At 37.0% G+C, this 72089-nt stretch overlaps 1 protein-coding gene across 1 annotated transcript; it reads left to right on the forward strand.

Annotated features, from left to right (window-relative positions):
• The first annotated feature begins 2757 nt into the window (after positions 1 to 2757).
• STMND1 (stathmin domain containing 1) lies at positions 2758 to 41188 on the forward strand. The gene is made up of 5 exons (XM_007487907.3): positions 2758 to 2997; positions 16422 to 16602; positions 21944 to 22095; positions 30886 to 31017; positions 34849 to 41188. The coding sequence occupies exons 1-5, from the start codon at positions 2917 to 2919 to the stop codon at positions 35137 to 35139; spliced, it is 837 nt and encodes a 278-aa protein (XP_007487969.1). The 5' UTR covers positions 2758 to 2916; the 3' UTR covers positions 35140 to 41188.
• The last annotated feature ends 30901 nt before the right edge of the window (positions 41189 to 72089 follow it).

Consider the following 72089-nt stretch of genomic DNA (forward strand, 5'->3'; position numbering starts at 1 on the left):
AACGTCCATATCCATTTTTCCTGGATCCATTAAAGTGATTAAATCTATTGCCTCAGTTTCCCCTGAAGCTTTGTCCAAAGAATTGTCCCCTAAATCTGCACTCTCTCATGAGATGACCAGGTCTATTACACAGAAAACATCTTGGGGTTTGTCTGTATTGTCTGGAGTTGTAATTATTTCTGGGTTGTCTATAAGTTCTTAGTGCAGCTACTGTTTTTTACTATAATTCATTGATTGCAGTTTTTGTTTAAGTTCTCTTATTTCTTTGGTTAAGTTATCAATTATATTGTGTTTCTTTCTTCTGATTGCCTATCTTTCTCATCTTGGAAAACATGGATATCAATTTTCTGAAGATGTTACAATTGAATGACTCTGGAGAGAACAAAAGAGAGGGAAGGATGACTCAAAGATTACAAATCCAGGCAATTGGGAAGGTGGTATTACTCTCTAATAGAAAAAGAAATTGAGAGGAAAAGTAATTTGGGAAGCAGACAATGAGCAATGATTTAGGCATGTTGAATTTGGGATACTGATAGAAACTTCAATTGGAAACAACCATCAGGGAGTTGTCCCTGTCCTCTTCATTCCAGGAATGTTGAGATGCCAGACCCCAGTGCCAGGATGGACTAAAGCTCAACAGAGATACTTAGTCCAGATATATAGAATTATAAGTCATTTCATGAAATTTAAATTTAAATAAAACTTAAATTTGGACTCTAATTATAAGGTAGAAATTAATAAGGAAATTGCCAATCAATTTTTCCCATTAATAACATCACAAAAGGGGCATATTACAAAGGCATTTATATTCTGTTAAACTATTACAAAGTGTGAGTTTCTCTTTGATAGAATTAGAAAGATGACTTTTCATTAGCTATCTGAATGGGCTACACCCATATGAATGTTTAAAAGTTATCTTGCCAACTGTGAATAGTCAATGTGGGGCATAATTTTAAGGACTGTAGTCCCTGCAGTCTAAATAAGAAGAAATACTTATGGAAGAGAAACTCAGGTTGTGAGGGACAATTGTAGAGTAGGTGCCACACTCATTAGAAACCAGGACCAGGAAATCAAGACAGTCATTAGAGCCAACTCGATCTGCCTGGCATCTGAGAAAAGAGCCATCTATAGATTCAGATAGAATTAACATTTGCAGTTATCATTTGAGCTAGAAGAGTGGAGGAAACAGCAGAAGAATATCAGGAGGAGATAAAGGACTTTGGGGCCCTGCAATGCTGGCAGCTTGAGTTGTCTTAGCCACCTGTGTTTTTTATATGTATGCCTCATTGCCAGAATTCTGTTATGTGACTATTCTTCCCACTGACATTGCATTATTTGTGGGAGAATGAGCCCCACTTTTATGGGAAAAGAATGTTTGTAGCTATTGTTCTTGCTTTGCCATTTCAGTAAATGCCCTTTCCTTGAGTTAATTGTGTATATTGTCTCTCTATTAAGAATAGGTACACTTGTAGGATTCATAAGCTATAATTTTAGGAATGTTAGGGCAAAGAGAGCTCTGTTAAGCTGATATAAATGGGAGACCAGGATTTTACAGGTTGAATCTATGAGTTTTTGTTTCACATAATTGCCACCACTTAGTACCATAGTATGGGCACTTTCAGAAGGAACTCCGTGCTTCTTCTATGACCCGCTGGCTGTATGTGTCTTCACTGGTCACTGGTCCATTTGAGAACTCTTTCTCTGGTTTCTGCTGACACCCTCCCCAGGCTCCCATATTCTGGGTGAAAATGAAATAAACTTTGTGGACCTGATGTTAAGCTTCTGGGCAGGTTTTTATCTATCAGAAAAGAGAAATCAATTCATGTTCAACCTATCCTCGCCAACCTTCCAAGGCCTCTTATACTTTTACTACTGTCCACATATTCTTTCGTCAAACTACACTGGTCCTAAAGTCTCTTTAAACTCCACAGGCTATCTCCAGTCTTCAGGCCTTTTCACACTCTGTGCCCTTTGACTGGAATAAATTGCTTTCCCCGGCTCCCTAACTCACCTCCTGGATTCTTTGGTTTCCTCTAAGATTCATTTCAGGTATCACCTTCTGCAATTAACTTGTCCTGGTCTCCTCCATTTTCCCTAGATTTCCCAAAATCTCAGCTCTGAGATTATCTCCCATTTACTCAGTTTGTCTTGTATATTCTAGTTCTTTGAATATTGTCTCATTAGAATGTGAGTTCCTCGAGGACAGAGTCTGTTTGAGTTTGTTCTTTTACTATCTGTCTGTCTGTCTATCTATCTGTCTGTCTCTATCTATCTAATCAGTCTTTCTCCATCCATCTGGTCTATCCAGGCTCTCTATCTGCCTGCCTGTCTGCCTATCTGTCCGTCTATCTATCTGTCTATATCATCTCTGTCTATCTCTCTAGCTAATCTATCTATTCATTCATTTTTATGTATTCATTTGTTTTCAATTGCCTTATATGCCCAGTGCTTAGCACAGCCCCGTGGTACCTAGTAAACGCTTACTAAATGCAAGTTGGTTGACTGAAACTGACTATAAAATTGATCCCTAATGGAGCTTGCCCGCCTGCCCCAACGATCAGAATCCCCTCCACTCTGGAGCTCCCAGGAATGCATCCCCCTTTTCTAGTTTCTTGTAAACGCCGCCCGTTCGAGTTCCTACTTAAAAAGAAAGTGGAACAGCCCACTCACCCCCCAACCCCGAAACCCGCAGCGGGTCCCGAACTCCCGCCGGGACTTTGTGACGCCTTTTATTGTAGCAACAGCTCCAAGTCGTTTGCCCGAAATCCCTAGTTCCTTCCTCTCCTGAGCCTATAAAAGAGGCGCCGCTGCCAGCGGAGAGGGTTCCTGCAGTAGCCTGTTGGAGTTAGTGGCGTAGGGAAGAGGGGAGGACACAAGAGCGAGAGGCCAAGGGGGCCACATCGAGCTACCAGAGTGATGGGGTGCGGGGCTTCTAAGCCTGTGGAAGGGCAACGACCAGTCCCGGAGCCTAAGAAGGGCTGGGAAGAAGGGAGCAAGGTAAAACAAAAAACAAAAAACCTCATGCAAACTACTTCAGCCGGTGGAGGCCACTGCGACCCTCTCCCCACTTCTACTCCTTTTGGGGGAAGTGGTAAGGGAATTCAGCCTCTGCAGACTGTGGGGAGTTAAGACTGAGCAAGTGAGCATGGGTGCTTACGAAGGCTTGCCTCTGGGAACAGCCGGAGTGGGCAGATTTGGCACGAATGCCATCCAGCTTAAGGAGGTCAGCAGCGTGAAGAGGGAAGGTGGTCGAACTAAAGGGCGGAAACAGGATCATTGGTTGCTGTACTGTGGGTCTTGCAGATAGCTGGGCTTAGCAGCATTTCTCGCTAGGCAGGTAGGGAGTTTTCCAGAAAATGGAAGAGCTGAGGTCTCTCACAGAACTGCCACCTGCCGGTTTCTAATGATTAAATGGAAAGGCAGCCTTACAAAATACAGGGTTTTTTCCCCACAGAAATCTCTATAAATCATAGGGTCATTGATGAAAAGAGGTACCTGGGATACCCAGAAGGTATCGATATCTAGTCCAACTTTCTTATTTTGCAGATGAGTAAACTGAGGTCCTGGAAGGCTGCGAGTTGCCCCAGGTCACACAGGTGGGTAAACCCCCGGGGTGGGATTTGAACTCTAGACCTAGTGTTTTCTCCTTTGTATTTACAAGAGATTTATAAATTGGGATGAAGGGATAGTCAAAGAGAGGATCTGGTAGAAATGTCAAAAGCCACTACTTCACCCCTCCTCCCCAAATAAATCCCCCATCTCACATTCTCCGAAGTCTTTTCAATTCACTAGAGAATGGTCATAAAGAGGGGTAGCCTTAATTGAAATTCTGTGGTAGAAGGTGACCTTCATCCCTCTTCTTGTGAAGTGAAAGTGGGGGAGGGGGGGAGGTGTCTTACAAAGTCTCATTTCAAATCCCAGCTTTGCTATTGACTTCTTTTGTAACTTGATACAAACTCACTTTACTTGAATAGATCTCAGTTGATCTAGAAAATGAAGGAATTGGGCAAAAGGATTTCTGGGCTCCCCCACAGCTCCAAATTGATGATCCTATAATCTTATTGTATTTTTTCAAGATACCTTCCATCCTCACCAGGTATCTGGTTGTACTGGACAGACTCTGAGGGACCTTCTACTGGGTTTCTGTCCACAGACCCAAGGTCATTTACCCTAAGGTTGAATATTCCACTTGCGACTCCTTTCTTCTGTGCTATCCTTATTCTCTTAAATGATTATATCTTTCTGTTCATGTATTCCTGACCTAGGCTCCTTTCCCTTATGGCCTTGCTAAATAAATCTGAACCTAATCTGAATAAACTAATTGAGACTGAAACTTTAGAAACGAACCATATATTTTATCTTTTACCAGCTGGCATCTGTATTTTAAAATGTCTGACCTAGAGTGAGAAAGTAATATGGAAGCTGAGAAACTATAATTTCACCTATAAGTGAGTACTAGGTTTGGGGTACAGCAAGTAGGTTGTAGACAGTAGAGTATTCTAGAGGAAGCTAGGTGACTCAGTAGATAGAGGGTTGGGCTTAGAATCAGGAAGACTCATCTTCATGAGTTAAAATCCAGACTGTGTAGAGTCAAGAGGACCTGAGTTCAAATGTGACTTCAAACACTTACCAGCTGTGTGACTCTGGAAAAGTCTGTTAACTCTATTTGCCTCAGTTTCTAATCCAGAAAATGAACTGGAGAAGGATATCAAGCTACTCTGGGATCTTTGCCAAGAAAACCCCAAGTATGGTCTTGGAGAATCAAACACAACAGAGCATACAAAGGGAAATTATTTGCAATTAACTTGGAAAGATAGCTGGAGTTCTTTTGTGGAGGTCTCCTAATGATAAGTTTGCATTTTTATTACAGAGGCAAGAGGGAGTCATGCTAGTTTCTGGAGTTAGAAGTATAAGATTGTCAGATTTGTGATTTAGGTAAATTATTTTGGTAACTTTTGTGGAAATGGAATTGGAGAAAGAAGAAACTGGTGGCCAAGAATCCAGTGAGACATAAGGGCCTAAAACTAGGTTGTTGCTAAATGTCAATATAGCAATAACCAAACTGTAATTTTTAAATGCCCTGATAATTCTCTTCTACATGCTAGTCTATTAATATATATTTTTTTCTTTTGGGGGGGGGGAGGTAGGACATAGAGAGGAACAAACTCTCAAATCTCAATCTTGTTTCAAGAAAAGCCTCGTTAGTATGTTAGTACAGTTCTACCTTACCTCGGTTGCCTACATAAATGCAGAGACCCTGGAGTAGCATATACTTAGAAATTCAGCCTTTCAGCTGCGACTTAAAAATGAGTCAATATGAACATATTTCCTTGCATGAAGTATCTTTTTTTAAACTGTACAACTTTAAAATATTCTGAATAAGTCTTAGTAAGACCTGTTTACATGCTCTGTCTTCACTCTTACCTAAGTCTGAAGTGATGAGAAGGAATGGTAATAGAATAATGTATGATGTGCAGTAAAGCATCTGAAACTCTTCTCAGTGGGAGAATTGTACTTTTCCTGCATGCATAATTCAAAGGTTACCTAATAAATTTTCCAAACATTGATAAGAATAACCTTTAGTGTTGGCAGGGGGTGGACTAAATTACTTTAAAATATCTATTTGTGTCTAAGAACTCATTTCTGGGTGAATTTATGAACTACATTTTTACTTATTAAAATCAAGCTATTTTTAAAAATCAAGTTTTGAAACAATATTTACCTGCTTTTGTACCTATAATTTGTATTTTTTTTAGCTTTTATTCAATCCATTTACAAACTACCTCATGGATATTTGATTTGGGAATTCTTCTCAGTTCCCCCAAGCTTTAGGAAATAGCTTCCTTTAGACTGCATAAAAAACTCTTGCTTCTCTAAAGACTTAGATTTTTAGAAAGAAATTTCAGACTTCATACAACTATTATTTTAGATTCCTTATGACAACTTTCTGTACCTGATAACTTAAAAGCTATGACTTTTCAATATCACAACTGGTGATAAAAGCATCCTACCTAAAGAAAGATATGTATGACAATAAATTAAGGCAAAGTGTTCCTATATTCCCATTACCACCTACACCCCCCGATAATGGCAGCATGAATTAGGTTTCAGCTTGAATTAAGATTCATACTTATTCAGTTCCAAATATACCCCTTTTTTCCAAGAACGACAAATGGAAGTAAGATTTTTTTAATTGTCTCTAAGTCCCTAGGCATAAAAACTTATACATTTTCTCGACTCCTCCCAGAAATTTCATTATCTAAAATTCAAGTAAACTGAATATTGGGATAAAAATGCTATTTTTGCCTACATACATATGTGTACAAACATGTAGCATGTTTTTATACATGGACATGTATATGTATATAAACATAAAATATATAAATAATACATTTTCAGTGGGTTTCCCTATCTCACCCAGTGAGACATATAGTGACCACTCGCCGGTATGATCCTACTATTTATCAGCCTAAGAGCTTTGATCTCCATTTTTCAAATTTGGGCTAATTTGCCCCTTCACAGTCAGCATCATGGCCCCTCACTCCTAGGGGCTCACCATATTGGAATCAGTACAGACTTAGTATAGACACCCAATCAGCTTAGTTCATTGTAGCTCAGAAGTCCCATACTCAAATGATCCACCAGCCTCTTCCTTCCCAGTAGCAAGGAGTACAGGCATTGGTCATTATGCCCAGGCCCTATAAATGAAAAAGATAAATTTTCCCCCTCTAGATTACTGGCAAGCAAAGATATAACAACTGTCTATCAGAATCATACAAACTTGGAGTAGAAAGAAACTTCAGCGATTATAGAGTCTGACACAAAATCATCTCTACGATATCCCTACCAACTATTGGTTATTCATCTTCTTCTTGAAGATTTCTAGTAGGGAAGGGAATAAGCATTTATAAAGTTCCTACCATGTGCTACGTGCTTTACAAATATTTCATTTTATATTCACAACAACACCTGTGAGGTAGGTGATATTATTATCTCCAACTGAGTCACTCAAGGGTTGAGTGACTTGCCCAGCATCATACAAGGAATAAATGCTGGATCTTAATTTGAACTCAGGTCTTCTTAACTTCAAGCACCATATCAACCCATGACTTCTGGAGAGACCCAATTATAATTAGAAATTACCGATTTTATACCTTGAAAATTTTTTACCTACTTTTCCCTTGAAATCTAGCTCTAAAATTCCTTCTGTTTCAGTTCAAGCCAATCTGACAGTCAATGCCCACTATAATGAACAACAGATAAAAGATAAATAGTTCCTATACACCAAGAGTTTACATTCTACTATATTTCTTCTACTCATGCCCTCTGGGTAAAGTACAACAAATATCTCACCTCACCTCCTGAAGAGCCCTTCAAATAGTTGAGGATAAACAAAAAGTACCCTCTCTTTCCCCTCCTCCTCACTCACATCATGATCACAGTGTTGGAAGAGACCTCCATAGCCCTCTCGTCCAACCCATATCCAATAAGCACCTCCACAAGAACATATCTGACAAGTGGTCATCTAGTCCATTCTTGAAGATGTCCAAAATGGGGTAACCTACCACTTCTGCAAATAATCCAGAGCTTTGGATAGCTCTAGTTGTCAGGACAGCTAGATGGTACAGTGGATATAGTGCCAGGCCTGGAGTCAGGAAGACCTGAGTTCAAATCTGACCTGAGATACCAACTCTGTGATGCTGAGCAAGTTCACCTTAGTTTTTCATCAGTACAATGAGCTTTCTGGGGAAACAAATGACATAAACTACTCCAGTGTCTTTGCAAAGAGAATCCCAAATGGGGTTGAGAAAATGACTGAAACATGACAGAACAAAAAATAATCTCAGGAAGCTTTTCCTGACCTCAAGCCTAAATTTGCCCTTTTTACATTTTCTACTCATTCCTCCTTCATTCCCGTTTTAGACCAAAAAAAGCAAGTCAAATCTCTTTTCTGCATGGCACAATGTAACACAAATCAGTGCCCTTCAGAATCCTCATTGCCCTTCTTTGGATGATCTCCAGTTTATCAGTGTCCTGTCTAAAACATGGCATCTAGAATTCAATATTCTAGTATGGAAGGGGCAAGGTAGAGAAGGTCTAAAGCATCCTTATTTCTGAAAGCTGATTAATCAATGGGTAGAGTGCCAGACCTGGAATCAGTGTGAGATTTAAAAGAGTTGATGCCCATAAACTGTTATATTTAAAATGGTTGATGTTGTAAACTGTAGTGAGTTAAAAATGGTGGAAGATACAAATTATGCTAGATATAAGGGAGGGTGAGTAAATTGTGACCGCAGAAAATATGTTTCACTACAGTGTCTTGGTTTTTAAATCAAATATTAGGTGGTCGCCAGGGAAATATTCCCAATTATTTACTATGCCTAAGTCAACTGGGTTTTATAGAGAATTTAATTAATAATACAATGAGTAATCAAAGAAAGAGAGAGAGAGAGAGAAAGGAAATAAGTATCAAAGGCCTTAAGCCAACATGGCCTAGACCTGAGTCTTAAGAGAGAGATCAGTCAGTTAGTCTTTTATCACTCACCACAAGGTCTGTCTAAGCAAGGATTCTAGGGACACCAGGCCAGCTCCATCTCAGCTGATTTCACTAGAGAGAGTTCCAGCCAGAGTCCTCCTCAAAGAGAGATCCAGCCAGAGACTGTTTCAAAGGGCCTCTCTCCAGAGCCTCCAGAGGGACAGAGTCCCCTCAGAGGAGCTCCAGCGAGACCTCCTTAGAGATTGTCCTCCAAGAGCTTCCCTTCTCCAGAGCCTCTCTCAAGAGATTCTTCCCAAGCGATCCTCATCAGAGATCCTCCAAGAGGATTTCTTTTCTCAAGAGATTCTGCTTTTTCTTATATAGGGGTTTTTCTCCTATGTCACCTCCCCTAAGTCCTTACATCTACCAATCACTGTAGACGTTTTCCAAAGGACTGCCCTTCTGAAATCCTGCTAAGTCGACTAATCTCCTCAGTAAGTCTGAACCAGAGAAAATGCTGCTGTGTCGATTAATCCCCTCAGTAAATCTGAATGAGAGAAAACACAGCTGAGTCGACTAATCTCATTAAGGGAAAACTTGCCTGACCCTTTTAGGTACCTAGCATCCCATTGTATCAATTCTAAAAAACAGGCATGGCTCAAAGAACTCCTTGCCTTATTATAAGCATGGGTCCAAGTACTTTCATTGTTTAGCAAGGAGTTTTCTCCCCTAAAGCAGTCTTAAGTACCAGTGGAGTAGAGGTCCTCCCATAGCAAGGAGTTTTCTCCCCTAAAGCAGTCTTAAGTATGGGTGGAGTAGAGGTCCTCCCATTTCTGATCCTGGCGAGTTCTCACATCAAAATGGGGAATATTTTCCAGTAGGGAATTTGTTCCAATGGAGGATTCCTCAATATGGAAATTTTTTAACATTCACAAGTCTGAGAGATTTCAAGATTTACATCAAGAAGACCTGAATTCAAATCCAGCCTCAGATTTTTACTAGCTGTGTGAACCTGAGGAAGTCACTTAACTTTGTTTGCCTCAGTTTCCTTATTGGTAAATGAGCTGGAGAAGGAAATGACAAATCATTTCAATACCTCTGCCAAGAAAATCCCCAAAGGGGTTAGGCAGTATCAGGCATGATTAAAAATAACTAATCAATAATCCTCTTTCAGCTGAGAAAGCATTTTTTCCTCCCAAACAAATCATCCTAGAACCCTCAACTGGGTATTATATGGAATGATCTTTAGCCCAGTCAACAATTGCTTGCTTTCTTCTGAATTCACTCTGTCAGTAACTTTCCTTAAGACAGGATCTATTGAGAGTAGAGATCAGTGAATTATCACCTCCCGCTTTCTGGATTCTCTGCTTCCATCTACACTCTGAAAAAATTCAACTCCCCAGATTAGAAATAGAAGCTATTTTTAAAGGGTTTTCATTTTTATCTAAAGTATTGTTAGGAAGTAAGGCATTTCAGAGATCCTCTCGATATCCCAAAATTGAAAATAGGAAGACCTGACTTCAGGCTATGGAAACTGTCTGTCACATCCTATTTTCTTAAACCAAAGATGAAAGGCCCCTATCTGTTAGTATTTGATGTTTTCATCTTTAAAACCTCTCAATGGTAGGTAGTAAGTGGAAAAAACATGCACACTTGCTGACAAAATGTGGATAAGAACCCATGATCCTATAATCCTATGAGTTCCAGTTTATTCATGACATAGTCTTTAAGATGTAATATTAGGCTACTTCATAACAGGAGAGGAAAAGCATAAGTCTATTCTCAATGGTAGTTTCTGACATGTTTTTTTAAATGTGGCTTTTTAGCCTTGAAGAATTCAAGTTTGCTCTCAATTTGAATGTTCTTTTAATTAAGTCTTGATTTTCAATTAAGATTTTTTTATTCCCCACTTAGAAATGCTAAACTTTATAATTTCTAATTAGTTCTTAAGGGAGGTTTTGCTTTGCTAGGTATACAAAATGATAGGTCTGAAAAGCTAAAGAATACTATCCCCCCAAATGATCCAGCAATAATCCTTTTATTGTTACAGATATATGTTTGGAAAGGCCAGGAATGAATAGCAAACTTGGTTGTCTTGTTTTCATTCATTTCAAAATCAGGCGCTATCCCTTCCCCACTCCAAAAGAGCCTTATCCCATCCCCACCCCCAGCCCCTTTGGAAAGGGCTCTCCATTTTGGGGAGGCAGAAGGGGAGGTAAATTACAAAATATCTATCTCTTTTCCTCCTTGAAAAAATGGAAATGCTGTTTCAGGGATGTGTTACTGGTAAATATTTACCTGGATCTCCTGGAGGAGGGAGATGGTATCTGTGACACATTTTAAAATTTGATCTTCACTATTAATCTACATTATTATTTTCTTCATAACTTTTTAACATCCAGAAAATCAAGAAAACAATAAATCAGGCTCTGATTCAATTTTGGCAATATAAATACTCATACTGAAAATTGAACAATTGGCTCTCAATATAGTTTGAGCTGGCTCAAACAGGCCCCTACATACCCCTGGCTATATTTATTATACTTGTAGGCTGGGGAAAGGGAGGAAAAAGAAAGAAGGCAGGAAAAGAGAAACTCAGACAGCAAAGAAAGTCAGGTGTGGGGAGAGGGGGGGCAGTTGACAGGTCACTTTATCTTTGCTCCCTTAAGTTTTATGAAGGAAGTCCACTGAGAGAGTGCTTCCACAACCCCCCCCCCCATTACTCATTCCATGGCTCACCGGGATCTTCAGAGAAATAAATCTCTGCTTGACTTGGGCCATATCCAAAATATATTTCTCATTGGGTATGTTAAGCCCCATCATCTCTTTCACAGGAGTTGGGGGGCATGTTTCATCTTCAGTCTTCTGGAATTATTTGCCATTTTATTGGTCAGATGAATAAAGTTTTTCAAAGACATTTTCTCTATTATGTTTTTATTAGTTGCATTTATAAATAAAAATGCATATATTGGCATTTATGTTGTTTTTATTAGTGAGACTTTGAAAATGGAAGTAGTTGGGGGGGGGGAGGATGCAGAGAATGAGTGGCAAAGTAGGCAAGCCTTCTGTCCCTGCTGGTAAAAAAAATTCCAGGTTCATTCTATTATAGATCACATAGTCACCCAGGGAAGCATAGTCATTGAATATTTTGCACCATTAATTTGGATTGATCTTTTTCCAATGGGGTCCTGTCTAAGTGATAATCAGTTTCTTGCCTGGCACAGTCATCCTACTCTTTCCTACTTCTGCTCAGTTCATAGAAATCTTTCCAGTTTCTTCCAGTACTCTGGCTTATTATTTCTTATAACACAAAAATATTCCATTTTTATACCTCAAATAATTTAGCTATGCTCCAGACGGTGGACACCATCTTTGTTTCTAATTTGAGGCTACTATGGAAAGAGCTGCTATAGATGTTTTTACATATGTCCCTTTCCTCATCTCAGAAACTTTATTGATGTACATATTGCTAAAAACAAAATTCATCACCAATTTCTATCCATGTTCATAAAGAGAAGCCATTTTTTAGAAGTTCTATATATATATTATATATTATATAGAAGTTCTATATCTATATATAGATATTCTATATGCACACCAAAACCATATGAGTAACTCTTACCAATCAATAGCCAGTACAAAGTTCCTACCCAAAGAGAAGGTGACCATAGCCTGAATATCACTGTTTCTAATCTAGGATTGTAGACCTGTCATTGATGTAAGGCAACTGGTTAGTGGTCCTTAAACCTATGTGTCTTTGATTCTTATGTGTTTTCCTTACCCAAGTATAAAAAGGTTCTTTCCTGCAAATTATTTTTGCCTTTTGTCACAGACATTTTTCTAAGGGGAACACTTGCATATCCTCCTGACAAAACTTTCCTTATGAAAAATAATTAAATATAAGCATCCATTATAGTGAATGCATTTGACAGTGTATCCAAACCTCTGTTCTAGTAGTCTTTTACCTTTCTGTCATGAGAAGGGAAGCATATTTCACTATGGGTTTTCACTGGTCTTTCAATAATTAGAACTTACCTTCTTAGTGACCTTTTCATTTTATATTGCTGTTGTCATCACTATGTATCTATTGCTATTATGATATTTTACTCTCTGTAAGTTCATGCATATCTTTCTCTTGATTCCTCATATTTGTCATTTCTTGTTGCACAAATTCTGTTACATTCATATATTACAATTGTTTTCTGGTTTTCCCCAAATTGATGAGCACCCACTTTTGTTTCCAGTTCTTTGCTACTACAAAGAGTGCTACTATAATTATTTTTGACACATATTGGATCTTGGTTTTCTGATTTTGGCTTTCCTAGAGTATTTAATTAATGGTAATATCACTGGGTAAAAGGACATGGATGGTTTAATCTTACAAAGTGGCATAGTTGGACCAAGCAACAGCTCCACCAACAGATTATTAATGTGCCTATCTTGCCACACTCTCTCTCCAACAGGAGCTGTTACCATTTTTGTCATCTTTACAAATTGGTAGAATATGAAGTGAAAGATTTTTACATTTCCATTTTTTTGTTAGTTGTTATTTGGAGTATATTTTCAAATGGTTATCTCTAGTTTGCAATTCTTTCAGAAACTGTTCATATCCTTTCAACAATTATCTATTGGAGAATAGTTTTTGGTGTTACATATTTGTGTTGGCAATTGAATTCAGCAAATTTTTATTCATTGTCTATTATACACCAGGCATTGTATTAAGTGCTAGAAACACTGTCCCTTTATATCTCAGAAATTAAGCTTTTGTCATCAATATGTGATGTAAATATTTTCCCACTCAAGAGCTTTTCTTCTTCTTTTTATATCTGCATTGGTTTTATTAATGCAAGAGCTAATTAATTAGTGTTAAAAATCAAATCAAATAGTGTCATTTAATTAAATTATATAATCAAAATTTTCTCTTTTGTTTTATATAGCCTTTACTAATCCTTATTTTATTGTAAATTCTTTCTCTAGTCATACTTATGAAACTTACCTCTTTTTATTCTCTTCTACTTTCTTCATTATGTAACCTCTCATATTCAAATCACATGTCCATTCAAAACTTAATATTATAGACTGATTTTATGAAATTTTCTAGCATTTCAGATAATCATAAAGTCTGAAATATGGAAGAGTCCTTATCCAATACAACCCCTTTAGATGAGAAAACTGAGTCCAAGAGACATTAAAAGTCTTGCCCAAGGCCATGTGCCTAGTCAGAGACAAAATCAGAATTAGAACAAATCCCATGACTCTTATCTTCTTTAAACTTTGAGACCAAGAATTATTGTAAGGTGGCCATATCATTACTTCAGTTAGACTTCATATCTATAGATTTAATAGTAACAAACTTATTTCCAAATGGCTACCCAAACAGTCATAATCATTTTTATATATTGCTGACAAAGTCCTACAAAAAAAGAGATAATCCATTTAAAATAACTACAGATAGAATAAAATATCTGGAAGTATACCTGCCATTAAAAAACCAGAAACTATATTAATACAATCATAAATTAGTTTTATACAAATAAAATCAGATCTAAATAATTGGAGAAATATTAATTGTTCATGAATGGGCAGGGCCAATACAATTAAAATGACAATTCTACCTAAACTAATATACTTATTAAATGCCATTCCAATTCAATTGTGGAAAAATTATTTTATAGAGAGAAAAAAATTAAACAGAATTCATCTGAAAGAATAAAAGATCAAGAATATCAAAAGAATTAATGGAGTCACATAAAGGAAGGTCTAACAGTATCAGACTTAAAGTTGTATTATAAAGCAATAATTATCAAAATATCTGATACTGACTAAGACATAGAAAGACAGATCTGTGGAACTGGACAGGCATACAATAAACAATGGCAAAAAAAGATTATAATAACCTTGTATTTGTTAAAAGAATAGAGGCAGGTATTTGGGATAAGAAATCACTAATTATTAAAAACTACTGGGATAACTGAAAAGTAGTTTGACAGAAACTAGGTATATACCAATATCTTACATCATTCACTAAGATCAAAATGGATACATAAAAGGAGATATCATAAGTAAATTAGAAGAACCAGGTACATATTATTCATTGGATAGGAGAGTGGTGGTGGTGGTGGTGGTAGTCTCTCGGTAACCAAGTATGATGATTGTCTTTGTGCATTTTTATGCACAAAGACACTTGTGCATGAAGATTTAAGTGGAAAAGTCGATGCCCAGAGACAGTCCCACTCTCTTGGCATTGGAAGCCTGGGTCCAGTGGCACGAAAAGTCGTTACACCTGAAGACTTCCTCAGCTGCATTGGATGGCCATGTTGTCTTTTGTGCTCCAACATGCCCTAAGCACTCCACAGTGCCTTGCTGCATCACCTATGAGTTAATAAGAGATGGAAAGTATTATGAGATGTAAAATGGATAATTTGAGTACACTAAATAAAAAAGTATTTGTACAAATAAAATAAATATGCCTAGATGGAAAGCAGAAAATTGAGGGAAAAACTTTATAGACAGCTTCTTCAATAGAGGTCTCATATCTAAAATATAGAGAGAACATTATCAAATTTATAGAAAGAAGAACCATCCTCTAATTGATAAATGAAGAAAAGATATAAACAATTTTTGAATGGAGAACTAAAAGCCATATATATAGGTATATGAAAAATACTCTCAATCACTACTCATTAGAGAAATGAAACCAAAACAATTCTGAGATATCACCTTACACCCATCAGATTGGCTAAAATCACAAATGTTGGAGGGGATGTGGGAAATTGGGGACACTAATAATTTTTTTCAAATCATAATTCTACCAAGAGTGGACTTTTATCTTCCTGCAGTGTCTCCAACGTGAACTTTGTTTTTCTATATTTTTCTTTTTTCTATTTTTATCATATTTTTCTATCTTGTGTATGTTATGTGAAACTTGAGAGATGTTTTAATTTGTATTCTTATTCTTAGTACTTATTTGAAGCTTTATTTCATGTGGTTGCTGCTCCTTTCTAGTTCTTCTGAAGATTGTTAATATTCATTGACAACTTGTCATTCAAGAAATGGCTTATGTGTTCATGACAATTCCTTGTAAAAAAAGCTAGGGACTAAAACAATAACTTAGCACATTTTTATCACCAATATTTAATCCAAAAATGTCTTACAATTTAACACTTCCCTTCTTATTCAAGATATAGTGATTGTTTTCATGCAAAACTTTTTTAATTTTATTAAATCAAAATAATCTATTTTTTGTGATCACATCTATCCTTTGCTTAGTTAAGAATTTTATCTTTTATGATCATGTCTGTTCTTTGACTAAGAATCTCATTTTTTAATGATGTGACATTTCAGATTAAGGTTATGTATCCCTTTGGAACTTATTGTAAAATGTTTTTTATATGATGATCTAAACATAATCTCTGCCAAACAGACTTCCAGTTTCACCAGCAATTACTGTTGAACAAACATTCTTTCAACTTCAGTAGTCTGGGTTTGAGGATTTATCAAATTTTGGGGTGCTACATTGGTTTACTGGTAGGTCTTAATAAATTGGTCTCTTCTACTGCTCAGTTCTTTGAATTTATTTAACCAATATCAAATAGTTTTAAGAATGATTGCCTTATAATTCTCTTAATTTCTTGAATTTCCTTCTTTATATTTCTTGAGATTCTAGATTTTTTTAATTCTTCCAAGAGAATTTTGATATTATTTTGTCGAGATCCATAAAGTAAAAACCTTGGCAGTTAGATTGGTGTGATGTTAAATTTGTAAATAATTTTAATATCCTGGCCAGCATAAAACTTTGCTGTTACATTATCATTGCATATGAAAGGCATTCACTGAATATTCATTGAGCAAATGAATTATTCCTCCAAAATAGAACTCCAAACAATTTTCTTTTCCAAGTAACCTGTCTTATTACTTAATAGATTTCTCCATTGTTTTTACATAGGTTGTTATTGGTGAATCTCGCATATCTGTCGATGTTGAGCCTTGGAATGGATCAGCAAGGCCTAAAAGTACTACAGATAGTGGAGTGGGACTGGAAGAGCGTGTCTTGATGGAAAGCTTACCTGGAACCATTCCAGAAAATTCACTTTCTCTTGATGAAAGAAATGAAGAAGTAAATACAGGTAACTGAAATTGGAGCAATATATTCCTTAGATCCCTTCCAAATTTCAGATTTTTCTGAAGTCAACTCATACAATAAAATGAGTAAATTTAAATTAACTTAGTAGTAACATTTCAGGATAACCTGGTTAAATGCTTAACAACAGACATATTAATGTGTGTATGCATATATGTGTGTGTGTGTGTATCACACTTTCAAATTTAATTTTTATCCTTTGTATTTAAGTCATTATTTCATCAGATCTATTATTAAGATTAATAAATCAAGTCATTATTTCTACCATTTGTCAATTTCTGATTTGTAAATGCTCACACTGAAAATTTAACAATTGGCTAACAGTTGGTCAAAGCTGGCTCCCTCACATTGCTGGATCTGAATGAAACAGTAGGGGAGCTTTTTCTCCTAGTTGCTGATTAGGAAGGAACCTAGGACAGAAGAATAGTGTTGAAAATGGATCTTAGAGGTTGTCTAGTCATTGGATCATAGGGCTTCAAAGTAGGAGGGACTTTAAGAGATCATCAACTTCTAGGGCAGCTAGGAGGCTCAGTGGATAGAGCAGCAAGTTTCTGGAGTCAGGAGGGTTCAAATCTGGTCTCATACACTGCCTAGCCATGTGATCCTGGGCAAGTCAACTGATATTTAGTATCAATTCTAAAATGGAAAGAAAAATTTTAATTGTTTTTTGCTTTTCCCCTTAAAATTTATATATATATATGTATATATGTATATATATCCAATACATCTAACTGAAAAACATATTTTATTATGCTATATTTTAATAATTATTGTTTATTTGTTCAATTATAGAAAAATTATACAAAATAAAGTTACATTGCTGGTCTGTAAGTGATATGCCACTTCCCTAAAATGTACACCAATAACTGCAACAGTTAACCTATTTACAAAAATTTACAAAATTTTTTACAAAAATTTGAAATTCTATTCATTTGTGATTCTTAAGACCACCCACTTTAGATTTAAAGGCCACCTTATTGTATATTTAAAGTATTATAATAATGTGGTAATTCATAAAACACTATTTTTTTCTTTTGGGAAAAATGAAGAAAAAACACTTAATCAAATTTTTAAAAATCAAGTAATTATATTTTCGCATTTGTGATATTGAGAAACTTTACAATTTATTTTTGTGGCACAATTTCCTTTATCTTTGGAATAATAATAACATTGTTGTTCAGTCATTTCTGACTCTTTGTGACCCCATTTGGGGTTTTCTTGGCAAAGATACTGGAGTGGTTGGTCATTTCCTTCTCCAGCTCATTTTACAGATGAGGAAACAGAGGCAAACAGGGTTAAGTGATTTGCCTAGGCAGAGTCATATAACTCATAAGTGTCTGAGGCTGAATTTGAACTCACTCAGATCTTCCTGACTTCAAGGTCTGGCATTTTGTCCACTGTGCGGCCCAGCTGCCTTGACCTACAGTAATCCTAGTTCTTTCAGTTAGGGAGTGTATTACTTCCTTAAATTCTGATCTGGCTGTTGAAGAAATGGGGGAAACTGAATCACTTCCAAGGGGAATCTAACCCATCTTAAGCAGAGAACAGATTTTAACTTCATGCAAGCTGTACCCCAACTCAGTTCTTCTTTAGGAGGCATTCTCAGTCCCCCATCTGCTAATGCCTTCTCCTCTGAGATTACCTTCCAACTATTCTTGACATATTTCATATATATGTAGTACTTAATTATTTTCACATTTTTCTCCTCTGTTAGAATGATGTGATCTCCCAGAGGGCAGAAAATGTTTTTCCCTTTCTTTTTGCCCTGTTGCTTAGTACAATGCCTGGCACATAGTAAACACTTAATAAAAGTTGTTGATTGATAAATTCAATACTATTGATAATTCAATATTTATTAAATACCTACTGAATGAAAAGCACTACAGTAGACACTGGGGAAGATGCAACATTTAAGTAAGGAATGATCACTGCCCAAATGAAACTTATATTTGTTAGGGGATAAGATATAATAAAGGATAACTATAATTTATATAACAGGGGGAAAAAAAAAACAAAATGCCATGTAAAGTTGTTGTGTTTTTTTTCAACCCTTACGTTCCACCTTAAAATCAATAGTGTGTATTGGCTCCAAGGCAGAAGAGCGGTAAGGGCTAGACAATGGGGGTCAAGTGACTTGCCCAGGGTCACACAGCTAGGAAGTGTTTGAATCCAGATTTGAACCCAGGACTTCTCATCTCTAGGTCTGACTCAATCCACTGCCACCCAGCTGCCCCCAATGCTATGCAAAGTTCAAAGGAAAAGGATTTTACTAATAACTAGGTCAAGGAAAGCTTCATGAAGAATGTGGCAATTGAATTGGGCTTTAGATTATGAAATAATTTAATAGATAAAGAAGAAAATGGGGCATTCCAGGCATAGGGAATAGTATGACCAAAGGTACAAAGGGTAGAGAGTAATTTTAATTTGGGAGACAAAGAGCTGGTTAAATTATAATATGCATGGAAAGGAATAAAATTAAATGACCTAGAAAAGTTGCATATCAGATTATGGAGAGTATTAAATTCCAGGCAAAGAAATTTGAGCTCTATTCAGTAAGCAATCAGGAATACCTGAAAACTTTGGGGCAGTGGAATAAAATGACCAGCTCTGTGAATTAAGAATTATTCTGGCAATGGTACAAAGGAAATCTTAGTGGAAAGAGAGAGTGGAAGTGGTAAGGTCAGTTAAAAAGCTATTGTAGGAACCCAGGTAGATGGTAATTAGTGTCTATAATGGATTGGTATCCATGGAAAGAGAGAAGAGGAGACATTAAAAAGCTGATGTAGGGGGCAGCTGAGTGGCTCAGTGGATTGAGAGCCAGGCCTAGAGATGGGAGGTTCTGGGTTAAAATTTGGCCTCAGACACTTCCCAGCTGTGTGACCCTGGGCAAGTCACTTGACCCCCATTGTCTAGCCCTTACCGCTCTTCTGCCTTGGAGCCAATACACAGCATTAACTCCAAGATGGAAGGTAAGGATTAAAAAAAAAAAAAAGCTAATGTAGAGGTCAAATGAACAAGATTTGTTAACTGGTTGAATATGATGAAGAAAAGTTATACCTAAGAGCAAGCTTTCAAAACATGAGTGAAATGTAGTCCCATAGACAAAATTGTCAAAAAATAGGAAGAATAGGTCTAGGGAATAGGATCATAAATTCAAAATACTAAGAAAACTTCCAGGGCCAGGGGTCTTGGAGACCCAATGATTCCCAGGCTGTACATTCCTGCGGTGCTATTGCAAGGGGTCTGCTAAAGTGCTGCTCCACATATAGCCCAAGCATTGACGTCTTGGTCTTCATTTAGCTCCAACAAAACATGCTCAATGAACAATGAGTTTCAAGTGTGTATAGTTGTTATTCATTTTTAAATGTTGCTAAATTCATAACTGGTTTTGGTCATTGCATATTTTTCAATCATTACAATACTAAGAGAACACTCTCCATATGGGAACACACTGACTTTTATGTGGGAAGAGGGTTCCCTACAGTTGGGACCCATTTTCTGATAATAGTCAGGGGTTTGATCTCTCAACAGTGAAATCCTTGGCTTTATTTACACTTTTAAACCAAGTTCTTTTTGTATTTGCTACTACTTTGTGGCATACTGGAAAGCAGTGTTGAAAAAGAGGAGGGGATTTTTAAAAATATTCACTTGCTGGTGTGACAACTATATGGAACAATGAAAAACAACACAGGATCTGGATTGGCTTCAAATCCTGACTCTTCCAGGTGCAATCTATGTGACTTTTTTGTTGTTCACTTATTTCAGTTGTATCCACTTCTTTGTGACTTGATTTGGGGTTTTCTTGGCAGAGATACTGGAAATGCTTGCTATTTCCTTCGCTAGCTCATTTTTACAAATGAGGCAACTGAGGCAGAGTTAAGTGACTTACCCAGGATCATACATCCAGTAAGGGTCTAAGGCTGGATTTGAACTCAGGTCTCCCTGATTCCCTACCCTGTGTTCTATCCAGTGTGCCATCTAGCTACTCAGTGTGACCTTGGATAAGCCAATTAATTTCTCCAGCTCTGTTTCCTAAAGCAAAACCGCAGGGTGTAGCATCAGTGACTTTGTTTAATGCTCCTTGAAGCCATAAATCTATGATTTCTGATTCATTTTTATTCTACAACTTCACAGTAAAATCTCACTCTATCTACACTGACCCATAGAGATAAAAATTCCCTGAAGTCCCTCCAATTGATTGGAGGGAATTTGTTTTCTACTGAAACTAGGCTGGTAGTTTTGTCTGGTTTTTTGTTTGTTTGTTTGTTTTTTAACCAAGTAGACTTAAGGAATGTACTAGAGAGGGAAATTGGTGAGATATAATTGGGGAGATTAAAAGATGGAACTCCCAGCATGAAAACTAACCATCTCTACTGACATGGGCCAATCACTACCCATTTATATACATAGAGAATATTCTGGTATTTGCTTAATTTAGAAAAAGGTGATGTGACACACCACGCAGGGTGCCAGATGGGATTTGAAACCAGGTTTTCCTGATTCTGTCTAGCACACTCTCTACCATCCCATGTCTCTACCACTTTTTAAGAATAGATGGCGGTATATTTCTGAGGAGAATGCAAAGTGTTGCCACTGACAGAAAAACAAAACACAACAAAATAGGACTCTATTTGCCCAAAACAAACAGCAAAGTCCATTTGCATAATAGAGAAATGAGGCTTATTTGCTTACTTGTATTTGGGTAATTAGCAATGGGGTTTCTCTATTGCTGGTGCCAGTGATGAAGACCCTCCTCTAAATGGTTTCAATATTGATTTTTAAAAATAGCTCTCATGCATGATTGGCTGATGTCATATGACTGAGTCCGATATGGTCCAAAGACTTTTTTCAGAGAAGACCTAAGCTCTCCTGATATAGATTTAGCAGATGGTGTAATTGTAAACTCAGGGTTGCAGAACCAGAAATCTCTTGGCAACATCACACTGTTTATCATTTGTATCCAAAGCATAGAAACCAAGCTGCAACTCGGAAGAGTTACCCAAAGAATTTCCTATTCTTCACTGCACTCTAGCTTTGTAATGAGGACAAGCGACACACGGAGCCATACCCAAGTGTATAAGTGTTGTGACAACGCAGTCATCAGGCGTGGCAGGGAGAAAAGGTTTTTTTGTTCTCCTAACAAGTGGCCTCCTGAATAAACAGGGTATTCCATTCCTTGGGGGGCCTCCTTGAACTTACTGGAAGAATGACAGCTTTTCTTCCATGCCCAGAACAGTCTAGGGGTCACAGCATTAGAGCTCTGAGGAATGAAGTAGTGTGATGGATTGTGAGACGGGGATCTGATGCTTTTTTTGTCTTTTTTTAAGAACCAGTAATCAGTGGATTAATCAATACATCCCAACATCTTCAGAGCCAAGAGAGGTTGAAGTCATCAGATATCTTGGAGGAGCTTATCATTCAAGGAATAATACAAAGCCAAAGTAAAGTATTTAGAAATGGAGAATCCTATAATGTCATGGCAAGTAACTAATTTATAATAAACTTTAGAGTATAGTTCAAAGTAAAAGCAGTATGTATGAGTGATTATCAGAAAGCATAAATTCTAGCAAGTGCATGTTTGCTATCATTCTCAAAGCATCCTTTGAAGTTAGTCCCCCTCCTCCCATGAATTCCCTCTGTCCTAGCATGCCATATTCTCAATGAATTCCTGGCCTGCCTTAAACCTTCATGAGATACTGAAGGGTCTGTGAAGACTTTTTTGTTTTTAAACCCTTACTTTGTGCCTCAAAAATAACTCTGAAACAGAAGGGCAAGGGCTAGGCAAACAGGATCAAACAACTAAGACATGTTGGAGGCCAGATTTGAACTTGGGTCCTGATGCTCTATCCACTGAGCCACCTATCTGCCTCAGTGCCTGTGAAGTCTTATAGACTTTGCCATAAACAAAGGCAGGGAGAATTTATTTCCTTCATTGAGCAACTCTTTATTAAGCATCTACTATGTGCAGAATGCTGTACCAAGAATAGGAAAACACGATAGCAGGGCTAGAAAAAAGAAGTGTGCCTTTTGGTAATGGTGAGTCTCCCAGAACAGAAAAGGAGGAAAGAAGATAAGACACTGTGCAGTCTCTGAGAGAAAGTGGCAGCTCATGTATAGTCATTCAAAAAATAAGTCAACATCATGTATAAACCAGATTGAATTGCTTGCCACCTCCAGAAGGGGGCAGGGAAGAAGGGAGGGAGACAATTTGGACCATATGACTTGGGAAACTGATTTGGAATTTGTTATTACATATAATTGGTTAAAAAAATGTAAATCAAAAAAATGCCCATCTAGAGGGATATCATGGAAATCTTGGTTCTGAAGCCAGAAGGAATACCATTAAAATAGTTACTCTCCGTGATTTGGGTGTCAAAGAAGAAAGTGTAAAGATGGGGATAGAATGAACAGAGGATGTGTTTTGGAAGAAATATATCTGTAGAGGGAAAAAAAAAAGAAAACTTCTGGCTTGACTTTGTAGCAGTGCCTTTAAGGCAGCTGAGGAGAAAGACTGTTTATGTGTTATTTAGAAATGGAATGGTTGCTAGAGACAGAACTATGGCGTTGTCAGAGAGATATAAGTGGGTGGCCAGACTGGCAGAGCAGAACGCAAATAAAACAGTCATTGGGAGCTCTAACAGGCTGCCAGAGTGGCCCAAGATAAACCAGGCATGGGACAGGGTCGAGATGTACCGCACTTAATAGGTCTTTGTATTCCTGGAAATCTCACCAACATCCAACCCTCCCCAGGCACCAATTCATTGTAGAGCTAGGAGAGCAAAAAATTAAATACATATATGTATATATACATATAATAAAAAGAAATATAAAATTAAATAAATAATAATAAATAAAATAAAAATATTTTTAAATATACCAAGAGTAAAATATAGCCCTGAATGTCAAACATGAAGTCTGGTGATTAGGAGACCAGGATGGAAGAGGTTAGGGACTATATCTATAATTCATAAGTATTGGGAGTTTTTCAATGAAAAAATCCTCTCTACTAATCAACTTTCTCTGTGACTAAAGTCTTAAGAGTGTTCGCTGGAGTACTCAGAGAGAATGCTTAAATGACTTGTCCAGGGTCACACAGAAATAAAATTTGAACCTTGGTCTTCCAGTCTCTGAGGCCAACTCTCTGTCCATTATGCCATAAATCTCATCTAGATGGAGGATTGCACAATGACCAATACATAGCAAGGGCTTTCTTAATATATCTAGGAGAGAATTATAGGGGTGCTAGGTGTCTGACATCTTGCATATATAGGATGTCCAAAAAGTCTTATGGCAGTCTATGTTTTTCAAGTAGATACAAAGTGGGGAAGGAGGTGGCAACTAGGTAGCACAGTAGATAGAACTTTTTTTTTCCCATGATATTGTTAATTTAATGGTATTATTGCCAACATTTGACTGGCTCCAGTTGTTTTAGTTTTTGTTTCTGTCAATTAAGTTTTCTAAAGGATGGATGGTATTTTGCACTTCATTTCAGTAATCAGACTTCAACTGTCGTTGCTTGTGTCTTGGATTTGTGGTACATTATACAAACCATCATCCACGCCTTTTTACAAAATAATAGTCCTTCCAGCGCTTCTTTAGAACAGCTTTTGTTTTGAACCCAAGAGTCTGGAGTCAGAAGGACCTGGGTTCAAATCTGGATTCAGACACTTCCTAGCTGTGTGACTCCAGGCAAGTCATTTAACCCCATTTATCTAGCCTTTGCCTTTCTGTCTTAGAATTGTTCCTAAGGGGAACAGCTGGGTGGCTCCGTGGATTGAGAGCCAGCCCCAGAGATGGGAGGTCCTGGGTTCAAATCTGGCCTCAGATACTTCCTAGCTGTGTGACCCTGGCAAGTCACTTAACCCCCATTGCCTAGCCCTTGCCACTCATTCTTCAGCCTTGGAACCAATACACAGTATTGATTCTAAGATAGAAGGCAAGGGTTTAAGAAGAAGAAGAAAAAAGAATTGTTTCCAAGACAGAAAGTAAGGGTTTTAGGGAAAAAATAAAGTAGATACATAAGTTATTAAGGCTTAAAACTGCTTTAAGACCATGGGGATATTATAAAAATGTTAGGAGGTCTTTATAAATAAATGAAAGTTAGTTAGAAATAGAGATCATCGATGATGAAAAATGAAACATCATAAAATATTTTAGAGGCATATTTTCCTGAACATATTTATTTCCTGATAAGGGAATGTTATTATTACCGATATAAGGGAACTTTCAATATGAAAATTTCTAACAATGCTGTTTGTCAGCAATTTGGGGTGAGGGAGTTGACATGGTGAGAAGGTATGTGACTTAGACAAGGTCACAAAGCTAGTACACATCAGAGGACTCGAACAAGAGTCTTCTAGACTCCAGGACTGGTTCTCTATCCAGTATGCCATGCTGCTTCTCAGAGAATAAATATGATTTTTTTAAAGAAAACTGAATATGGAATCCAGGGCATTAAATGGAGAGAAAAGAAAATCCTCAGAGCAAATCAAAAGATAAAAGAGTGAAAGAGAAGATGAATGTTAAGCAATTACTGAAATTCAGTATTAAAATGAAGAGAATCAGATTAGCAAAATAGAAGTGAAAAAAATAAATTATAGCAAGAGTAGCTTTCAGTGTTTTTTAAAGACCTTTCCTAATTACCAAGTCAGAAAAAGAAATGTTTTTCAATAAAATAACATGAGGGCAAATGGGAAAATGAATAAGAAAGGGCTTTAGAAATTGGTTCTTATACTTATAAGGTGCCCTGTTAAGACATGAAGGTTTGTCCCTCATCAGCCCAAGTCATTATCTTAAGCCCCATTTGTCATCTATGTCTGAGGACAGATAAGGACAGAGAGAGCAGATAAATGAGCTTCATCCATCCTCCGAATTGGGAGAATCCCCAGAGTGCAGCTGATCTCAGGAGGGCCATAGAGCATCTGTGCCCACCGCAGGGACTCCCTTTTGTCTGTTTTTCACTTTATTTGCTTGTTGCTAAGTACTGAAGGAATTCCAGACTGCCTGCTGGATAAGCAACTTGTCAGATTTCTCTCCCCTTTTTTTCTCTCCCTTCTCTTGCTGTCTCTATCTCTCTGTCTCTCTGTCTGTCTCTGCCTGTCCATTATACATATCCACTACGCTTCAGAGGCAAAACTGGAACCCAAGCCTTCTAAATTCCAAGGGAAGTTCTATGACCACTAGACCACACTATTTCTCCCTGTTAGAAATATCAAGATAAATATAAATGACTTTCTGGCTCTGGACTTTCCATAGTCTATCCCTGGTCTTTTTCATTGGTGTGGCTCCTCGAGCATCCAGTGCCTGATATGACCAGTGGTAGCGGGGGAAGAGGAGCGAAAGGGCAAAGATTCATCGCCCTCAAAGGAAGTGAAACTGCTGTAAGCATGACTGAATGGAGTGACCTCCAGTCTATATGACACTCTTTATTGAACCTCAGAGGGAGCTTTCCAAGAGGGAGGAAGTCCGACTGGGCCCAGAAAGAATAATGCTAGCTAATGCCCAGCGACCTTTCCCAGAGGGTTGAGAGGCAGAACAAGAGCGGCAAACCTCTTCAGAGAAGCCCTGGCCCACTGCCATCCTGTGCACAGGGTTCCCGTTAGGCACTCGAATCAAGGTAGGTTCAGACTTGGGTCAATAGCTAATTAGGAGACTTCTGAGCAATGCCTAGGAGACTCAGGAAGCGGTATGGAGAAATGCGGTTGACTAGAGGAGTAAGAACCGAATGTTTTCCCAGGATGTTGGACTATTAAACTTGAAAATGTGTCCATTAATCAATCAAGAGACATTTATTAAATACTTGCTGATGCCAGATGCTGTGCAAGGGACTAATGATACAAAGGCAAAAATGAAATGGACCCCAATAACCAATTGGTGATATTTTCGAAGGTGACTTTGTTTTCAGTATTTAGACTACTGATAATTTGTTTTCTATTGTCTTGTGATCCATGTTCCTGCTTTCCTCCCCACCCTCCTCCCAGGAAGGCAGGTTATATAATATAGTTTGTTCATATTTTATCACACAATGCATATTCCTATGTTTGTCAAGTTGAGAAAGAAGACACGTGTTGTTCACACTAGAGAAATATTCACAGAAGAAATAAAGTAATGAATATTAAAAAAAAAAAAGAAACCACATAGAATCAGAGATTTAGAGCTAGAAAGGACCACAGAGACCATCTAGTCCAAACCCTCATTTTATAGAAGAGGAAACTGAAATTGAAGGAAATGAAATGTGATTTACACAAGTTCACACAGGTAGTAAGTAGTAAAGTTAGATTTGAACCAAGGTCTTTGGACTCCCAAACCAGTAGGCTTTCTATTATTATGTTACAAGGACTAGCATAATATGCAAATAGAAAAAAAGTAACCATCCCATATATGGCTTTAAAAAAAAAACTCACCTTCTGTATTAGTATCATTTTTTTATTATTTATTTAATTTTAGCATTTAAAAATTTTTTATTTCCAAATTCTCCCCTTCCCTCCTATAATAGTTTCTTCTCTCCCTTTTCCCTTCTCTCTCCCCTCGCCCCTCTCTCTTTCTCTCTCACCCCCCTCTCTCTGTCTCTGTCTCTATCGCTTTGTCTCTCTCCCCCACCTTGCTCTCTCTCTCTCTCTCTCTTTTCCTCTCTCACTTTCTCTCTCCCCATCTCTCAAAACTTAGTATCATTTCTTTTTTTTAACATTTTTTAAACTTTTTTTTCCCAGTTACATGTATTTTGTATTGATTCTTAAAAAGAAGGGCTAGGTAGTAGGGGTAGGCAATCTGGGTTAAGGAGCTTGCCCAGAATCCCACAGTTAGGAGTAATCTGAGGTCATATTCGAACCCCAGTCCTCCTGAATCCAAGGCTAGCACTCCATCCATTGTGTAACCTAGCTGCCCCCTACATATGTTTGTTTGTTTTTTAAATAAGGTCAATATAGAGGTAAAGGGTAGAATTCTTTCTCCTTAGAAGGAATGAGTGATGGATCCAATGAAAACTTAGGTCCATCAGAATGAACCAAATCCTATTATTTGATAAGGTAGAAAAGTCCAGTTTTTATACAATTGCACACTTTTCCCACCCTTTTCAGATTCACATTGCTAAATTAAAACCACCCAAAATTCTAGAATCCAACTGTGTCTTCTTTTACTGGGTTTTACTATGTAAGAATACAAATTTAATTTCCTTTTAGTTTTTGCTATTGAAGAATTTCACCTAACTTCACTGTCTAATATAGATTATAATATCTCTGAGCCCCAATACTGTTAGAGTAACAAGTAGTTTCTTTTTCAGCAGATGGCTTTCCCCAGCAGGAGGCCCAAGTGCCAATTGTCATAAAAAAAATAAAATAAATTAAAAAAAACAAAACAACCCTGGTTTGTCAAACACATCCCACAGTCTATATGTGGTGAAGAAATTCTCACCACATGAACTCTTCAATAACTGCAACTGAGCCAAAAAGCAAAATACAATTTTTTTCTCCTTTCTTAAAAAAACAAACAAATAACTTTCATAGAATCATAAAATTTCATGGACACTTTGGAAATGACCTGAGAAATCATTTAATTCAAGCACTGAAATAAGGTCCAGAAATGTTAAGAAATCTGCTCACAGTCACACAGCATGTGTCGGAGCCACCACTGAAATTCAGGATTCTTGGCTCTCATGACTTTCTTTTGACTCTCACTTTTTTATTCTAGGTAAATATAGTATAATAGTTGTGATTTTTTAGTATTGCGCATATAGCCAACATTTTCATCGAATGAAACTGACATTCCAAGTTCTATGATTGTTCTCCAAGCTAGAGCAAGATCCCTATGTGGCCACTGCCTCCTAATGTGGGTGTCAGGATTCCTCCAGTGTGGAACTGAGAAGGGACCAGAAGGAACATAAGTAGGGATGTCACCAGGGAGCCTTTTTAAAGGGCCATAGCATCATAAGCAAATTCATAATGGTCTTGGGAGAAGTTTCTTCCTCAGATTCCTGAATGTGTCTTCATTCCATGGTTTAGGAAAGTTTGGACAGCTCTTAAATCTGAAGGGAGGAAAAAGATACCTTTCAGGGGTGTCTGGTTTCCTATCCTTGAAGTTACATGGGGATGTCAATCAGCTAGAAAACTAGACATATCTAGCTTCAAATGGAAAATTACAGATTCAGGGGACAAGCAGCTCCTAGAGGAGGGGCAGAGTAGGAAGGAGAGGGTGTTAAGTAAAGAAAAGAGGATGTAGTTTAGGCAGTTTGTCAAATACAGAAAAATTGGTCTGACTTCCCACAAGTCAGGTGATTATGGTCCAAGAGCCTAACTTCTGGTCCAGCAAAGACTCAAGAGAAAAACCTATGAAATTTATCCCAGAGATTGACCAAACTTTGAAATCCGAAGACCTCATTCAGGAATTCATCTAGCTTCTCTGAGACCATTAGAACTACTGCAGTAGGACAGGGAAAGGACCACATTGAAAACCCTCATGGAGAATGTGCAGGTATTAAACTCTGTCCTGATTGTCTGAGACCAACAGTGTATTTAAGATGTGATATGAGTCAAAACCAATTTCAACACCTAAGGTGACTGAGTCTAAGTAAAAGGACTGTTTACTTATAGTGTAGTAGAATTAGGAAGACCAGAGTTCAAATTTTATCTCAGACACTAGCTGTCTTCTCTGGGCAACTTAATCCTGCTTGCCTCAGTTTCCTCATCTGTAAAATAAGCTGAAGAAGGAAATGGCAAGCCACTCCAGTATCTTCCCCAAGAAGACCCCAAATGGGATCCCTAAGAATGATACATAACTGAAATGACCAAACAACAACAACATAAATCAATTGCCAACTCACCTAATTTCTCCATCTTATGCTTATTCCCAGAATTCCTTCCTACTTCATATTAATTCTTTTCCATCTAGTTTCAGAAAAGTTTTTCCTTCTTGCCACATTTTTTCTGTCACAAATAGTTTGTGATTTTTAAAACTCTAAACCATGTAAGTTTTCTTTTACATCCTTTTTAGGACTTTCCATTGTTGGCAACATTCACGACTTAGCCTGGTACTATGAAATAATGTCCACTCTTCATTAGGTTTTTGGCTCCCTCAAGACTAAGGCAGTGGCAAGTTCTTGTACAAATAAAACAAATGCTGCCAAAATTAGAAGGGAAGTGGAAAATTGGGAAGAAATGTTTATAGACAGTCTCTCAGAGGTCTCATATCTAAAATACATAAGGAACTTTGTAAAATTTATGTGCATAAAAGCTATCCCCCAAATGATAAATGAACAAAAGATATGAACACAGTTTTCAGATGAAGAAATAAAAGCTTTGCAAGGATATATGAAAAAAATGCTCTAAATAGTCACAGATTAGGGAAATGCAAACCAAAGTAGTTCTGAGGTATCATCTCACACCCAATAAACTGACTAAAATGACAAATGTTGGAGGGAATGTGGAAAAAGAGGGACACTAATACATTGTGGGTGGGGTTATGAATTGATACAACCATTATGAAGAGCAATTTGGAATTGTGTCCAGAATTATAAAACTTGATATCCTGAACTTCGGGAATATGATTACTTATCTGCTTCACGAGGATATCAAGGGAAAAGGAAAAGATGGTTCAAAACATTTATAGCAGCTCTCTTTGAGGTGACAAAGAACTGGAATTCAAGGGGAGGTCCATCAATTGGTGAATGGCTAAACAAATTGAAATGGAATATTACTACACCATAAGAAATGATGAGAAGATTATTTTTTTAACTTGTAAAGAACTAAATTAGATAATGAAAAAATAAACAAGTAGAACCAAGAGAACATTATAGATAGATACAGATTTCATATTTGAAGAATAACTTGTGAATGTTCACTTCCAGAGAATGAACTGAAAAATGAAAATACAAAAGGTGTAATCTATTTATACATATCTGAATGTTGGATGGTGCCTTCTACGGTATGAACTGTGAAGGAGGGTCTGAGATACCCTATTAATAAAATTTTATTTTATTTTTAAACCCTTACCTTCCACCTTAGAAACAATATTGTGTATTGGTGCTAAGGCAGAAGAGTGGCAAGGGCTAGGCGATGGGAGTTGAGTGATTTGCCCAGGGTCACAGAGCTATGAAGAGTTTGAGACCAGATTTGAATATTAATCCCCCAATTTTTTAATATACCAACATTGAAAAAAATAAGAGGGTCAAAATTTCAGTATCTGCTTGCCATTTCCTCTCTCTTACCCTGTTGCCAAAGTGTCTGTGTGTGTATGTCTTTTCCTTCTATTTTTCATATTGAATTCTTTCTTCCTCCAGATGAACATGGATGAAAAGCCTCTCAGGAAGCCACCTGCCAGACTAGAAAAACTTAAGACCAAAAGGGAAACAAATGGTTTCACAATAAAAAATATAGAGGAGAAGATGAAGGCTGCAGATGAAAGGAGGAAGGTAACTTAGCCCTTATACGTACCAGAAATTCATGGAGTCTGCTTACTAAAATCAGTCATTTTCAAACCTTTTTTGCAGGACTTGTTCTTTTTGAGATACATCCTCCCAGTTTGGGTTGAATATTATAAGAATCCTTGGGTTTTAATAGAGTTCACATTTTTAACCTTATTTTTACCAAGGAAAAACATAAAATAATTTTAAATTAATGCTATGCCAGGGGCAGCTGGGTAGTTCAGTGGATTGAGAGCCAGGCCTAGAGATGGGAGATCCTAGGTTCAAATCTGGCCTCAGAAACGTCCCAGCTTTGTGACCCTGGACAAGTCACTTGACCCCCATTGCCTAGCCCTTACCACTCTTCTGCCTTGGAACCAATACACAGTATTGACTCCAAGATGGAAGTTAAGGGTTTAAAAAATTAATGATATGCCATTTTTAACTGAGAGAAGCCATGTGGGGAAGTAGAGAACTGACCTTGAAGTAAGGAAGATCTAGGTTCAAAACCCACTTCTGCCAAACCACTTCTTATTGCAGGATATAGACTACAAATAGTAATTATCAGCAACTTTGCCAAAGTGACTGATCTACATTGGTACAGAGAATTTCTCCACCAGAACTTCTCTACAACAAAATTCAAGGTTTAGACTAAGAAAAAAACAATTATGTGCTCTAAGCAGCTTTAAGAAGATGTCACTTCCCTCTACTCCCCAAAAGTGCTAACAGGGAAATCTCAGTGATGGGAAGCTTTAATTAGAAGAATAGAGTTGGAGGAGAAGCAGCACAGATTTAATGACACCATATTTCATAAGTGGAAGGACTGTTTAGTTAATCACCATCTAAATTCCATTCATACAGGCTGAATCTTTTATCTGGTTGATTCAAACCAGACCTTTGGTACTCCAGTTTTGGCTCTGTAAGAACTGTGGCCTTTGATTTATGAACCTGGACATACTACCAAGATATCTGAGACCTTGGGCCAATCTTGACAGGATAGAGGCTCTCAAAGTCAATTCTAGGGATCCCTGGTGATCCCCGAGACCCTTTTGGGAGGTCGTCAAGGTCAAAACTGTTTTCATAATGTTTTCAATAGTGCTAAGATGGTTTAATTTCTAATATGGTAGATATTGATAGATAAAACCTATGTAAACTAAAGTTCTTTTGGGTCCTGAGTAATTTTCAAGAGCAAAAAGAAGAAATACAATCCCCTCCAACACTGAGACCCAAGAGTTTGAGAACAACTGCCACAACAGATGGATTTGTCCCATTAGGCATGTCCTCCTCACTCTTGGCCCTTGCCCTTAGAAGCATTCTGGTTGTTTGAATAATAGAGAGTTGGTACAAAAGAAGAGAAAAGCAAAACAGAAATAAGCAAAAGTTTGGCAATGAGGAATACAGCTAAGTCTTCAAGTCCTTGAAGACACATTATAACTTGAGCAGCAATGTGTCAAACTAGAAATGAATAAGAAAGAAAGCTCTTGAGCTATTAGAGGAGGAGAAGGAGGAGGAGTAAGAGAAGGAAAAGGATGGATTGGGAAGCATGACCTAACAGGGATTGAGCTTAGATTAATGATGATGATGAAGATGAAGAAAAAGAATTACATTAATAAACTTGCCATCTTTCATAAACTGACAGATGATAAATTCCCATGATACAAATATAGACCTCAAAATACCCTTGAAAGTTCTGCAGATAAATTGTCCTTAAAGTAGAGCCTTATCAAAAACTAAATTGATGCCCAGAGTTGTCTGGACACAACAATGATCTACCAAAATGTAAGCTTAATGTTTTAATGGATGCTGCCAAGACAAAGATTCATAATCACCGATACATGAAAGGAAAAAATTCAAAATATAGAGACCTAGCAGAAGACATAAAAATGCTGTGAGAACAGGATGAAGTTCCTATCATCCCTAAGATCCTGCCATGAGTTATATCCTAATGCTTTTATTCCATTATAAAAGCAATTATTTTATCCAACTTTGCAAAAATAGTCCATAGAACATTAAATATAAAAAAATAATAAGATAGTGACTTGTCCCAGGACTGTTTTTATTTGCATTTAAGCCCCCTCCTTAGAGCAGAAAAATGGAATAGTGGCTAGAGTGATAGACCTGGTGTTTAGAGGACCTGTGTTCAAATTCTTCCCCAAAACTATCCACATGACCTTGAGCAAGCCACATAACTTCCATCAGCTTCAATATCCCTGCTCTAAAATTAGAAGAGCTGATGAGGTGGCCTCTAAGGTCTCCTCCATCTCTAAAGCTCTGATTCTCTTTTTGAAAAAAGAGGATAGTGAATAATAACAGAGTTTAATTTTAAGGAACTTCAAATTTAGCCAAATTATTTCCTTTATAATGTTATAGTCTCCTTATCTAGAGATTTTGCAAAAATGTGTAAACTGGCTCTTATGCTGGAATAATTCAAGGTTTGTCCATCTTAGAGAGAAGATAATGGTAATGAATTAGTTGACCTTGATGCCCCTCAGTGGCCATGATCTTAGGACTATCCTTCATCAAGAAATATCATCTACAAATTACTAACCATCTCTGGCAGGAGGGAGGGAAGGGAGGGAGACAATATGTATCTCATAATTTCAGAATTGTGTAATATTATTTCATATAATTGGAAAAATGAAATATCTTTGAATTAAAAAAAGAAGTTTCATCTTTTCCTTCTTAGAACTTTAGAACTTTAATGATGGAAAAGACCTTAGAAATGATGTAACAGCCCACTCATTTTTTAGGAAAATGAGGCAAAAAAAGAAAAGTGATTTATTCGTGCATTGGGCCAGAGAATGGGAGAGACCATATTCAAGGAGGACCTTTTCCTACTCTCATTCCCATTTCTATTAGAGAAAAGCGGCAATGTTTAAAAGATCTGAGAAAAACTAGAAATCAAACAAATTTTGTTCTGGGGACATTTCTCAAAATCTCAGAACTGGGAGAGGCCTCGGAGGTCACTTAATCTTTCCTCTACCTGACCAAACATTGTCTCTATTACATCCCAAGTAGATGGTCATCTACCTTTCATTTGATGACCTTCAAGTGAGGAATAATTGACCACTTTCCAAAGCAAGCTATTACAGTTTTTCTTACAATTTAGTGTTAGAAAGTTTTCTTGATGTGTTGCTGAAATCTTTCCACCTGAAGCTTCTACTTGCTGCTAGTTTTGCTGTCAGGAACAAAGCAAAAAAAGTATAATTCACATCCTAAGTTGTAGTCTTTCAGATATCAAAGTCAGCTGTCATGTGTCCCATAAATCCTCCTTTTTTGCAGGCTAATCTCCATGACTTTCAAATGTTCTTAAAAACGTAATTAATGGTTTTTAGTTCACTCCAGCTTGATCATGCTTTTCTGGACACTTTCCATTTTGTCATCTCAAAAACTCAGATGGATCTGTGATCTCATGTAGGTATTCCTCTAATGGATCTCCATTAATATACAGCGTGACCCATCCATGCCTGTCTATTTGGGGGTGACTCTTGTCTGGTGTCTTCCAATAAATTTGACATAGGTAGTCCACAAAACATACCAGGGGCCTTCCTCATTTTCTTTGGATACTGTGAAGATGCCAGTGAAGCCCAAAGGCTGTCCAGTGGTTACTCCCTTGCCCTTGCCATTTAGCCAGCCTATCATTTTTGCTTTTTCATTTCTTTAGTTTGTCAGCATCCTTCCCTAAATGAGGTGCAAAGAACCAAACATAATATTTTGTATTCATTTTCTTTGTGATATCCCAAAAAATACTAACTGTGGATAGGAGCAGGTAGGGCAATGTGCAGAAATTCCAAAAGAAATGATTCATTCATTTACCTTACCCTCAACATTATTCTGCAGGTTAAAGGTGAAGAAATGAAAAAAAGGCTGAGAAGTGACAGGCCTCTGCCACCAATTGTCCCTTCAAGCACAGCAGAGCTGAGTGAAGATGACACTCCATTTACCAAAGGATTTAAAACTACAGACTATACTATGTTTCAGACTTCTACCATGGAAACAGAAAGGCAAGCAAAAAGGAAAAAAAGCTTTGGGAAAGGCAACATAGTCTCAAGTGAAATAAATCAAAACTACGAAGGCTTTGGGGTTGTGGAGTCAGATGTGCACTACAACACTTCTGATGATGCATTCTGACACACTAGTGTTGCATTTTGGGGATCCAAATCTAATTTAATCCATATACCCCTATTTCTGATATGTTAATGCATCCATTACACAAACAAAACACAACCAAACAGCAAATCAGCTATAATGACATACTGACTTTTGCCCCTGACTTGGGAATTTTGCACTTTGGAGCATAGATTGTTGCCAAAACTTCACAGAAAAAAAAGATTTGTGGGGGAAGATTAAATGTCTGTCCTTTCAAAAGGGTAAAGAGCTATAATGGGGGAGCTAGGTATTGCAGTGAGTAAAGTACCAACCCTGGAGTCAGAGGATCTGGGTTCAAATGTGACTTCAGACACTTACCAGCTGTGTGACCTTGGGCACCACACTTAACACTGTTTGCCTCAGTTTCCTCATCTATAAAATGAGCTGGAAGGAAAAATGTATACAATATCTTTGCCAAGAGAACCTCAAAAGGGTTCATAAAAGTCAAGCATTATTGAAAACTACTAAATAACAATAAAGAGGTATTCTACTTAAATGAAATTAAGGAGAAGCATATTGGTTTGATGGGTATCATCGAATTAACTAAATGCATTTGGAATAAAGTCTGGTCCACTTCATTCAATGTAAACTATACATGTGATATTTCACTAATTCTTAAAATTAAGTCCTTGCTCTGTCCCTCTCCTAAAGACCTTCTTAATGTAGTAGCTAGTCCAGTGGCAATGATATGTATTGCTTAGTGCTACTGTTAGTACCCAGGGCTACAGAGAGTGCTGATGTCAAGGTTAGCAATTTCATCTCCATGCAACCCAAAGGAAGAGAAGGATCAAGAGGAAGGAGGCAGCCTAGGGAGGCAGCCTTTCCCCCCACTGCCTATATAGTCAATAAAGGCTCAGCCAAGTATTTCTTTGGCTCAATGTATATTAGATCATCTGTGCCTTTCCTTTCAAAGCTAAGTTCTTGGGTGGGTAAGATAAGCAGTCTGAAAGTATGTTGTGGTTGCTGAAAGGCACTATTAGTGTAGTAGGGAGAGTCCTGGAGTGTCAGGAGAGAGATTTGGTTTTGAATTCTACCTCTTACACTTTCTAGCAATGGGACCATGAACAAGTAGATTAACCTCTCCAAACCTTAGTTTCATCATCTGTAGAATGGAGCTCATAATACTTATAAATCTCTTTAGTTGTTGTGAGGATCAAGTAAGATCATTCATTTATTCCTTCATGAAACAACCATTTATTAAGCAGTTATGGTGGACCACTCACTCTGCTAGGCACAGAAATAAAAAAATAAAAACAATAGTCCCTACCCTCAAAGAGGATCTATTTTTTCATGGAGGGAAAAACATGAATTCACATAAATAAATGCAAAATATATTTTAAAAATCATGTCTGAAGGGAGCCCTCGGAGAATTCGGGATATGCCTTTTACAAGAGGTGTCATTTGAATCAATCCTTAAAGGATTTTTGGTGCAGAATGAAATGTGTACTTTTTTATACAATCATTGAGGGAATTATTTTTTTGCTTGACTATACAGATTTGTTACAAGAAATTTGTTTTTATTTTATATTTTATTCTGATGGTGTGGAGGTGGGATGGAAAGAAAATAAATTTCTTTCTTTTTTCTTTAATAAAAAGGTAGAAGTGAAGGACTAAGAGTTTAAAATATTGCATGCACTTGCAGATGAGACCTACAGATCATTAGTTTTTATTTTGTTATAAGAGACTTTAAGTGTTTTTTTGTTTGTTTTAAAACAAACTATATCAAGAACATTTTAAAAGGGGGAGGAAGTGCATTCTGGACATGGGAGAAACACTATGCAAAAACACAGAGAAGGAAGGTGGAATTTTGTGGACAGAGGACCATTGAAGTAGATAGCTTTGAGTACAGTGTAGAGTATCTAAAGTCAGATTCTCAAATATTTTTATTTCAATACCTCTTTATGCTCTTAAAATTATTGAGGATCCTGAAAAGCTTTTGTTTACTGGGTGATACTTATGGATATTTACTTTATGAGAAATTAAAATTGATTATCTAAAAATATTGATTAATTCACTTTTTAAAATACCCCATTATATGTTTTATATAAGTAACACATTTCTATGAAAAATAACATTTCCCAAAACAAAGAACAATTAGTAAGAAGAGAGGCATTGTTTCACATATTTTGAAAAATTTCCTTAATGTCTTGATTAATAGAAGACAACTGGATTCTCATATTTGCAAATGTATTCAATCAGTTGTGTTAATGTTGTTTTGGTTGAAATATATGAAGAAAAATATGGCCTTACATAGACATGTAGTTGCAAAAGGGAGGAGTATTTTAATAAGTAAATAACTCCTTAATATTATTATTAAAATAGTTTTTATGTTATGGACCCTCTAGAAAGGTCTCAGGAATTATCAGGAGTGGGTGGTCCACACTTTAATAACCATTCACTTTACCATACTTTGTATTGCTGAAGTAAATCAATATATGGTAAGCTTAGAAAGGCAAACTGGAGACAGACTGTGAAGACCTTTTTGCCACAGAGAGGATATATTTTAAACTTTTTAAATTTTAATTGTGGTTGGACTCTGAATATATTAATTAGGTGGTTTTATTAGGTGGTCTCCAGGGATTTAATTTCTAAATCCCAAAATGAATTACTAAAGTAAATGGAATTTATGGTAGTTTATTTACAATATTTACAATAGAAGGAAGATATTAAGGAATGAAAGAGAGAGAGGAAAAAAACTCTGGCTTCTACTGATACCAGTTAGAAACTCTAAGCCCCAGCCAGGGGAAGAGAGTCTCAAGAAGATGGGCCTTACCTGGAGGCTTCATGCCTCCATAAAGGCGAGGTCACTATATCAGTTAGAATTTCTAAGTCCCAGCCAGGGGCAGAGAAAAGCAAGTCCACTAAGTCAGCCTTTGACTCACTAGTGGTAACAGTCTAAAAAAGAAGTCTGGGTACTGGTCTTCCACTGGCTCCTCTGTCCTTCACTCCAATCCCAGGTGACTGACTGTCCTCTTCAGCCTTTTTCCCCTCTATTTAAAGACCTTTTTCTCTTGTGTCACCTCCTCTAAATTTTCACATCTACCAGTCACAGCAGACACTTTTCTCTAGGATTGCCCATTCTATAGTTCTCACCTTCCTTAGTTAGATTTTCTCCAGGACTGTCCATTCTTTAGTTCTCACCTTCTCCGGTTAGATTATATCTTTTGGGGTTACTTAACACCTCTTTTGGTAAATTCACCTTTTGTAGTTACTTAACACCTTTTTGTGGTTAATTCACCTTTTGTAGTTACTTAACCCCTTTTTGTAGTTAAAAATCTAACAGTAGATTGTAGCTTACAATTCTAGCTTCACTATAAAGAAAGAGCTAAGTATCTTCATTGTTACAATCAGGAGATAGCTAGATCCAATCTTTGTGACTAGAGGCAACAGGGAAATGACATATCCAGGTTAATCGGAGTATCATTTTGCAGCTATGTAGAATTGTCATTTTGTTTATATTGACTGAGCCTACCCATGAATAATTAATATTCTTCCAGTTATTTAGCTCTCTGAGCTTAGCCTATGAAAGGGAAGAGGGCAGTAACTTAAATTAATGTGCAATTAATTCATCCATTATTGTATTTTATTCATGTATGTATTGTATTGTATTCATAGGCAGTTGATCTAAATACTCAAAAACAAGGAGAGTCCACCAATAAGCATTTTTAAGCACTTTCTTTGTGCTAGACACTGGAATACATATAAGAAAGACAAAAGATAGTTCCTGATTTTAAGGAGCTTGTATCCTAACAAGAAAAATATAGATAAGATAAACTGGAGATAGCCAACAGAGGGAAGGCATTAGCATTAAGTGAGTTCATCTAGTGAAGGGTTTTAGTATATTGAACCAAAACTAGAGAATGGGAATGAGTAAAGAGACATGACTCTAGAGGAGAGGGTATAAAGGAAACAAGTAGAGGAGTGATTCATACTGTTACTTCTTCATCAAAGACTGGAATAAAGGAAGAGAGAATGGGACAATTCAGTTTGGGCATTTTGGAAGGTATATTTGATAACAGGCAAGGGGGTAATGCCTATAAAGGTTTTTGCAAAAAGCAAAGTGCTTTATAAATGATAATTATTATTATTATTATGACTATTATTATTTTCAGGGCCTCAAAATCCATCCAGTTATCAATACTTCATTCTAGGATACCTCTATAAAATAATAACTAGCATTTATTTAGACTTTAAGGTTTGCAAAGCACCTTTAAAAATGCTATCTCACAAAAATGTGTCCTCAAACAACCCCCTGAGGTTGATGTTATTTATTATCCTCATTTTACAGATGAGAAAACTGAAACTTTCAGAGTTTAAGTGGATTGATTTATCATACAGAGTATAATGGTCTGGAGCAGGATTTGAATTCAGTTCTTCTCAACTCCAAGTCTAGCATGGTATTTACCATACTACTTAACTGCCTCTGCTCTATAGTTCATAAATGGGTTTGATGTATGTTTTTTGTTTATTTCACCAACACTCCTTAGAATACTATAAAGGTATCATGCAACAACATGATATATTTCTTAGTCAGTGTAATGAGTCCAGGCACTGTTATACAATAACAATGCTAGCTAACTCCCCATATAAGTGTGTATTATTGGTTTGTTATTTATGAATCTGTCTTTTTTTTAATTCAAGTACACGGAAATAGTAATTAGCCATTTCAGAATGATGCTTGGTAATGGCATTTACCAATGTTATAAAATATGATAATGGCTCAAACAAATTTTCACACCAGAAGGAACAGAACTCTGACCTATGAGTATAAAGATTATGTATTTCTTTACTTATTTTTAAAGACCTGAACACAATTCATTCCTATAGAGATCTGTTGTTGTTTTTCATCTGGAAAATACAAACATAATAATGGCAGATTAATGATAACCTCTGCCATTATATATTTTATTTTTTTATTAATAATTTCACTTTAGACATCTGCAACAGTGATACAATTGAGGGAGCACAGGCCTTTGTGGCAAAGGATATGGTTTAACATTATACCTCTCTCATGCATTCTAAGTATATGACCATAGTGACTTAAATGGGCAAGTCACTTAGTCCTCCAAAGCCTTATCTTCCTTATCTATAAAATGAATGGACTATACACAAACTCTGAGTTTTCTTCTTTTTTAAAAATGGATTTAGAATATTTTTCTTTCTGGAGTCAATCTGTGAATTCTTTCAATTTCAATTTTATTTTCTTGCTTGAGGATCTCTGGGCAGCTATCTATGATAATTTCTTTCAATATGATGTCCAAGGTTTTTTCTTGATCATAGCTTTCAAGTAGTCTAATAATTCTCAAATTGTCTCTCCTAGAACTATTTGCTAGGTCTGTTGTTTTTTCAATAAGATATTTCATGTTTTCCTCTGAGTTTTATTTTTTTTTTATTCCTTTGATTCTGCTTTATTGTGTCTTGATTTCTCATGAAATCATTAGTTTCTAGATGGTCAATTCTGATTTTTAAGGCCTGATTTTCCTGTCAGGTTTTGGTTCTCCTTTTTTTCCATTGGCCCATTTCTTCTCCAGCATTCCATTTCAACTCTGTGTAAAATCCTTTCTCCATTTTAATACTTCTCCACTTTTCTTCTGCCTCTCTTAACTGATTTTTGAAGTCTTTTTTTGAGCTCTTCCAGACTTTGTGTCCAATTTATATTTTTATTTTGAACTTTGCATGTGTTTCCTTTGCTTTGGCTGTCCCTTTCTGTGTCTATACCTTGCTCTTTGTCTCCATAAAAATTCTTTAAAGTTAGGTGCTTTTTTGTTTTTTGCTCATTTATCCATATAATTATAAGTAGGCTCTGTTTTCTGGGAAGTTCGGGGTATCCTCTTAAACTTCAGTCCTTTTTTGATGTTATTCTCAGATTATTTTCTCTCTGAGCTTTTTATTGCTATACATCTGTGATCCTATGATCTAGGACCTAAATGATACAATCATTTTTTGTTGTTGATATCACTGACTTGAAGCCCTGTGTCTCACATTTAGAATATGGAATCAGCAAAAATAAAAATGCTTTTGAGTAAACCAAGTGCCCTCAATTGACAAACATGAAGTTCTATTGCAAAGAAATTATAGGATAATTTTTAGACTTCCTTTTTATCTCGCATGTAAAAAGGATCTTTTCCATGCTTCTTAAAAGAGAACAGGATAATTCAATTACATTGTAAACTAATCCAAATAACTAGAACTAGACTTTTAAATTTTTGATTCATTGAGCACAATGAATTTTTAAAAAATACTTTAGAAGTTTTTTATAAGCAGATGCAGAATTAAATAAATGGAACCAAAACAAGTGCTACAGCTACAATTATGGAAATTTAAAGGAAGCCAAACTATGGAAGAACCACAAAAAACCAATATTATTCTTTGAGAATAGATAATGAACCATACCTCCCTCTTGTTGTTAGAGAGGCAGGACCTACCATGGTACAACTTTTTATACATTGTCACTCAATTATTTTACTTGATGTTTTTGATTAACTGTGTTTTTTGTTACAAGGGAGGGATTAGTTTGTACAGATGGGTAATATCTGAAAATGACTAGGATGTAAAAAACAAAAGTAATAAAAAATATTTTTTGAACGTTTGGTTTATTAGACTCTTAAAATGCATGATGTTAATTACACAGACACAATTCAAGTTTATTGCAAAGCATAAATTTTGGGCACATCCAGGAAATTTCTGCTAAAAGCAGATATGAATCTTCAAGCAGACACAAAGCAAGTGAAAATTAGATTAGAGAGGATGTCAGCATACTTCTCTTAGCTGATGTGAGTAGAAAGACATCTATAATGTTGACTAATTATCTCCTGAGAGAAAGTCCTCCCATTTCTACATAGTATCCATTCCCAGTTGTTCCCTTGAACTTCAGTCTCACCAATTGCCTATTAGATATTTCAAACTGGATGCTATGGAGAAACATCAAACACATTCTAAACAGAATTTATGATTTTTCACCTAAAACCTACAACTCCTTTTCCATATTTCTGCAAAAGCCACCACCATTCTTCCAATTCCCCAGGTTCATAATCTTGATTATCTTCAGATCCTCACCTTTTTTCTGCCACATAGCCAGTCTCTTGCCAAATTTTGCTCTTTCTGCCATAACATCTTTCATCTGACCATTTCTCTCTATTCCTATAGTCACTATTTTAGATGAGGCTTTCATCACCTCTTGCCTACAGGCGCTAGGTGGTGAAGTGGATAAAGCGCTGGGTCTGGAGTCAGGAAGACTTCTCTTCCTAAATTCAAAAATGACCTCAGATACTAACAGTGTTACCCTGGGCAAGTCACTTAAGTTTCATCTTGGAAATAAAAAACTACCCCAATATCTCTGTCAAGAAATCCCAAAATGTGGTCATGAAAAGTCAGACATGACTGAAATATTTCTAAAACCTCTTGCCTAGATTTCTGAAAAAGCTCTTAATTGGTCTTCCTGCTTCAAGTTTCTCCCCCCTCCAATCCTTTCTTTACATTGTTGCCAAAGTGATTTTCTTTAAACAGAGATTATACCAAGTCATTCCCCTACTCAATAAACTCAATTATTTCCCTGTTTTGTCTATGATAAAATAGAAATTCCTCTGCTTAGCTTTTAAAGCCTGACACTACCTGGCTGCAATCTATCTTTCCAGCCTCACTATACATTACTTACTCACCTATTCTCTACAATTGAGGTAAATAGTTCTCTCTGTTCCTGGTGAATGTTTAATAATTGACCTTCTTAAAAAAAAGTGTGCTGCTCCTAGTTGTGTGACCCTGGGCCAGTCACTTAACTTCAGTTGCCTAGCTCTTACTGCTCTTCTGCCATCTAAGACAGAACATAAGGGGTTTTTTTTTTGTAAGTGTGCTAGACCCATTTTTAAGCTTAATATGTACTATTCACATTTTTCCCATCACTTTCTTGAGGGATAACAAAGCATAAATGAAGCCATGATTTGGAACATTTGCCAATTTCAGCAGTGTAAATGCTCACCCTGAAAATTTAACATCCACTCTCCTAAGCTAGTTTGGCTGGCTCTAGCACAAACCTGACACAACCAATACCCCATGTCCTCTGCATGCCTTTGTAATGGTAGTCCATGGCTTTTTTCTTTACCTGTGTCAGAGATTCCCTGCAAAACTCAACTCAAGCAGCATTTTCTGCAAGAAACACTTTCTGATGCTTCTAACTGCTAGAGTCTTCCCTCCCTAACTAAATGCTTTCTACTTATTCATATTTATTCTCTTTGTGCTAACTTTATTTCACACAAAGGCATATAAGATGAAAGATGAGTGTTGCTTGTGAGGAACAGAGAAAAGGCCAGGTCAACCGGATTGTAGGATGTGGGAGAGGGAATAATGTTCAACAAGGGGAAAAATGGTTTGGGGCCACATCATGAAGGACTTTAAAAACTACACAGAGAAATTCATGTTTAACTGTAGAAATAGCAGGAAGCAACTGGAGGAGGAGATCATATTTATCACATGTAGGGTATAGGAAAGAATCTGGGGCTAATCGTGGTTGTAAATAAACTCAAGGAAAGCACCCGTGAATTTTGTAATGGCAGTTGGTGTTTTTATTGTTTTGAAATGCTTCTGAGTCTTCAATTTCATTCCATAAATTATGAGCAGTTAGATAAAATGATTTGAAGGATGCTACTCTGTCAGAGACTTATACAACATGAAAACTAAAAGGACTCTCATATATCAGCACTGTCCAACCTCCTTATCCCCATTCAACCCTTTATCTAACAGACTTATCTTTATCTAACAGTCTTAATGAAGGAGCATATCTTGGCTCCAGATCACAGATCTATTAAAGTGCAGAACAAGGATTTCAACTGAGTCATCTCACTCCATATACTGTCCATACCATATACTGTCCTCTAAAGTATGGTAAATATTTGTAAAATTTCAGAATAAATTTAATATCCAATTTATTCAAATGTACACACATAATGTTTATTGAAAAGAATGTGCACTTTTGGAGCATGTTAATGGATCCATTTATCAACAAAAGGACAATGGTGGAGCTTCTTAGAGTGAGTTGCTGTAGCAATTAGCAGTAATTCAAGACAGAGCTTATTTCCATATTTTATTCAGGCATCAATAAGACTCTACCTTTTGAAGGATGATTTATAAAGTAAACACTTGTTTCAAAAGATGAGTCCTTGATATTCAGTGAATGCCTTAAAACTATAATTAAGAGCTGGAGTTGAGCTAAGCAATGTCAGAAATATGTATTAATTTTCTATCATCACAGACATATCAGTGAACATTTTTAAATACCTACTATGTGTCAGGCACTAGGATAGGTACTATAGATACAAAGATAATGATATAATGATGAATTCTTCATGTTTCTTTCATTTTGGGCATAGCTAGATGGCTCAGTAGATAGAGAATCAAGTGTAGAGATGGGAGGTCCTGAGTTCAAATCTGACCTCAGATACTTCCTAAGTATCTGTGTGACCCTGGTAAGTCACTTGACCCCCATTGCTTATTCCTTACCACATTTCTGTCTTGGAGCCTCTACTAACTATTGCTTCTAACTTGGAAGGGAAGGGTTTTAAAAAAAGTTTCATTTCCTCACTAATTAAATCCTTTTGAATAATCCACCTTGTTTCAGAAAAGAGAAAGTCATGTTGAATCTGCAAGAGGGGTAATAGGGATAGTGGCAGTAAATGGAAAAGTGCATGACTTCTTTGGCTCCAGAGCACCAGCCACTAATGATCAAGTTAAGTCAAAGAGGAAAAAAACAAACAAACGTTTTGTTTTCAGTGGTTTCAGTCACAGTCCAAGAGTAGTCTCTTTTAGAGCCCTTCTGTTTTCCCTTTCAATTTCTCTCTCTCTCTCTCTCTCTCTCTCTCTCTCTCTCTCTCTCTCTCTCTCTCTCTCTCTCTCTCTGTCTCTCTCTCTGTCTCTCTCTCTCTGTCTGTCTCTGTGTCTCTGTGTCTGTCTCTGTCTCTCTCTGTCTCTGTCTCTCTCTCTCTCTCTTTCTCTCTCTCTCTGTCTCTCTCTGTCTCTCTCTCTCTGTCTCTCTCTCTCTGTCTCTCTCTCTCTCTGTCTCTCTCTCTCTGTCTCTCTCTCTCTCTGTCTCTCTCTGTCTCTCTGTCTCTCTGTCTCTCTGTCTCTCTGTCTCTGTCTCTGTCTCTGTCTCTGTCTCTGTCTCTCTCTCTCTCTCTCTCTCTCTCTCTCTCTCTCTCTCTCTCTCTCTCTCTCTGTCTCTCTCTCTCTCTCTCCTTCTTGACCATCTAAGGAGTGGGACCACATAAGCAGTTGTTTGCTTATATCCAAGGTTTTGGTCATTCATATTAAGTCTTAGAATGTCTCTTCCATAGATACCAACACTCCTGTAGTTAATTTATCATTACAAATGCTAACAAATGTGTCAGCAACACCAATTAGACTTACATTTCTCAACGCATGCAGTACAGCTTTATTAATTGATATAAGCAAACAACAGAAGCCTCAATTCCCTGTTGTGAATCTTAAAATTTCTCAGACTCTACTTCAGAAGATTTGGTTAAGCTATTTCCCCATTTTAAACAATGGAGGTACTTGATCTACTGCTCAGACAGTGCCTTGGGGAAGATAAAATTGTAAACTCCTGATGGAACAATGAAAAAGTCCCTAACTCATACTTATAGTAAAGCTAGAACCTTAAGCTAGGTCTATTTTTAGATCTAATACAAAAGGGTGCTAAGTACCTATAAAGGTTAAATTAATCACTAAAAGGTCAAGCAAACAAAAGGCAAGCTTAACAAAAGAGGTGTGAAGTTTTAGTCTACCCAGAGAAGGTGAGAACTAAGAATGGGCAGTCCTGGGAAAAAGCTTCTACTGTGATTGGTAGATGTGAAAATTTAGGGGAGGTGACATAAAAGAAAATGTCTTTAAAAGCAAGGGACTTATTGAATTTGAGTTTGTTGGAGTTCATAGTTGGAGACGGAGTTCGGAGGTTTGGAGCTTGCTTGGGACAAAATCTTGTGGTGAGTGATTAAAGACTGACTAGTCTCTTTTAAGGTTCAGGCCTAGGCCATTTGGCCTAGGCCCTTCATACTATTTTTCTCTTATTCTCTCTTTCTCTCCCTTTCCTTAATTCCTTCATTTGTATTAATTAAAATCTCCATAAAACCCAGCTGACTTGGGTATTTTCATATTTGGGAATTTTTCCCATGGCAACCACTTATTTTTTTATTTAAATCAAGACACTAAAAATTATCTTTACAGTTTTGGCAATTCACAGTCTTGAAACCCACATTTTTGCAGTTACACTGTTTAATGAACAAACAATCTGCTTCTTAGAAGTCCTAGTAAACATCGATACCTGGGCTTCTCTGCCAGCTGGAGTCTGTCTATATCCCCCTGAGAAGGTTTTCTGGGAAGTCTGTGCTGCCCTCAGATGAACATGGACTCTCCTGTCTAAGGAATATAGGAGCTTGTCCCAGTCAACGATCTAGGAACAAATTGAAGACTGGAATCTTAAGTGAATTTCTTATAGTTTTTAGCAATGGATATTTCTAATTTGTTTACCACATAATTTGAATGGTCATTTATTACATAAAATACTAATAAAGCTATTCATGTTACTTTTCTATTGGGAGTCTTTCCTACCAAAGGTTTTGATTGATGTTTATCAGTTACTACCACAAACATGTTGTTTATTACACCATACAACACAAGTACATATCTTGTTGAAAATAACATATTCAAAATGACTCAATCACAAAATCCAAACTTAAAATAATATGGAGTCAATTATGCTAAGAGTGCTAAGCCTAGTCAAGAAGACTCCTCTTCCTGATTTCAAATTCTACCTTAGGCATTTACTAGCTGTATGACCCTGGGCAAGTCATTTAACCCTGTTGGTCTCAGTTTCCTCATCTATAAAATCAGCTGGAGAAGACATGGAAAACTATTCTGGTATCTCTGCCAAGAAAATCTCAAATGGGGTCATAAAGACATGACTAAAATAAATAGAACTGATTATCTATATTGAGGTAATAAAAATTCTCACTTCATAGGTAACCATTTCATGAAAGTATCCTTTAATTGTATTTTGCTCTCTTAATAACTAATTTTCATGTTCACCAAATAGTCTTCTATTCTATTTGGATACCCTAGCATGGAGGTTGTGAAACTATGGCACACATGCCAGAGGGGGCACTCAGAGCTCTCTCTGTGGGCATGACTGCCATTGCCTTGACACAGATTTTGCCAGAGTTTGTTATTAGAAAGCCAGAGGGATGTAGGGCCAGGCTGCTCCCCTTCCCCACTTCTTGCACATGGAGACATCACCTGCCCCTCTAAAAGGTTCTCCATCACTATCCTACACTCTGATACTAGAAAGGTGCTGATTAGCTATTAGGGGCATCCTGATCTTTGTAGCAGGTTATTCAAGGCATACCTTTGATACAGATTGGCTTTATAATATATGTATATGTATTATATCTGATGTATGATATATTGTACATAATATATAGCTAATAAACATAATATAGTAGCTAATATATAATATAATAAATATTGGCAATTATTATTCAATTCCTGCCTTTGACACAGATTGGTTTTGTAATTCTGGACCAATCATTGAACCTCTCAAGTGCCTTAGGCAATTAAGATTATAAATTGCAGAGCAGGTGCCACCCTGTATTAGTAGAGAAAATATCCTCATTTCCTAGCTGTGTTACTGTGGGGAAATAATTTACTATTGCTTATATTCAGTTTTTCATATGAAATTGTAGTATTGGTTTTAAAAATAAAAAGCACTTCTCTTGCTGGATTTTTAAATCTTTTTTATTGAATCTTCTTATAATGTTTTTTATTTTTAAATAATGATAATAGCATTTATATAGCTTTTTAACATCTACAAAATGCTTTACATATATTATCTCATTTGTATATGATTCTGTGAGGTAGGTATTATTATTCCCATTTTACAGATGAAAAACTGAATATAAGCAATAGTAAATTATTTCCCCACAGTAACACAGCTAGGAAATGATGGAGGCAAAAATCAAACTCATGTCTTCCAGGGCCCAGGTTCAGCATGTCATTTGCAATACCAGTGAATTGTTTCTCTCCCTCTTCTCCTTACTCAACATGTCATTTCTCTTTCTTTTTAAAAAAAATAGGCAACTTTTGTTAATGACTTTTGCTTTCATGTCAGTCATTTCCAGCTAAACTCACCCTACAAAAACCTCCTGTTTATAAAGGCAAATGATTATATAAAATCAATTAGCCCAGTGACTGCATCTCATGATGTATGCAGCCTTACACAACTATAGCCCCCCACTTCTTCATCATTTATTCTCAAGGATCAAATAGTTCCTCATTTTCCCTTCTTCCTGAGATCAGCTCCAAATTTTAGTATCAAAATGAAATTCGTTTTTTGTACAAAATGAGACTTTTATTTGAACCTTTGAATTGTGCTTTTGTTTGACAGAATCATTTGATTGCATTAAAAGATTGGTTTCATCTGCACGGTTTGCTTAAAACCACCATAATGCCCAGCTGTTAATCTGTATTTCCCTGTTTAGTTGCTAATCGTTAAACATGAGAGAGTGAAGGAGGTCTGGGTATTTTTGTTGTTGTTGCAACAGTTGGGCAGTCGATACTTCTCAGAACCCTCAAGTCACACCTTTAAAAAAAAGTATTTGCTTATCACATTAAAATACCCAGTTAACTCCTTCCCTCTTCTCCTTCCCTCAGTAGAGAAGGCATCATCATTTGACAAACAGATATATGTATATATAAAATTATATCTTCTTTATTTCTATTTATCAGTTCTTTCTCTGGAAGTGGAAATATACAAGTCATTCTTTAAAAAACTTTCTCTTTGATGTATATAATATTCTCTCCTGGTTCTGCTTGTTTCACTCTTTATAATTCCTTCGGTTTTCCCATTTTTTTTCCAAAATTAACCTATTTGTCATTTCTTTACAGGATTTTAAAAAGAGAGGGAGGGTAGGAAGCAATTCTACAAAATTGCCTCATATGTCATCTGTGTAAAGGTTAATTAGTTAATTAGTGAGTAATTCGTTGTTCTAGATTTTTAAAAGTAAGGTTTCAGCTTAGAAATAGAGTTATAAAGTTACCTGGGATCCTTTAAGTAAATAAAGAATTTTGAGGAGATCAGAGGTATGGAATTCCCAGCAAGCCCTAGGAAAAGTGGTTTGGAGGTAACTGACACTCTATGGAAGGCTGATGCTCAGAGAGGAGGTGTTTTGGTTTTCCTGAGATCACTCACTCTTGGAAGAGTTGATAGATTTGAATTTGGAAGGCTATAAAATCATCTTGGATCAGGAGAAAGTGAAGACAGTGTGAGTTTTTTCTCAGGGAGAAAGAGAAATTGTCACCAGGTGGCGCTATGTCTTCAGACAGGGGAATTCCTCAGTTTCTTTGAACCTGGCTGGGGACCCCTTCTGTTCTGAGTGAGAGAAAACCATTGGATTTCTCACAACACTGCTGAAAAGAGGGAGATAATGCCATTTTTATCTCCAACAGCAATCCTGCTGAGAAGAATGAAAGGAAGTCATTTTTTCACCTGAACTGTTAAACCAACTGACTACTTTTAAAGTATATTTTAAGGAGAGTTAAAATTCTATCATCTATATATTATAATAAGGTAGATAGCTAGATTTGAGTTATATAGAAAGTTGTAGAGTAGATTTAAGAAGCATCACCTTTGGTGATCAAGAAGCAAATCCACGAGGTTTTAGAAATTGGGGGGATATAGATTAGAATTATTAGTTTAGGGAAATACACATCTCCTAAGAACTTTCTATTTCCTTTTCCTTTCCCTGCTCCTTGAACTAGTTAAATAAATAGGTGGGTTTTTGTTTTTGTTTGTGTGTGTGTGTGTGTGTGTGTGTTTTGGTTGTTGTTGTTTTTTATAATCTGTCTCCAGCAAAATCTATCAGCCATCATCTATAAGAGAAAATTACCTTTAGGCTGTATTAGTATCAACTGACAAGCAACTGCCAAACAAGATCAAAATCAATAATGATCATTACAAGTGGCGACCACGATGGGATGGCTAGATCCTATCACAGCCAGAGCTCCCCCATGCCTGAGAGGAGTGACTGCCACTGCTCTGTTAGTCACCAAATCTACAGATCTGGTATTAGGATGTCCACTTACAATTATATGTCCTCATGAATTAGAAGCACTGTTACTGAGACACAGAACTGAATCATTCTCAGACTAAGCAGATATGAGATCACTTTGTTAGGCAATGAGAACATCAAATTGAAAAGATTTGGTACTCTTAATCCTGCCACTCTATTGCCAGATTTACCAACAAATGGAGAACCTTTACATCTGAGTGTGGTAGCATATACTCACTATTTCATATCCATTGTTTTCCATATCTATGCACGTCAGGAAATCTTTGAGGTTAAATAAGGATTAGATCAAATAAACATACACAAAGACTTAGCAAATATTATAGAGCTATGTTATATAAATATCACCTACTGTTATTATGTACCCATGCATCTTAAAAGGGTAACTTCTCAATATTTCCTTTTTCCCCTCTTTCAGTGTTATAATAGAATAGACTATGATAGTTTCATTGAACTCCATTGGGCTACATTCCCTGTGAGTTTTTAATTTCTCAGTTTTAGTTATTCATGACTGCCTTCCTATCATCTCTAATTCATCCTATAGCCTCTGCTGAACCAAAGTAAAATTTGCCAGGTATTCTCCTTCCTGCTGAACTCCATTCTCAGGAGTGGATCAACAAGTATGAGCTGTACTTGTGGCCAAGACAGATATTCCAGAAGGGAAACTTAAAAATCCCCAAGGTAACTTATAAATCTGACTCTGTATTTTCTGATGATCTTTAGTAAGTTATTAATTTTTCACTCAGCTCTATTAGGCCAGTTGACCCTCAGAATTAAAATCCTAGCCAAATCTACATGATCTCCTCACTGGCCTATAATTCCTATCATTAAAAATAATGGAGTTATTTGCCTGCACATAATGAATATGCACAAGTGAATACAAATTTGTCTTTTCACTGCCCTTCATGTTAAAATAGGACATTAGTAAAGTTAATTCATTTGCATACAAATCTAAGTGAGAAACAAAGATGAAAACAGGGCTGGTAGGATCTTACATGTAACATCCCCAGAGACTAAACTACCTTATCATCTTTAAGACTTTGCCAACTATTTCTCACCACCCACTTCTCAGAAAGCTGAGACTTTGAACCCTAATGACTTCTTTCTGCAAATAACTCAGAGGAATTTTCTAAGATGTTATTGTTAAACTTTTTGCCATCCTCTTGAGGAGCTGTTACATGTGGGTCACAATGTAGAAAAGACAAAAGAGAATATTGTTGTTGGGATCTTAATGCCAGCCAACTCTGTTGTTTTTCAGATGCTTGATCTGTGTCTGACTCTTAAAAATTCCATTTGGGATTTTCTTGGCAAAGATGCTATAATGGTTTTCTATTTTCTCCTCCAGCTTATTTTATAGATGAGGAAAATGAGGAAACAGGTTAAATGACTTGCCTAGTGTCAGATAGCTAGGAAATGTCTAAGGTCAGATTTGAACTCAAGAAGATGAGTCTTTCTGACTCTACACATGCCACTCTATTCAATATATCACCTACTCGTCCCTCTTTATTAACTTGACCCCCTCAGATAATCCAAATGTTTCTTTTTTAATTATAAAGATATTTTATTGCAGCAATTATATGTAAAAATAAATTTCCACATAAGTTTTCCAGAGTTATAGGACCCAAATCATCTCCTTCCCTTTCTTCCGTGGTCCTTCCCAGAGCTAGTAAGCAATTATATCCGGGTTATACATGTATTATCATGCAAAATGTATTTCCACACAGATTGAAACACTGTGGTACAATCAAACATAATGGACTTCTCTATTAGTGTCAATACAGAGTCCCTGAACATTCTGCAGGGATATAGAAGAAAAAACACTAGCCACAAGCTGAGGACAAACTGTGGGAATAAAAACACTAAGGAAAAGCAACTGCTTGACTACAGCGGTTGAGGGGACATGACTGAGGAGAGACTCTAAATGAACACCCTAATGCAAATAACAAAAACATGGAAATGGGTTCGAATCACGGACACATGTGATACCCAGTGGAATCGTGCGTCAGCTATGGGAGAGGTGGTAGGAGGGGGGAGGAAAAGAATATTATCTTTGTTTCCAATGAATAATGTGTGAAAATGACCAAATAAAATAATGTTTAAAAATGTATTTCCATAATGATCATTTTTGTAAGAGAATAATCATATAAAACCAAAACCCCCAAACAAAAACCTAAATGAACTAAAGTGAAAAATTGTATGCCTTGATCTGCATTCCAACTCCAACAGCTTTTTTCCTTTGGAAGTGGATAGCATTCTTTGTCATAAGTCCCTCAGAATTGTCCTAGATCATTGTATTGTTGAGAATAGTTAAGTCTATTACAGTTGATTATTCCATAATATTGCTGTTACAGTGTTCTCTTGGTTTTGCTTATTTCATTCTGCATCAGTTCATGTAGGTCTTTCCACTTCTTTCTGAAATCATCTGGTTCATCATTTCTTACAACACAATAGTATTCCATCCCCATTACATACCATAATTTGTTCAGCAAGGTTCCCAATTGATGGACATCTCCTCAATTTCAAATTCTTTGCCACCACAAAAAGAATAGCTATAAATAGTTTTGTACAAGTAGGTTCTTCTGCCCCCACCCTTTTTTAAACTTTTTAAAAAATCTCTTTGGGATATAGACCTAGTAGTGGTATTACTGGATCAAAGGATATGCATTATTTTATAGCCCTTTGGACATTGTTCTTAATTGCCCTCCAGAATGGTTGGATCAGTTTACAAATGCACAAACAATGCATTAGTATCCCAATTTTGCCACATCTCCAACATTTATCACTTTCGTTTACTGTAATATTGGTCAATCTGATAGTTATGAGGTAAAGTTCTTTTCATTTGAATTTCTCTAATCAAGAGAGACAAATGGGGTGAGTTTCATCTGTTCCATTTTCCTGAAAGAGTCTATCTTTCCCAATCATCAATCTGAGTTAAATTTCTATTGTTATTTTGAGTTTATCTACAATAAGTCTTTACTTAAATTGATATATGGACCAAAACACTCCTATACTTTCTTGAAACTTTCTTTCCCACTCTGATCATGTCTTCTCTTTCTCTTGTTCCCAGGTTCTGTCCCCAAAATAACACTAAGAAGGTAGCAGAGAGATCGGAGGGAATTTAAATGTTTTACTTGTCCCTGGTATAGTTTTGAAAGTAATGGTTTGAATTTATTATATGCAGTAGGGTCCCCATATCTATGGGGTATACATTCTAAGACGCCCATAGATGCCTAAAACTGCTGATTACCTCATATATAATGTGATTTTCTTGTATACACACACACACACACATATATATATATATATAAATAATGAAATTTAATTGGTAATATAGATTATCAGTATTAAATATAATAACAATAAAATGTATTATACAGTATTATACTGTAGTCTCCTTTATCAGCAGGAAATATGTTCTAAGACCCCCAGTGGATACCTGAAACCTCACAGCCCTCCCTTCAAATTTTAAAACCTATATAAACTTTACTGTAGAGTACTGTGCTCTCACTCTGTTCCTGCTCCTCAATTTGGCATTCCACGGCTTCCCTCACCCCCCCCCCAAAAAAAGAAAACCCTCCAAGTGAAATCAGAAAAACTGACATGGGGAGAGATCACTGCCATAGGCAGACCACAACCATAGATAGACCTGAAGCTCAGAGAGGAGACCTTGGCCCAACTCCATCCATTGTTTATCTGCCTGACCCTATGTTTGTCTTCTGTCTGTCCTGGCTTGGGTCTTGGCTTCCAGGTGCCCTTGAACCGTGTGCCCACCTCCTACCTCATCCAGTGGCAACCCCTTTCCTGAGTCCTTCCTTCCCCTGGAATTCATGGCTGGCCATGGGTGACTGAAATTGTGCTAAGGGAAACCAGGGATAAGAGGGTCCACTGTACATTTTTAAAAGCAAGCAGTATGAAATAGAGACTCACAGTTTCACATGCAGTCCTTGTGTGTGCTACTTTATATGGGAAAATGCTTTTTTGTGTACGCCTCCTTTGGCACCTTGAATGTCTCACATTTTTGTTGGGAAGTGGGAATGATACGATGTTTCATAATGGATTCTCCTGAGGTGTGGTTAGTTGTTGAGATCAGAGTTCTCAAGTCTTACAAAGTTACTTTGCTTCAAAAACGCTGTTGTCATCATATAAATTGTGGCCCTGTTTCTACTCACTTCACTCTGCAGCAGTTCCTAATTTGCCTGTATTTTCTGAAATCAGGTTTCACCATGCATTCATACTCCCTTTTTTATCCATTCTCCAATTTGTGGACACCCCCTAAGTTTCCACTTCTTTCCCTTCCTTTTTTATTCTTTGTAATTCCTTTAGTTCCTTTGGGATCAAGAAGTTTATTTTGCCTGTGACTATTCCCTCCCTGCTGCTATCTTCTCTCTTAACTGTCCTTCCTTCTTCTTACCCATTTCCCTATTCAATTTGATACATTTATACCCCAAATTAGTTTTGTGTTCAAATAATGAGATTGCCTAATGATCGTTGCCTGCTTTCCTCACCCTTTATTCTATCTTTCTCTACTCTTTCTCTCATGCACCCTAATTATAAGAAATAGCAAGTGCCCTCTTTCTCATTTTTTCTTTTGAGGAAACTAGCTAGTGGATGGAACACTGAGCCTGGAATCAGGAAAAGACCTTAGAAACTAGTTGTGTGACCTTGGACAAGTCATTTAACCTATGTTTGCCTCAGATTCCACTTCTATAAAACAGAAAAACAATAGCACCAGTCTCATAGGGTTGTTGTCAGGACCAAATGAGATGATCATTGTAAAATATTTAGCACTGTGCTTATTACATAGTATATAATAGTATATAGTATAATATAAATGTTAGCTATTGTTATCATTATTACTATTATTTATATTAATCTATTCTATTTTTTACCCTCCCTTTTCTTTCTCTTCTTTAAATCCTTAGAATACAACCAATTGGTTCCAGGGCTTGTTTTTTCTCATTTCACTCCATCAATATCTTCTAAACATAAGAAGGTTCTAAAGAGAAACCATTTCTTTTCATCCTATTAAAACATTAGCACAGAATCACCATGTAATCTCTTCCAGTGGCTTAAATACTTTTATCTTTCTAGTTTTCTCTAATTTCCTTGTGTTCATTTCAAAGTTTCTTACTCATCTCTGCTGAAAACATGAAAGTCTTCTACTGAATTAAAAAAGGAAAGAAACAAACAAAAACAATTTCCCACCTGGAGAATTATACTTATTCTTGATTATAAGGTTCATATCTTCTTCTCCTCTTTCTCCTTTTCTTCCTCTTCCTCTTTTTCTTCTCTCCTTCCTTCTCTTCCTCTTTCTCCTTCTTTTGCCTTGAAATATTCCAACATCTCTCCTAAATAGAAGCTGCAAGATCTGATGTGATCCTGACTATGCTATCATTCCTTAATGCTTGACTCTTCTTTCTGGTTACTTAGAGAATTAATTCTTTGACATAAAAGCACTAGACTTAGTTCTGACATTCCAGACACTTTTTTGGAGGTCTTCTTTCAGAAGCTGATTGGTAGATTCTTTCTATTGTCATTTATGGATAGTTTTCTTTTGTCATTCTTTAAAATATAGTGTCCAGGCTTTTCATCTGTTCATGATTTCCAGCATTTGATGATTCTTTTCCCAACATAGAATCATCCTGCATAACTTTTTAAAATTTATTTTCAAAAATTCATTTTTTTTAAGTTTGGTGATTCTTAAATTATTTCTCCTTGATCTTTTTTTCCATGTCAGTTGTTTTGGATAGCAGATATGTTACATTTTCTTCTGCTTTATCAATCTTTTAATTTTATTCTAAAATTCCTTGCTGTTTCATAAACACATCAATTTGTACTTGGTCTCTTCTCATTTTGATGAGATACATTACTTGGGTAAGTTTTAGCCACTTATTTTGTTCTAAACTCTTTTTTCATCTGCCAATTCTTTCCTTAAGAGACTTTTTGTTTGTTTCTGTTGTTTTAATCTTTTGCTTCATTTCCTCCTAAGTATGCCTGTAGTTCTAGTAGAAAATATCTTTTCTTAAAATTCTCTACTTGTAGTTTTTATGGATTATTTATATGTTATTTCCTTAAAGTAGACTTTATTTACTTGTATTTACTCATTTCATGCCAGGCCCAGACTCTGTATTCCAATGTGTTATTGGGAATAGTAGGTAGCTTTCCTTGATCTCAACTAGGACACCTGGATTATTGGGCTGACCTCCACCTCTTAGGGATCAGTCCCCCTAGATTTTTGAGGTTCTGAGTTCTGAATCTTTAAGACTCTCTCTGACTTCTGAGGACCTTTAAATCCTTTGGTGACTTTCTGACTACCCTGGTACTTTCCCAGGGGATCCTTCTACTTTTGCTGCCTTAAGATACAGATTATGTAGGCTACCATCATCTCTGGGGCTTTTCTGGTCCTGCTGGATTGTTTTCCTGCACTGGTCCTGGCTTTGTTGGCAGGGGACCCTTCATATTACCAATGGAATAGTAGGTCTAATTAGATTTCTTGATTATTATTTGGTCTGCAGTACTGGAGTAATTTTGTTTATTTGTTTGGGGTTTTTTGTTTTTGCCAGGGTAGATAGGTGAGAGATACACTTCCTGCTTCTATCCAGGCATCCCTAAACCTTGGACAGAAACTCATTACTGAGATTTAAACCCAGGTTCCCTTACTCTAGAGCATATATTCTACTATACCATAGGAGAAGCATAATAAACTGCTAAGTTATTTGGCACTGATCGTTCCAAAATAAATAATCACATTCTCTTCGTTTCCCCACACACTTTTTTAAAACTTTTTATACTTCTCTCTAATTTTCTCCCTAAGTCTGCTTGTCTGTCTTCCTTCCCCCTTTCTCTACATTCCCCCACTGCCCCTGTGTCTGTCTGTCTGTCTCTCTCTCTCCCTGCCTCCCCCTTTGCCTCCCCCCTACCTTTCTTGCCCTCACCGTTTTTGTTCTTATCCTTTGGGGAGAGAAGTGCTGAACTTGAAATCAGAGAAACTCTTCCAATCCCAGCCCTACCACTTATTACCTTTTTGATCTTGGACAAGTCACTTAACCTTTCAGTCCCCTTAGTTACATAACTCTGTTAAATTATAAATTTCAGAGAAGTGGGCTTTGGTGAGGTCTTTTCCATAATGGGAAATTCACACCTATGAAATAATTGGAAAATTATATGAAAAGCTGGGGTGGGAGGAAGAAAAGAAAGACATTTCATTAGATTTAATTTGGGTTCAAACATCTATTAATGTTACACTGAACAGGAGAAAAACATATGATTGATAAAATAGTTAGAAGGGGATATGATTGGGGACATTGACCTTAATTTAATTGATCACCCTAGTGCAAATATCAATAATATGGAAATAGGTCTTGATCAATAACACATGTTAAACCCAGTGGAATTGCTAATTGGCTACAGGAAGTAGGTGGGAGGAGGGGAGGGAAAGAACATGAATCATGTAGCCATGGAAAAATATCCCGAATCAGTTAATTAAATAAAAAATAAATGATACACTAAACACAGGAGGCTCTGTGTGTGCTTTTAACCCTTTGGTGGCGCTGGTTTTCATCGTTCCAGTAGGTGTCACTGCAGGATAACTAACAGTAGCTTGAGCATGTAGTGGAATTTTACATCACAGTTAAATGAAAAGCAATTGGCTGTTTACCAGAGTTTTCGTTTTTCCATTTGATTGAACAGAAATCAAAACTTCAGATCGTGAATGGAACAGTGAGCCTATTTAGGTCTCTATCGCTTTGTACTGAATTAACACATCTCTCACAGAATATCCTTTCCATCCAAATTCTTGTCTAACACTTATTAGAATGATTTTTAATAATTCAAAGCTGCTGTGTTTCTCAAGCAGCCATGCAGGCTGATCTCAAAGCACTTTGTCCATACTTTGTAGCAGGTAAGGCCTCGGCACAGAAGGGGCTCCCCTTACCTACATGCTTTGTAATTACGCTATCACCATCTCTATGAGGCTGGAGCCCCTTCTGAGCCCAGAATACAGAACTGCCCAAAGCAAGCACATGCTTAGAGATGATGTTCCAGTGACATCCCATGTTCTTGTTTCCTCTTGTGGTGTTTGACCAGGAACTACAAAATACTACCAAGAGATACAGGCCCTGCCCCAGCCCCACTTCCAGAATCGAATCATTATTTAACAGGTTTGCCAAATACACACTTTCCTTTAAAACAAAACTGGAATTCAGCAGTGATTAGCACAGCCTAAAAGCAGCCTTTATCTTTTGGGCTGCTGTTGCTGGTGGCAGTGATGGTGGCAGTTTGATAGCTCAAGGCAGTGATTCCCTCTATTGTGGTAGAGTGGTGGCTCTGAAACCCTAAAGAACTGGGTTCTAATCCTGTATTTTGGCATTTAAAATCTAGATGAACATTAGCAAGTCACTTACTCTCCCTGAGTCTTGGGTTCCTCTTCAGTAAAACTTGGCTAACAAACCCTTCTGGTGTCTCCCCTATAAGGGCCTTGTGAGGACAGGGAGATGGCATGGTGAATAGATATATCTGAACCAATCCCCTTCATTTTAAAGCAACAAGGTCTAGGGAAGTTAAAAATTTTTTTTCAAGGCATCTCAAAGAACAAGTGGTAGAGCCAGGATTTGAAATCATGCCTTTTGAGTACAAATTCAGTCTTCTTTCCACTTGTTACTATCATGTGAGCTGGGAGGGGGCTCAGAAGTCATCTAGTACAGTGACTTAATTTTGTGTGTGTGTGTGTGTGTGTGTGTGTGTGTGTGTGTGAGAGAGAGAGAGAGAGAGAGAGAGAGAGAGAGAGAGAGAGAGAGAGAAATTGAGAAAAGAGAGAGAGTTAGTGAGAGACAGAGACAGAGACATCAATCTCCTGAGTTAAGTGTGGTCTCAGACACTAGCTGTGTAAACCTAACTAAGTCTCTTAACCCTATTTGCTTCAGTTTCCTCATCTGTAAAACGAGTTGGAAAAGGAAATGACAAACCACTCCAGAATCACCATGAAAACCCCAAATGGGACTGTGAAAAGTCAGACAAAACTGAAATGACTGAACAACAAAAATGGAAGGGTCTTGTGTCTTGAGAGCTGAGATTTCTCTATGTCTTTCCAGAGATGAATTTATTTTTTTAAGTTGATTCAAGGTTATCTTTCTTATTGTGTATTCTAGGGTATGTTTGGAATTGTCAGGTCACATAGTGCCTAGAGTTCCAAACCTGGAGTCAGGAAAACTTGAGTTCAAATCCTCTCTCAGACCCTGACTAAGAAAGTCATTTATGCTCTTTTAAACTCAATTTTTTCATCTCAAAAATTTGGGATGATAGTAATAGTATCTGCTTCATAGAATCAAATGGGAGAATTTATGTAAAAAACTTCTTAAAGCATTGTATAGAAGCCAGCTGCTATGATGACTGATGAGTATAATGATAACAATGACAATGATGATGGTGGGGTGGTGAGGAGGAGGAGAAGGAAGATGAAGAAGAATGAAAGGTGAAGGATAGTTAGTACTTGCCTAGCTTGAACAGATACAACTCAGATTATAAGGCTAAGAGGAAAAGGTGAATATTCATCCCTCCTCAGTACTGCTTTCAGACCTTTGTTTTATCAAAATCAATCAACAATATTGTCATTTTAAATTTGCACGCCTTGGGGGCAGCTGCTGGGTGACTCAGTGGATTGAGAGCCAGGCCTAAAGACAGGAGTTCCTGGGTTCAAATCAGGCCTCAGACACTTCCTAGCTGTGTGTCCCAGGAGAAGTTACTTAACCCCCCTTGCCTAGCCCTTACCACTCTTCTGCCTTGGAACCAATACAGAGTATTGATTTTAAAATGGAAGGTAAGGGCTTAAAAAAAAACCACAACTTCATGCCATCTTATTATTCCATCCTCTTGTAGCCACCTCCAAAATTCTAGAAAATTCTTCCCAATGACTTAAACTCACAGATTTCTCCCCCACCCCAAATAGCTGTCATTATCTTCATTAGTTTCATGGTACATGGTATGGAATGGTGGGAAGAACACTGGAATTAACATTATAGAAACTGGGCTTGCTTTCAGCCTTTATTACTTATCATTTGTGTTTCCTTGGAAAATCTGTTCAATCTTTTTGAGCCCATTTCCTCCTTTATAAAATTAAAAAATTGGACTAGATGACCTCTGAGTTCCCTATCTCTGAGCATATACTAGTAATAAGTTACAGTGGAAAGAAGGCTATAATCAAAAGACATGATTTCAAATCCTGGCTCCACCACTTATTCTTTTAGTCACCTTGAATAATTCATTTAACCTCTCTGGACCTCAGTTTCTTCATTTTTAAAATGAAGGGAGATTGGTCTAATTCAGTGATAGTGAACCTTTTAGAAACCCCTTGCCATGCCTTTCTTCCCCAGAGACTCTAAGTTGTGTCCCCCCCCCCCCCACCTTACCCCCTTTGGACTCCTGGGCGGAGGGATGGATGATGTGAAAAAATGTCCTCAGGCAAAATGGAGAAGGTGAAGGGAGCAACTCAGCCAAGCCTTTCTGCCTTTCTAGTTATGAACCCTGGCAGGCGATAGCACAGGTGCTCACAGAGAGGGCCCTGCATGCCCCCTTAGGCACAGGTGTCATAGGTTCACCACCATAGGTCTAGATGATCTTTAAAGCACCTTCTAATTCTTAAATACTAATGATACTAATAATCTAGGTTCACAAGGTCTGGATTTTCTCAGTTCCAATAATTCCAATTTTCCTTTAACTTTAGGATTCACTAGTATAGCCAAATGATTCCTATGACTATGACTAGATTCATCAGTAGTATGGGAGACTATAGAATTATTGGTAAACAATAGCCTGGGGAGCAGCTAGTGGCTCAGTGGATTCAAAGCCAGGCCCAGAGACATGAGGTCCTGGGTTCAAATTTGGTCACAGCCACTTTCTAGTTATGTGATCCTGTGCAAATCACTTAACCCTCATTGCCTACCCCTTAATTCTCTTCCAATTTGGAACCAATTCACAGTATTGACTCTAAGATGGAAGGCAAAGGCTAAAAATAACAACAACAACAACAAAAACAGCCTCTTTTTCTCTGGGGAAACAGATTTCTGCTCCACCCAAGAGTTCCAATCCAATTACATTCTAACCCAAAAAGCATTTAGAAAATTCTTATCCCAGGAAAGGCACTGGGCAAAGCCCCTGCCCTCAAGGGGCTTACATTCTACGCATAGCTAGACAAATATATATTTGGTCTTTTGAGGAGAAAGAGAACTAAAAATAAGGGGATCAAGAAAAAAATCCCATAGGAGATGAGTCTTGTGCTGAGCTTTGAAGGAAGCTAAGTTTTCTAAGAGGCTGAGGTGAGAAGGGATGGCACTGAGGACAGCCTGGGTAACAGTACTAGGTTGGAAATTGTGACGCTAAGTTAAAAAAAAACAGTAAACAGATAAGTTTTATGGGAACAGTGGGGGCATGGAAGAGTGTGATATAGAATTGGAAGTTGGACCCTAAAGGGATTAAGAGGTTAAGCTAAGATATTTGTACTTTATCCTGGAAGCAAGTGAAAAGCATGAAAGAATCCTGGAGAGGAGAGTGACTTAGTCAGACTTTAGCATGAGAATTATTACTCATAAAATTGAATGGATAATAAGAGAAGGCGGGGATTGAAATTTGAGTGTTGTAAAAGCCTGTTGTAATAATTCAGGTAAGAAATGATGACAGACTAAACTAGAATAGTGACCATATGAATAAAGTGAATAGAGCAGATACTAGAGATGTTGCAGAGGTAGGGGGTGGAAGTAAAAAGAAGAAGGACTGATTGAATACATGAGATAATGGAGAGTAAGGAGCTGAGGGCAACTCCCAGGCTGTGAAGCCAGATGATCAGAAGAAAGGTAGCTCCCTTATCAATAACAATGAAAATAAAAAAGTAAGACTAGGAAACAATTTGGAGGGGAAAAGATGAGTTCTGTTTTGGATGTGTTGAACTTGAAATGCTTGTGGAAAATATCTTAGGAAATATCTTCTACGGTGCTGGTGTTATAGGACTAGCTCTCAGAAGAGAAATGAGAACCAGATATCTAGATTTGGGAATTGTACAAAGCTGATTAATTGAATCCGCAGGAGTTGGTGCAATAGCTGAGAGAAAGGGTGTATACAAAAATAAGTACTGAAGACATTATTTGGGGTATACATAAATATAGGGGTGGGACATGGATGATGATATTGCAAAGAAGCAACAGTAGTCAAACAACCAAGAGTAATGGGGTTGGGGTGACGGGGAAGAACCAGTAGAGGAACCAGTTACATGAAAGTTAAGGGAGAAAGAGATGATCAACAGTGTCAAATGCTAGAGAGAATTAAAGAATTATCAGGACTGAGAAAAAGATCTGGTAGTTAATATATGTTGAAGAGTTAAAACCTAGATGATGGAGGGATAGAAAGCAATTCAGTGAGCTCCTCTCCACAAACTTCTCCTAACAAAGCTAGTAAATGGACCAGACTAACTCCTAATGGGGAAATCCAGTAAAAGTCATACTAAGAAGTCCTTTGTAAAGCCCAGATCCATATAGGGAGACAGATAAGGGGGTCTGTAGACTCTAGAGCCCATGAAGACACTGAGCTTGGAGCACTCCAGTGCCTAGGGAAAGGCTATGTAGTAGGGCAAGAAGAGGTATTCGACCAATACTAGGGTACCTCCAGACCCACACTGTGATACTACAATGGGGGATAACTGGCAAGTGACAGCTTTGTCACCTACTGCCCAGTCCCAGGACACCCATCCAGAGTGATATGAAGAGATCTCTCACAACAATAGCACTTCCTAGTGGAAAGGTCTTGGGCAATGTTTGAAGAAAGAAGGAAGCTACCAGTGGCAGCATGGTAGAATGCTTCAAACCTCAAATGTAAAGTACTGTCTCACTTCTGTTGTGTAGCCCAATCTGCGGAGGAATAACCAAGTTAGGAATCTCAGACTAAAGGGGAGCCAACACAGCTTTCCAGCTGACTCATAGTCCAGTAACAGTGTATTCTTGCTCAAACTCAAACCCAAGCTAAGAGCTTGTAGTGTTCAGACCTGGCAGTGGGAATCTGTGGGAAGGTAGTAACTTTTGGAAACACTGAAAACTTGCAGATCTCCAGCCTGTCTCTGAGATCCTAGAATAACATAACACTCAATACCTCCACAAAACAGCAACAGGATTAGCCTAGACTTTCCCTCCAAAGATCTCAGCCCTAAAATGAAACATGAAGTTACAAAGTAGGTTGCAAGAAGGGATAAACAAACAAACAAACAAAAATCACCATAATGACTTATAGTGGCAAGAATGCTCAAGACACAAGAAAAAAAGTGACTCTAAAATATCTACAAACATTGCCTCAGAGAAAAATACAACTTGAGCATACACTCACCTAGAATTCCTGGGAGAGATGAAGCAAAAAAAATTTTTTTAACTTAAAATGTTTTTATAAATGGAAGAAGATAATTTTAGGGAGGGACTGGAAAAGAAATGAGAGCATTTTAGGAAAACATTGGAAATGAAATAAGAGCTGTGGAGGAAATAATTGGAAAGGGAATTAACACCTTGACACAAGAGGCACAAATCCCTGCCCCTTAAACAAATATTCCAAAATTCAGATGAACCAAATAGAAGCCAATAAGTCCTTGAGGAAACAAGAAATATTAAAACAAAATTAAAGAGTGATGAAAGCACAAGATGTTTGACAACATGACCAACTGATCTGGAAAACAGATTGAGGAAAAAACATTTAAAAATCACTGGATTAATTGAATATCATGATAAAAAAAATAGCCTAGAAATACCATTTCAATAAGTCATAAAAGAAAACTTCCCAGATCTCTTAGTACCAGAGGGCAAAGTGGAAGTAGAATTCACTGGTCACCATCTGAAAGAAATCTCAAAATCAATACTCCTAGGAACATTATAATAAAAATCCAGGACTTCCAGGTCAAAGGGAAAATACTACAAGCAACTATAAAGAAAGAATTCAAATACTGAAGAACCACAATCAGGATCACACATGATTTAGCAGCCACCAGTATAAAGGAGCAGGGAACTTGGAACATGATATTTCAGAAGGCAAAGAATACAGGCTTACAGCCACAAATAATTTGTTCAACAAAATAGTATAAAGCCATGGGTGTGGGGGTGGGGGGAATGGACCTTTAATGAAATGTCATTTCAGTTATGTCTGATTCTTTGTGACCCCATTCTAGGTTTTCTTGGCAAAGATACTGGTGTGGTTTGCCATTTCCTCCTCCAGCTCATTTTATAGATGAACTTCTAAGCATTCCTGATGAAAAGACTAGTACTACATAGAGACTTTGACACATCAATAAAGGACTAAACCAATATAAACTGCTTACATTCAAATACAAGGAGATGATATATGTGTCCTCCCTCATCCTTATTATCTTCAGCATTTATAGAAGGAGTCCAATTAGACAAAACCTGAGAGTGATTCTGTCATGTCTAGAGTTTAAGAAAAGAATGGAAAGAGAAGGGAAGAGAAATACACTGGGGGACAGGGAGAGGGTTAGGGAAAATAATCTCACGTAATGAATGTGTACCAGTAAACATATATAAACAAGGGGTGGGGTGGCTGAGAATTGAACCCCACTCTCATTTGAAATTATCAAAGGAGATAAGAACATATACATACACAGAGTTTGATGCAGAAATACATTTCATTTCAAAAGTGAAATAAGAGGAAAGGGGGAAAAGAGGAAGAGAGGAATTAAAGAGAGGATAGATTAAGGGAGGGATTAGTCCTATGCAAAGCAAAAGATAATAGCTAACATTTATATAAGGCTTTGGACAGCTAGATGACACAGTGGTTAGAGGTCCTGGACCAGAGTCAGAAAGATCAGAATTCAAATCTGGTCTCAGATACTGTGTGACCCTGGGCAAGTCATTTAACTTTGCCTCCGTTTCCTCATTTGTAAAATGAGCTAGAGAAGAAAGTGGCAAACCATCTTTGCCAAGGAAACCCCAAATGGGGTCTCTAAGAATTGGACATGTCTGAAAACAACTATGTGCTAGGCAGTGTACTAAGTGCTTTACAATTATCTTATTTGATTTTTACTACATCCCTGAGAAGTAGGTTATTATCCTGGTTTTTCACATGAGAAAACTAAAGCAAATAGAAATTAAGTGACCTGTCCAGGGTCACCCAACTAGTATGTATCTGAACCAGATTTGAATTTCTTTTCTTGATTCTAAGCCCATCAATTTCTCCTTAATTTTTCCAGTTCTTCTGTTTGCATTGGTTTTTAATTTTTTTTTATTTCACTATTTTTCCATAGCTGCATGATTCTTGTTCTTTCCCTCCCCTTTTTTCCTCCTCCCTCCCACAGCTGACAAGCAATTCCACTGGGTTATACATGTATTACCACTCAATATCTATTTCTATATAATTCATTTTTATAATAATCTTTTAAAAATCAAAACCCTACATCCAATACCCATATAAAGAAGTGAAAAATCAAATATTTTCCTTCTGCATTTCTATTCCCACAGTTCTTTCTCTTGATGTGAATAGCATTCTTTCTCATGAGTCCTTTAGGATTGTCCTGGATCATTGAATTGCTATGGGTAGCAAAGCTGATTACATATAATCATCATACAATGTTTCAGTCTCTGTGTACAATGTTTGCCTGGTTCTACTCATTTCACTTCACATCAGTTTATGGAGGTCTTTCCAGCTCATATGGAAATCAAGCAATTTAGCATTCCTTTTTGCAGAGTAGTATTCCATCACCATCATATGCCACAATTTGTTCAGCTGTTTTTGTACAAACATTTTCCATTATAATTTCTTTGGCATACAAACCTAGTAGTGGTATTGCTGGATCAAGGGGTTCTTTCAAAGCCCTTTGGGCATAATTCCAAATTCCCTACAGAATGGTTGGATCAATTCACAACTCTACCAGCAATGCATTAGTGTCCCAATTTTGCCACATCCCCTACAACATTTATTATTTTCCTTTACTTTCATATTGGCCAATCTGCTAGATGTGAGGTGGTGCCTCAGAATTGTTTTGATTTGCATTTCTCTAATTAGGAGGGATTCAGAACCTTTTTCATGTGATTATTGATAGTTTTGATTTCTTCATCTGAAAACTGCCTATTCATATCCTTTGACTATTTGTCAATTGGGGAATAGCTTGATTTTTTTTATACATTTGTCTTAGTTCTTTAGATATTTGGGAAATTAGACCTATGTCAGAGAATGTTGTTATAAAAATTTTTTCCTCAGTTTGTTACTTCCCTTCTAATTTTGACTGCATTGGTTTTATTTGTACAAAAACGTTTTAATTTAATGTAACCAAAATTATTCATTTTACATTTTACATTTCTTCTAGACAAGACACAAAAACTTTGCATTAGAACAAACAAAAAATTTCCCTTGTCTTGTTTCAACAAAGCCTTGGCTATTAATGGGGCTTTTCATGTTCTTAGATGGATATTCTTAACTTCGGGTACTAAACTTCAAAAAATAAATTTTAAACCCTTATCTTACATCTTACAATCAAAATTAAATATCAGTTCCAAGACAGAAAAGCCATAAAAACTAGTCATTTGGGGTCAAGTAACTTGCTCAGGATCATACAGCTAGGAAGTTTCCGAGATCAGTTAGTCACCTAACTGTCCCCAAATTATTTACAATGAAGTCAAGGTTGTCTTAAATAGCTAATGCCCTTAAGTTTAACCATGAGGCAACTAGGTAAAGTGAATAAATTATTAGGCTTATAGTCAGGAAGAACAAAATTAAACCCTGCTCTTAACGTTTTGACTCTTACCTCTACTTTCTCTCTCTTCTTTTTCTTCCCTGCCATTTATACTAGCTCTTCCCTACCCTATCAGATCTCAAACCCATCAGTGAGTTGGGGGAGTGTCTACATCAAGCATGTGAAGCCTTCTCCCACTCTCTTGGGCATAATGGATGGATGAGGACAATTTGTTCCAATAGCCATGAAGACAGCTGAAGCAGGAGCTGTTGAACACTTAGCTCTTGGTCAGACATTAAGGATGCCAAAGTCATCCAATATATCTCAGACCATTACCAATTATCCCAACTCTTGTCTGGGATACCACTGGACTTCAAAGACTGAAAAAGATTGAGGAGGATGACATTGTACAACTCTGCTCTATTAAATCCAATTCACTCACAAATCTAGACATCATTCCATGATGTCGTTGGTCCTCCTTGAAATGAAGGATGAACTAAGGAGAAATATTGATTTTTAAGTCAAAAAGTAGGGAGCAAATAAGGATGCTCAATAAATATTCTCAGTGAATTAACCTACATTATGACCTCCTTGGCAACAAGGTGATGCAGTAAATAGAATGCTAAATCTGGAATCTGGAAGCCTTGATTTGAAATCAGACCACAGACACTACCTGGGCAAATCATTCAACAACTGTTTGCCTCAATTTCCTTATCTGATCAAATGAGAAGAATAATGGTACATACCTTATAGGGCTGTTGTGAGGATCAAATAAGAAAATTGTAAAATGCTTAACATGGGTCTGGCACATAGTAAGTGCTATATAATGTTACCTATTATTATTTCATAATTCCAAATCCTTGATCAAGATTCTTGTCTCAGTCCATTATTATGGTCTGAGGGACCTAAAGGATATTTTGTTGTTATCATCATTGTTTCCTTCTCTAGCTCATTTTACTTTTTTATTGGTTTAATTTTTTTTGTTATATTAAAGTTCTCATATAGTTTCCTCACTCTTTTGCCTTCCTGCACTAGAGAAGTCATAATTTGACGTATATATGTGTGTAGTGTATATGTATGTATATGTGAATATATATACATATATAATTTTGTCATGTTTCTGTTTATCAGTTCTTTCTCTGGAAACAGACATTTTTACAAAAGAGACTGACAAGACAGTGATGCTCAAAGCAATAGACCTTTGTTATGGCAAACTTTGACTGTCACAGTGGAGGAACTTAAATCCTAAATTCAATGGAGAGGTAGAATGGGCAATGAAGAGCAATAATAGAAACAAGACCCTCATACTCTGAAATCTTGTATTTCTTACCAGTTAGTACTAGTTAAACACGAACTGTAAAGCCTGTTGTTTCAGCATTAGTCAAGTATGAATTGCAGAATTTATATTGTTGATCAGTATCATCAATCACCTATACTGGATCTGTAATGTTCTACACTGGGCACCAGCTTTGTGCTTATTCTACATTAATAATTACTCATATTGTTCTTTATTTACCTTAGTTCTGAACTGTTAGGCATGACCACCTGTAGTGGTCATCTACTGCACTATGTCCCCTCCCTATATTCCAGAAAGGTAGCAAGAGGTTTCCCACATTGACAGGTGACAGATATCAGGTGTGACCATGGAGACATCCATCTGTGATGTGCCAAACACAAAACTACACCGCCACCTAAACCTGACCATGCCTATTGTCCAGAGTTTAGGGAAAAGATGGAGATTTCCCTGGAATTGAAGATGGTTAGCTCCCAGATACTAATCAATATGCAAACCCTGATCCACACCTGGGGCTGTTCCATCACCTACTGGGCTATTCCAATGATAGCAGATCTTCTAGAGACCTTAAAGACTGAGTGGCCAAACTGTAATTCTCATGCCACATATGGGCTCTCCACTTTACCCCTGGCAGGGGATGGAGGAAGTTCTCCCATTGGGCTGCTAGGTAGAAGGGAAGGTGAAATGAGAAATGTCCTCAGGTTTATGCAGAAAGGGGGAAGGAAGCAGCTCCCACTCTGACACACTCCAGCAAGCATACCATAGGTTGGCCAACATGAGACTATTCTATCAGGGCTACTCCAACACCCCAGAACTGGTATTCCATCAGCCCAGGGCTATTCCCTCACCCATTGGGCAATTCTATTAGCCCCCAGACTTACCCATCAAACCCAAGGCAATCCAGTTAGTCTGCAGTCTATTCTATCAGCTATTAAGATATTTCACCACTTTAAACCTCTTCTTCAAATAAAATTCTTTTCTTACCGATGGATTGAACAGAATTTTAGCCTCCTATTCTTAGGATAAGACCCTGCAACAAATTTGAGTATGTTTCTCCCACAACAAGTTGAGATACCAAGAGTCAAGGGCATAGGGAATAGTCATAATTCAGTGTCCTTGGATCTGGAATTAAACTTCAGATGTGATGGTCTTTAGGTCATATCAAGAATAAGAAGGGGGTTCAGAGATGGTCTTGTAAGGTGCCAGGTCCTACAGGTAACCGCAAGAGTAACTTGTAAGAGAAACTCAGTTTCTACCAAAATCTCACTAGGAAGCTTGGATCCTTTGTAACTCCATTATCAAGGAAGTTGCATTAAATGAGAGGCAGCATCATATAGTAGGAGAAAGAATGACATTAGAGGAGGGAGAGGGAGCTAATAAGACTAAAAGTCTTAGGCAGACCCAAGAAGTCAGAGAAGTTTTTCAAATTATCATGATGCCAGATGAAATATAGGCTTAAACAGAAGTTCATCTTGAACTTTTTTTTAGCATCATATTTTAGAAAATGTATTTCTAAGAGAGTATCCCTTTGGGTGTGGATGGAAATTCCTCTACCATTTAGTTCTTGTGTAACTAATACTCAAAAGACTAGCCTTTAAAAAATGTTTTAACTGGCTAGAAAAGGAAGTTGGGGGAAAATGTTCATCAGAGGAAACTTTGATATTGTAAGATTTAAGTTAATGTCTAATAACTTCAAGTATTATATTTTATAAGATTTATTAATAATCACTTGAAGTAGAAGAAATAAGAGAACAAAAGTACAAAACTTAAGTATGACCACATGAGTAAATTGTCCTGCCTGGCTCTCACCCGATCTATACAACTGCCTTCCTGGGAACAGAGAGACTGAGGGGTGGGGTTACATTAAAATATATCTGCCCTAAATTTAAGGTGAGAAGGAAAATGGGAAGCTGGGAAAGAGAGTCCTGGGGAACTAATTCTAATTACACAATTTCATAGAATCCCAGAATCTAAAGAGATCTCTGAGGTCATTTATTTTAACCTATATCCAAAAAGAAATTCCCACTATAACATACCCAACAGATGGTCATCCACCCTCTGGTGAAGGAGAACCCATTATTTATTGGGACAGCTCATTCCACTTCTACACAATTCTAGGGGGCTCAACAGATAAAGGGCTGAGCCTGGAATCAATAAAAACACCTCCTCCTAATTTCAAAACCATCCTCAGACACACAAGATTCTGGGCAGTTAACTTAGCCCTATTTGCCTCAGTTTCCTCATTTGTAAAATGAGATGAAGAAGGAAATGATAAATCACTCCAGTATCTTTGCCAAGAAAATCCTGAAAGGGATGACAAAGAGTCAGATACAATTGAAATATGACTATACAATAACAACAAATTCTTAGGAAAATATTTTCCCCTGATATATTTTTTTCTTTTCAGTTTCTACCCACTGACCCTATTGTATCCTCGGTGGCCAAGCAGAACAAGTCTAATCCATACTAGCTCATGAAATACAGTGCTTTGCTAATAAATATTTAACAACTAGCCCTCCAAAAATCATAACACACTTTTAAGTTTAGTCTAGAATGACATTTTCTCTTTCACTTTTGTAAGTTTAGATAATAACACATACACACAAAATTAAACCTTAAATTATAGTATTGCCAATTTCAAAGGTGTTTCAAATGTTCACATGAAAATTTAATAATCAACTCTCATGAGTCACATATCATTCTCTTTTCCAGGATGATCATCCTTAGTTACTTCAATTGTTTGTAGTATGGCATGAACTTGAGGCCCTTCATTATCCTAGTTGGTCTCTACAGCTAACTAAATTCCTTCCCAAAACCAGTGCCCAGAAATTAAAACAATTTCCCAGATATGTTCTGACTGGGGTAAAATGAAGCTCAATTATCTCCTTATTCCTGAAAATTTTCCTTCTCAATGATGCTCCAAGTCACCATGCCATTGACTCATATTGAGATCAGTCTACTTTTAAAAAAAAAAAAGCAAAAACAAAAAAATACTCAATCTTTTCCAGATAAATTGCTCTTTAAACATACTTCCCTCGTCTTTTACTTATGATGTAGATTTCTTAAACTCATGTAAGGCTCTATATTAATCTCTATCAAATTTCCTTCTATGCCATTTAGTACAAGTTTCCAATTTATAAAGATCTTTTTGGTATACTAATGCTACCATTCATTGTGCTAACTATCCCTCTAGTTTTGCATTATTTGCATATTTGATAAGCAGGAAATCTATGTCTCTGTATAAATGTTGAAGTCATTTATATAAATGTTATATGATACAGAACCAATAATTGCTCCCTGGAACATTCCAGTGAAAACCTCCCACCAAATTAGCATCAAATCACTATTGACTAGTCCTTGATTCCAAACAATCAGGTCCAAATCTATCTAAATGTACCAGATCTAGTCCTCATCACTTTACATTTTCAACAAGAGCACGAGATACTTTCTCAAAGGTTTTGATAAAAATCTATGTAAGCTGTATCAACATCATTTCTATGACACTACCATAGACCAATGAGACATACCTGGGAGAAGCTAAGCTCTTCAACTCTTTTCCCTCTTGCACCATACAACCTCATCTTCTCCCTAGCCATTTTCTACCCTGCCATATACATACTTTCCCCTCATTGTAATCCTGAGCCCCATATCTACTTTTTTCTCTAAAAACTGTAATCAAATCAACACTACTAGAGCCTCTGAAAAGTAAATATCAGTGGACTGCCACCAGTGGTCCACTCACCATTTTTGTAACTTCTAAAATCACAAAGATTTCCAGTACATAACTGCCTTTCCTGTCTTATATGTCTCTTCCATTTGATTGTAAGCTCCT

This window comes from Monodelphis domestica, chromosome 3 (assembly GCF_027887165.1).
Source record: "Monodelphis domestica isolate mMonDom1 chromosome 3, mMonDom1.pri, whole genome shotgun sequence".
NCBI lineage: Eukaryota > Metazoa > Chordata > Mammalia > Didelphimorphia > Didelphidae > Monodelphis > Monodelphis domestica.

Excerpts from the sequence above, each read along its gene's own strand:
- STMND1 (XM_007487907.3), top strand. The coding sequence starts at position 2,917 with ATGGGGTGCGGGGCTTCTAAGCCTGTGGAAGGGCAACGACCAGTCCCG. Across the intron at positions 22,096-30,885 it reads GAGAATCCTATAATGTCATG|ATGAACATGGATGAAAAGCC; the intron begins GCAAGTAACTAA and ends TTCTTCCTCCAG. Across the intron at positions 31,018-34,848 it reads CTGCAGATGAAAGGAGGAAG|GTTAAAGGTGAAGAAATGAA; the intron begins GTAACTTAGCCC and ends ATTATTCTGCAG.